Source organism: Nicotiana tabacum, chromosome 19 (assembly GCF_000715075.1).
Source record: "Nicotiana tabacum cultivar K326 chromosome 19, ASM71507v2, whole genome shotgun sequence".
NCBI lineage: Eukaryota > Viridiplantae > Streptophyta > Magnoliopsida > Solanales > Solanaceae > Nicotiana > Nicotiana tabacum.
Genome location: NC_134098.1, coordinates 144,385,552 through 144,457,640, shown reverse-complemented (window position 1 = coordinate 144,457,640; position 72,089 = coordinate 144,385,552). Strand labels below are relative to the sequence as shown.

At 36.8% G+C, this 72,089-nt stretch overlaps 1 protein-coding gene across 2 annotated transcripts; it reads right to left on the bottom strand.

Moving 5' to 3' along the window:
- Positions 1–28,808: 28,808 nt before the first annotated feature.
- Positions 28,809–33,208, bottom strand: LOC107796893 (dolichyl pyrophosphate Glc1Man9GlcNAc2 alpha-1,3-glucosyltransferase-like). 2 transcript variants are annotated; one of them, XM_075238820.1, is made up of 4 exons: positions 32,370–33,208; positions 31,561–31,788; positions 31,125–31,362; positions 28,809–29,364 (listed from the first exon to the last, which is right to left on the bottom strand). In XM_075238820.1, exons 1-4 carry the CDS (start codon positions 33,147–33,149, stop codon positions 29,000–29,002), a joined length of 1,611 nt encoding a protein of 536 aa, XP_075094921.1. In that variant the 5' UTR covers positions 33,150–33,208; the 3' UTR covers positions 28,809–28,999. The 2 variants fall into 2 exon arrangements, with proteins under 2 accessions (XP_075094921.1, XP_016475203.1); XM_016619717.2 differs by having other exon boundaries at positions 31,561–31,767.
- Between the last annotated feature and the right edge of the window lie 38,881 nt (positions 33,209–72,089).

The window sequence follows — 72,089 nt, the reverse complement described above, 5'->3', positions numbered from 1 at the left end:
ACTAACTGCACATTTTTGTGCAGGTACATATATGTTTAGCGGCCTTGTGAGCGCAGAGGCGTGATTATGGCAGGGACTTAGATACACTGCATTCTATACGACGATCTGCAGCCAACAGAGTCTCCTTCAGAGTACTTACAATTTTTCTGTCCAATTTGTACTCCGGACAGCTGTTGTATTTTTATTTTTTTTATTTTTTATATATATTCCTAGTTAATGCTCACGCACTTGTAACACCGGATTTTGGGATGATTATGGGTTGTACTGTATTGGAATTTTTAAAAATATTATTATTTATTTTGTAACCTTCATCTTTTATGATTTAAATTGAAGGAAAATATGATTTCAATAGCAACAAAATGAGAACCCAATTAAGTATTTATTGTTGGCTTGCCTAATAGTGATGTCCGGTGCCATCACGATATTTATGGATTTTGAGTCGTGACAAATACCATATTTATGACTTGTCTGTGAAATTTAATGAAAAACGGAGTTGATTTGATGTGATTCAGTCGTCCGGTTGTGAAAATAGGAATTTCAAAGTTTTCTTGAAAGTTTCATTCGATTTGGTGTTCAATTCGTAGTTCTAGGTGTTATTTTGGCGATTTGATCGCACAAACAAGTTTGTATGTTGTTTTTAGACTTGTGTGCATATTTGATCTGGAGCCCCGAGGGCTCGGGTAAGTTTTGGATAAGCTACGGAGTGAAATTTGGACTTAGAACATAGCTGGTGTTGTAATATCTGGTGCAGGACTCTGATCTCGCATTTGTGAGATCAGGCATCGCAATTGCAACCCCTACAGGTTCCGCATTTGCGAGCTATTTCTCGCATTTGCAAAGAATGGCTAGCCTCATAGTTTTCGCATTTGCGAACAAGCTCTTCGCATTTTGCGAACTGGGAAGGGGGAAGGCAGTGATCGCATTTGCGATCAAATGGTCGCATTTGCGAAATGATCAGGCTCGCATTTGCGAGATTTTATTCGCAATTGCGAAGGTAGCAGGAATAGGAGACCTTCGCATTTGCGATAGGTTCTTCGCATTTGCGGGGCTCGCATTTGCGAACCCCGGGTCGCAAATGCGACACCTGCAACTGATCAAAAATGATTTTTGGACGGGATTTTGGTTCATTTCTCAACTTTTCAAATCCTAGAACCCTATAGGCGATTCTTCCAAGACCAATTCTTCCCCAAAACTTTGGTAAGTGATCCTAACCCACTTTCTTTTAATTTTTCATCACATTTCATGAATTTTCAACCCAAAATCTAGGATTTCCATGGTAGAAATTGGGGGTTTGGGTAGAATTAGGGATTTTTGGAAAATTGGGATTTAGACCTCAAATTGAGGTCGGATTTCAAAACTAATTACATAAACAGGCTCGGGGGTGAATAGGTGAATGGGTTTTGGTCCGAACCTTTAGCTTTGACCAAGCAGGCCCGGGGTCAATTTTTGACTTTTTGGGGAAAAGTTTGGGAAATCAAAATTTATGCATTGTAATTGATTCCTTTAGTAATAATTGATGTTATTGAGTAAATTGTGGCTAGATATGAGTGGTTTGGAGGTGGATACTAGAGGAAAAGCAGTAATTGAGCATTGAGTGGCCTGTGGAGCGAGGTAAGTGTTGTGTCTAACTTTGACTTGAGGGATTAGGAACCGTCGACCTATTTGCTATATGAAATTCATGTGAGCGGCGTATATGTGAGATCTTATATTGTTTCTTTCCATGCCTTAACTGTTACATGCTTTACTTATATTTTCATGCCTAATTGCTACTTGTTAGACATTGTTTCTCCTTGTTGAAGGTATTAGCTATCCCGTAGCTTCATTGTCTCCTATTATTTGCTTAAGCTGTTTCATTGGTGCTTTTATGATATATTCTGGATTGGTCTCGCTGAGTAATATTACTTGTGTGAAGTTCATAGGGTACAAGCTTTCCATTTGCTTTGGTTTGAAGTTAAGTATCGTGAAGGGTTTTGTGTTGAATTGTGAAATTTCTGTACTTACTGAGTAATTGATACTGATATGGTGGGATCGGGTTGCGCGCCGTAACAGGTGAAATAAGGGTGATATATTGAGGAGGAATAAGAGTGAATTGATATTGTACGGTGGGATTGGATTGCACGCCGCAACTGGTGTAATAAGGGTGGATAATGGTAAAATAAAGGTGAACTGTGATTGTGATTATTGTGATATGGTGGGATAGGGTTGCACACCGCAACACTTTTATTTATATTCTGATGTTTATGTTATTAAGAGGAAATAAGGGAAGAATATGATATGTATAATGGGATCAGGTTGCGTCGCAACAATCTATATGTTTATACTTTTCCTTGACTGTGTTAGCTGTACGGTAGTCTTAATTTGCACTTAAGGATTGGTAATAGCTGAACACTGATGAAATACTTTGAGTACTGTATTTATTTCTTGCAAGTTACTGCTTTACTTTATTCTGTCTTCCATTTTGCTTTTATTATATGCCGTATGCAGATTACATTGTGAGTGTCCCGCCGTAGCCTCATCACTCCTTCGTCGAGGTTAGGCTCGACACTTACCAGTACATAGGGTCGGTTGTACTGATACTGCACTCTGCACATCCTGTGTAAATTTTGGAGCAGGTCGGGCTGATCGAGAGGTTGGCTGTAGGCTTCACTGCTAGGAGACCCAAGGTAGTCCTGTTGGCGTCCGCAGGCCCTGGCGTCCCCTCCTATACCCCCATACTTTACTGTTTTCCTTATTTCGCAAACAATTGTATTTTTCCTTTGGGCAAATACTTGTAGTAAAATCTTAGTATGTTCGTGAATTGTGACTCCGGATTCTGGGTAGTAATAGTATATATTCAAAGTTTTTATTTTTATATTTCCGCGTTCATTTCGACTTATTATAGTTTGTTTACTGATAATCACCTAAATGTAAGAGAATTGGCTAATAAATCTCTAACGTTGGCTTGCCTAGCAAGTGTAATGTTAGGCGCCATCACGGTCCCGACGGTGGGGATTCCGGGTCGTGACATCCATCTCTAGAATCATCTTCATCAATCCCTGGTGAAACTTTTCGATACTTGAATACGTCAATTATAGAAGATAAGGGTAAAACTACTACTAATATAAATTCTTTATGCTCAAAGAAAGAGAAATTGAAAACCAAAAAAATAAAGTTGGGAATTAATTTTAAATTATGAATGCAATGACCCAAACAACCTATACAAAATTTATAAATAAGTCAGTTTTAAATTGATGATCATATATAAGACATTGTAAATGTCACGTCCCAATTTCACCTATAGGTCGTGATGGCGCCCAACACTACAGCTAGGCAAGCCAACTAGTGATTTAAACACATATTCAACACTTTAAAAATTAACCGAGTAATTAAACTCTTACAACTTGCAAGAATTAAGACAATATAAAAAGATATGGTAAATTAGAAAAAAACTACAGGAACAAAATTAAATCTAAAAATTCTACTAGTGTGTGTGCCAAGACCTGGTGTCACAAGTGTATGAGCATCTAGTAGACTACACAAAAATTTCAAATACTGTCTGAAATAAAATAGACAGATAAAATTTCAAGAAGAGGCACTAGTTGCTGCAGAACGACTCAGAAAGGCAGCTCACCACTAAGCCTCTGGATAACGTGAATGCGCGCCGATAGGTCCAACTATATCACCTGTCTCAGGTCCTAAACAAAAAGTGCAGCAAGTGTAGCATGAGTACGTAAACAACGTGTACCCAGTAAGTATCAAGCCTAATCTCGAAGAGGTAGTGACGAGAGATCGACTTTGACACTCACTAAAGGTCAAATATAATAAATAAAATGACAATAGAAATATTTAAATCAATATGATTTATAGAATTTACAATAATTTTCCTTAACCAGCAGAAATAATTAAATTCCTTCAAATACGACAATTTTCCATTTATTTAACTTCACAAGCTCCAATTAAAATATCAAGGTATCGTGTAATTATTATTATTAGGCACGATTTCTGCCGAGGTCGTACGGTCCGATCCAGAGTGTCGTGTATACTGCCGAGGGACATGCAGCGCGATCCATAGATGCATCTATACTGCCGAGGCGTTCGGCACGCTCCACAAGAAAGGAGGACATTTTCTTATGTACCTCCGAAATGAGAATATATATATATATATATTATGAGATTAATGCAAGAGGGTGTACATTTTCTTTTAACAATTAATTAATTTATACAAAAATTCAAGTATATGAGATTTTAATCTTTTACTATTTTCCCTAACAATTCACGGTATAGTTCAAATACTTTAATTAAATAAAGGAATTCATGATTTGAGTCCTAAACTACCCGGACTTTAGCATAAATAGTAGCTACGCACGGACTCTCGTCACTTCGTGCATACGTAGCCCCCACAATTAGCAACAATTATTAATTTAAATCATCTATGGGGTAATTTTCCCCTTACAAGGTTAGGCAAGAGACTTACTTCGACTTGCTCTAATTTAATCCACTAGTAGGCCTTTTCCTCGATTATCCAGCTCTGAATAGCTCGAATTTAGCCAAAATAATTCGATACAGTCACCAAAAATTATAGGAATCAATTTCATAAGAAAATACTACATTTTTCAACAAAAATCCGAAATTAACTCAAATACTACGCGATCGCAAACCATTTCACGCAATCGCGTAGAACAAAGTCGCATCTGCCCCAAATTAGCTTACGCGATCGCAGATGAACCTATGTGATCGCGTATAAGGAAACCAGAAGAAAAATACCAGCAGCTATCAGCTATCTCCCAAAGGCCAAAAATGATCCGTTAGCCGTCCGAAACTCACCCGAGTCCCTCGGGATCTCAACCAAATACACCAACAAGTCCTATAACATCATACAAACTTAGTCGAAACCTCAAATCACATCAAACAACGCTAAAACCACGAATCATACTCCAATTCAAGCTTAATGAAACTTAAAATTTTTAACTTCTACATTTAATGCCGAAACCTATCAAATCAAGTCCGATTGACCTCAAATTTTTCACACAAGTCATAAATGACATAACGGAGCTATGAAAATTTTCGGAACTGGATTCTGACTCCGATATCAAAAAGTCAACTCCCCGGTCAAACTCCCAAACTTAAATTTCTATTTTAGCCATTTCAAGCCTAATTTAACTACGAATTTCCAAATAAAATTCCGAATACGCTCCTAAGTCCAAAATCACCATATAGAGCTGTTGGAATCATCAAAATTATATTCCGGGGTCGTTTACACATAGGTCAACATCCAGCCAACCTTTCAACTTAGTTTTAAACTTTGGAACTAAATGTTCCAATCCATTCTAAAATCTCACCGGACCCGAACTAACCACCCTGGTTAGTCACATAATAATTATAAAGCATAAATTGAGCAGTAAATGGGGAAATGAGATTCTGAATGTCAAAATGACATGTTGGGTCATTACATTCTCCACCTCTTAAACAAACATTCATCCTCGAACGGGTTTAGAATTGTACCTGGGGTGCTAAATAAGTGTGGATATCTGCTCTGCATGTCTTCCTCGACCTCCCAAGTCGCTTCCTCAACTGGTTGGCCCCTCCACTGGACTTTTACTGCAGAAATCTTCTTGGACCTCAACTAGCGAACCAATCTATCAACAATGGCAACTGACTCCTCTTCATAACCCAAGTTTTCATCTAGCTGAACTGTACTGAAGTCTAACACATGTGACAGGTCGGCATGATACTTTCGGAGCATAGATACATGGAAAATCGGATGAACTCCTGATAGACTGGGAGGCAAGGCAAGCTCATAAGCAACCTCCCCAACTCATCTCAACACCTCAAATGGTCCTATAAACCTTGGGCTCAACTTGCCCTTCTTCCCAAATCTCATGATTCCCTTCATTGGCGAAACCTTCAAGAGAACTTTTTCACCAACCATAAATGATAAATCACGCGCTTTCTGATCCGCATAACTCTTCTGTCTAGACTGTGCTGTATGAAGTCGCTCCTAAATCAACTTTACCTTTTCCAAGGCATCCTTCACCAAATCAGTACCATATAACTTAGCCTCACCGGGCTCAAACCATCCGATGGGCGAACGACATCTCCGACCATATAAAGCCTCAAATGGAGCCATCTCGATGCTGGATTGGTAACTGTTGTTATAAGAAAACTTGGCTAAAGGCAAGAAATGATCCCACTGACTTCCAAAGTCGATCACACATGCCCTGAGCATATCCTCCAAAATCTGAATTGTCCGCTCCGACTGCCCATCGGTCTGCGGATGAAAGGCTGTGTTGAGTTCTACGTGGGTCCCTAATTCACTCTGTACTGACCTCCAGAAATGTGAAGTAAACTGAGGGCCTCTATCTGATATGATGGAAATTTGCACACCGTGCAACTGAACTATCTCCTGAATATAAATCTGGTCCAACCTCTATGAAGTATACTTAGTCACAACCGAAATAAAGTATGCCAACTTGGTCAACCTGTCGACAATGACCCAAACTGTATCAAACTTCCGCAAGGTCCGTGGCAACCCAACTACAATGTCCATAATAATGTGTTCCCATTTCCACTCTGGTATAGTCATCCGCTGAAGTAGGTCACCTGGCCTCTGGTGCTCATATTTAACTTACTGGTAATTTAGACACCTAGCTACATACTCAACTATGTCCTTTTTCATTCGCCTCCACCAATAATGTTGTCTCAGATCACGATACATCTTCGTAGCACCTGGATGAATAGAATATCGAGAACTGTGTGCCTCCTCTAGGATCTTTTTCCTCAGTCCATCCACATTAGGAACACATAGACGATCCTGGAGTCGCAGAACATCATCCGCGCCAATAGTAACTTCCTTGGCACCACCCCATAGTACCGTTTCTCGAAGAACCATTAAGTGTGGATCACCATATTGGCGAGCCTTGATCTACTCAATGAATGAATATTGGGCCACTACACATGCAAGAACTCGGTTGGGTTCTGAAATATCCAGCCTCACAAGTCTGTTAGCCAAGGACTGAATATCCAAAGCTAATGGCCTTTCCTCCGCTGAAATGAAAGCCAAACTACCCATACTCTCTGCCTTTCTACTCAAGGCGTCTGCAACTACATTTGCTTTGCTCGGATGATATAAGATAGTGATATCATAATCTTTTAGTAACTCAAGCCATCTGCGCTGCCTCAAATTTAGGTCCCTCTGCTTGCCACAAATGCTGTAAACTGCGATGATCAGTGTAAACTTTACAAGACACCCCATAAAGATAATGCCTCCAAATCTTAAGAGCGTGAAAAATTGCAGCTAACTCCAAATCATGTACCGAGTAATTCATGGGGTTTTAGCTGACGTGAAGCATATGCAATAACTCGCCCCTCCTGCATTAATACACAACCCAAACCAATGCGTGAAGCGTCACAATACACTGTATACATCCCCGAACTGGAAGGCAACACTAACACTGGTGTTGTAGTTAATGCTGCCTTGAGCTTCTAAAAGCTCACCTCACAATCATCATACCATCGGAATGGAGAACCCTTCTAGGTCAATTTGGTCAAAGGCGCTGCAATAGATGAAAAGCCCTCTAGGAACCGACGATAATAACCTGCTAAACCCAGGAAACTCCTGATCTCAGTCGCTAAAGTGGGACGATGGCAATTCTGAACTGCCTCGATCTTTTTAGGATCAACTTTAATGCCCTCGCCCGATACAATATGCCCCAAGAATGCTACAGAATTTAGCCAAAACTCATATTTGGAAAACTTAGCATATAGCTTCTGTTCCCGCAGTGTCTGAAGCAGCACTCTCATAAGTTGCTCGTACTCTTCCTTACTGTGCGAGTAAATCAAAATATCATCAATGAAGACAATAACAAACGAATCAATATATGGCCTGAATACCATGTTCATCAAATCCATAAATGTTGCCAAGGCGTTAGTCAACCAAAAGACATCACCAGAAATTCATAATGACCGTATCTAGTCTGAAAAGCAGTCTTCGGAATATCCGAATCTCGAATCTTCAATTGGTGGTACCCCGACCTCAAGTCGATCTTAAAGAATACCCTAGTACCCTGCAACTGGTCAAATAGATCATCAATACGCGGCAGTGGGTACTTGTTCTTAATAGTGACTTTGTTCAATTGGCAATAATCAATACACATTCGCATCGTTCCATCCTTCTTCTTCACAAATAACACCGGTGAACCCCAAGGCGATACACTCGGTCTGACGAACCCTTTGGCTAGTAACTCCTCAAGCTGTTCATTCAATTCTTTCAATTCTTTCGGATCCATGCGATAAGTGGGATAGATATAGGCTGGGTATCTGGAGTCAAGTCAATACAGAAATCAATATCACGATCTGGTGGCATGCCTGGAAGATCTGAAGGAAATACATCGAAGAACTCTCGAACTACAGGAAATCAATAGTCGGAGTCTCTGCAGTACTATCCCGAACATAGGCTAGATAAGCCAAACAACCCTTCTCAACCATGTGTCGAGCCTTCATAAAAGAAATAACCTGATTAAATGTACTAACAGACGAACCCTTCCACTCCTGCCTAGGAAATGGTGGAATAGCCAAGGTAACAGTCTTGGCATGACAATCTAGGATGGCATGATATGGAGATAACCAGTCCATGCCCAGGATGATTTCAAAGTCGGTCATCTCAAGCAGTAGAAGATCTGCTCTAATTTCATAACCACAGAATGTAATAATGCAGGACCGGTAGATCCGATCCACAACAACAGAATCGCCTACAAGAGTGGACACATAAACAGGAGTACTCAAGGACTCACAAGAAACACTCAGGAAATGAGCAAATAGAGATGACACATAGGAATATGTAGATCCTGGATCAAATAATACGGAGGCATCTTTGCCACAAATAGAAATAATACATGTAATCACTGCATCCGAGGCCTCTGCATCTGGTCTGGCCGAAAAAGCATAGAACCGGGCTGGAGCGCCAACTGGCTGGCATCCACCTGGCTGACCTCCACCTCTAGGACGGCCCCTACCCACCTGTCCTCCACCTCTTGGTGGTAGGACGACTGGTGGAGCAACTGGTGCGGTAATCATAGGCTGCTGACCCTACTGCACTAGTCTACCCCAAAGCCTGGGGCAGAATCTCCGAATGTAACTGGGATCCCCGCACTCGTAACAACTTTTCAGTGTGATGGGTTGCTGACTAAAAGTCTGACCCTGGTGACCTGATACCCACTGGAGGAACCCTGAATAGCTGGTGGGCGATAAGAACTCTCTAGCATAGCACTTATATAAGGTCGTACTGGAGCACCCCAAGGAGGCGGTGGTGCTGGATATGGGGACCTGCTGGACTGCCCTTTTAGGAACTGACCTCTACCCCCAGACGGAGCACCTCTAAACTCTCTAGAATATCTAAACCGCTTATCTCTCATAACCTGCTCTCGGCTCCGCTGACACACACCCTCAATCCTCCGGGCTATCTCCACGACCAACTCATAAGTAAGTCCCCATTTCAACCTCTCGGGCCATAGTGGCATGAATGCCAGTATGTAAACCCGCAACAAACCTCTGCACTCTCTCCGCCTCAGTAGAAAGTATCATAAGTGCATGGCGAGATAACTCAGAGAACCTCGCCTCATAATCGGTCACTGACATCTGACCCTGCTGGAGCTGCTCAAACTAAAACCGCAACTCTTCCCTCTGGGAGGGTGAAATATACCTGTCCAGGAAAATACGAGTGAACCTGTCCCAAGTCATGGGAGGAGAATCTGTTGGTTTGCCAAGAAGATAAGACTTCCACCATCTACGGGCTCTGCCCTCTAGCTGAAAAGTAGAAAAGTCTACCCCATGAGACTCTAATATACTCATGTTGTGCAGTCTATCCCTACACCGATCAATGAAGTCATGGGGATCCTCATGTCGCTCACCCCCAAAGACAGGAGGATGTAGTCTAATCCATCTATCCAATAGTTTTTGCGGCTCGGCGGTCACAACTAATCTGGGCTCAGGTGTAGCTGCTACCACCGGCTGGGCTCCACCCATGGGTAGTGTACCCTAGGTCTGATATACAGCAGCTTCCTACCCACTGAGCCTCTGCGGTAGGGGTCTGTGCTCCCCCGCCCGCTTGAGATGTGGCTGGGTCTGTTGGAAATAAACTGGCCTGAATCATAGTGTCCATGAACTGCAGAATACGGCCCATGACCTCCTGGAATCCTGGTGCAGGCGTGAAATCCACCGGAGATGGCTCTGCTATGGGCACCTCGCCTTGTTCCTCAATAATGGGATCCTGTAATGACCCGATCAATCATTTTGAGCATTTACGCTCCTTTCAACTATTTGAAGTCTTGAATAACTTCCTACGAGGTAGTATGACTTGTGAGAATTTTCCGTTTTGGTTTTAAGGTATTTCATAATTAGCTTGGAAGAATGAATTTCATGTTGGAAGCTTAAGTTGAAATAATTGACCGGATATTGACTTATATGTAAACGACCTCTTGGAATAGAGTTTTGATGATTCCAATAGCTCCGTATGGTGATTTTTGACTTAGGAGCATGTCCGAAAAATTATTTGGAGGTCGGTAGAGGAATTATGCATGAAATGGCGAAAGTTAAAATTTTGGGAAGTTTGACCGGGGAGTTGACTTTTTGATATCGGAGTCGGAATTCAGTTCTGAAAATTTTCTTAGATCCGTTATGTCATTTATGACTTGTGTGCAAAATTTGAGGTCAATCGGAATTGATTTGATACGTTTTGGCACAAAATATAGAAGTTTGAAGATTTAAAAACTCATAATTCGATTCGATGCGCGATTCATAATTTCGGCATTGTTTGGCATGGTTTGAAGCCTCAACTAAGTTTGTATTATATTTTTGGACATGTTGGTATATTTGTTTAAGGTCCCGAGGGACTCGGGTAGATTTTGGAAGGTTAACGGAATGGATTTCGGACAAAAGGAACTGCTGGAATTTTTCTACTGCAGAAGCTGTTTTTGGACAGCAACTGGTGCAATCGCGGAGTTGACTTTGGAAGCTTATATCTCGAAATCTATAATGAATCTAAAAATTATAAAAACATGAAAGTTGTAGCTCTTTGATTCTAGTTTTCAGAAAGTTAAACCATTCATCATTTGGACAATTGTACAGAAAGTTATTGTCAACTGAATGAAGGCTAGAAGAAGTTTATATTTGCCCGAAAATCAGGCAAAGTCGCATTTCACACATGCGACTTGCCTGGGTAGAATGCTTAAAAACGGGAGTTGGCCATTTTTACTCATTTTTGAGTTTTGAGTCTCGGATTTGGGTGATTCCAAAGGGATTTTTCACGACTTCAACTTGGGTAAGTATCCTATATCCAAAAGTGATTATATTTCATAAATCCATGGTTATATTCATCATTTATTTCGGATTTAAATGGAGAAATCAAGATTTTTTGCAAAACTTTTCAAGAACAAAAATTTTAGATTTGGAGGTCGAGTTGTTATCGGAATTTGATAAAATTGGTATGGATGGACTCGTAATTGAATGGGTTGTCGAATTTTGTGAGTTTCGTCAGATTCCGAGATGTGAGCCCCACATGCGATTTTTGAGTTAAATTTCGAATTTTTATGGAAAATTTGTATTTTCTTATGGAATTAATTCCAAAAAAAAAATTATTGACGGAATCAAATTATTGTGGCTAGATTCGAGGCATTTGGAGGCCAATTCACGAGGCAAAGGCTTAGCGGAATAAGAATTTCACGGTTTGAGGTAAGTAACAGTTTTAAATCTGGTCCTGAGGGTATGAAACCCAGGATTTTTGTGTCATGTGATTATTTTGGAGGTGACGCACATGCTAGGTGATGGGCGTGTGGGCGTACACCAAGGGGATTGTGACTTGGTCCGTCCCGTGAAACTGTAAAGTTGAATAACTTGTTGTTAGCTATATGCTCTCTATGTGTTATAGAAATTTGACTGTAAATCATGTTAGAAATCATGTTTAGATTATGTGTTGGCATTGTAGGGACCCACAGAGGTCATGTCCATGTTGAATTATCTGCTAAATTATTGTTTTGTACTCAGTCATAGTTTACTTGTTATTTTATCTAAGTCTCTATTGTTCATTATTGATGCATCATATCATTGTTGTTTTGGCAATTTCATGATTATTGAGAGCCCGAGAGATGGGAGAGATTTAGGACTGAGTGAGGCCGAGAGCCTGATTGTGAGATATTATACTATAGCACGTGAGTTGTCTGTGCAGCAAATGAGTTGTCCGTACGGATCCTTATATTATACTATAGCACGTGAGTTGTCTGTGCAGCACGTGAGTTGTCCGTGCGGATCCAGATATTATAGTATAGCACGTGAGTTATCCGTGCAGCACGTGAGTTGTCCGTGCGGATCCAGATATTTATACTATGGCACGTGAGTTGTCTGTGCAGCACGTGAGTTATCCGTGCAGATTATAGTGCTTGGGCTATAGGAGCCCCTCCGGAGTCAGTACACCCCTAGTGAGTGCGGGTACCCATTTAGTGTGAGTGTTGAGGGCTGAGAGCCGAGTGGTTGAGCTGTTATGGCGAGTTGAGCAACTATTGCCCTGAGAGGCTGTACTTGTTTTTCATTTGTTGTTGCACTTAGTTGCTATCTGTCATTGTTGTGAAATTCTCTGAAAGATTTTATATCTGGATTACATGAACTTGAACTGTATAAAACTGATTTGACTTAAACTGTTGGAATTGAAAGATATGTGATTTATTGAGATTGTCGGCTTGCCTAGTATTGAGATAGACGTCATCACGACGGGTTAGGTTTTGGGTTGTGACAAGTTGGTATTAGAGCTTTAGGTGACATAGGTCTCAAGAGTCATGAGCAGGTTTAGTAGAGTCATGCGGATCGGTACGGAGACGTCTGTACTTATCTTCGAGAGGTTGCCGAAACCTTAGGAAAATTTCACTTTCTTGTATTCAATCGTGCGGAATTGATTCATCTTAAAACATAACTCTTTGAATTCCATCCACGCATTCGTATGCGCATGTGAGCGCTCAGTATCAGTTGTGCATCGCTGGCTTGTGATTCCATAAATGAGGTTTGAGATGTGTATTTTGTGTTTTGGTGATGGGCCAGTCTAGAGGACTTGAGGCCAGGGTTAGACCGCAGCTTAAGCTCAGTAATTTCAGTTGTAACGCGTACATTTTGACTCATATGTCCGGTAATGTCCCTACGAGTGGAATTTGTGGCTCGATGAGCGATGGAAGTGACTATATGATGAGTATGATGTGAATGTGGCATGTGTCATATGGGTTGAATGTGACGAATAAAGTTTGCTTATGACTCAAGAGTTTGCTATTAGGTACTTGATTTCTGACTTGATTTGACGTATAGTCTCGAGTTATGAGTGTATTGAAGGATCTTCACGTTGTCAAATTATGGGACAAATTAAATTCTCATGTCTTGTCAATGAGTTTGGACTCAAGAAGAGTAAGTGATTGTGTAGTAATTGTGGTTGCAAATGGGCATTTCTAATGTTGATGGCTCGAGAAAGATGATCTTCGAAGAGGCTTAGAGTCGGTAATATTTTATTGGTTCAGGTGCAACAAAGATGCATTTTGATTCGATGCAACAGTTGGGCAGCAATGTATGAGGGAAGACATGACGGGAAGTGTTCTGTGGTGGTTGAAGTACTAGCAGGTCAAGTAGGAGACGTAGAGTTTGAGAAGTTGCTTAAAGGAGATAATTTAACCGAAGTAAGAGTGGAAGATTAGGATATGGATTCTGTGGTAGGATAGTCGCGCGCCTTGAGGAAGTGTAGAATGGTTTGGAATTGTGATAGAATGTGATTTGCCTACGGACTTTATTTGGAGTGATGGTTACTGTACGAAGAAAGATTGAATATGGCAGAAAGGAGTTTGTTTGAAATAAAGAGAGATGTGAAGATCTGATTATTGTTCCAGGCACAATATGACTTGAGTTCGGAAGGTATTGTTGAACTTTCAGTTGATGTCAATAGGGAAAGTGCATACTTATACAAATGGTGGGCGAGCATGAACTCAGGAAAATTTACTGATTACATGGTCGTTGCACCCAGTGCAGCGTCTTTGGAAGATGTCGGTAAGGAATTCCACAGGCGGGTTATCTCCTGTGAGCAGTTAGCGGTGGTGTGATGTTGATGAAGCTTCTGCGAGGAATATTACTTGCTACCCGGTAAGAGTTCGAGTGTGTGACTGTGGCTGGTGATTCAGAATGTTCATAAAAAACTTAACAAAAGACTTCGAGAAGTCTAGCGGGTTAATGGTGCGAGATCATGGTAATTGAGAAAGAGAAATCCTTGTGGGTTCTAAGTTTATATAATTGCAGGTTAAAGGTAAATGGGGGAGCCTGCTATTAATAATTTGATTTCAGGGTTATGTGTTAAATTTTAGTTTTGGTCGGAGACATACTTGTGGATCAGTTATGACTTGCAGAGATGGAAATCGAGGATGACTCGAGTAAGGAAATTCCTGAATACGGGTTATATAGCACTTTATAGAAATACGGAAATCATGGAATGATTAAATTGTTATTTTGAAAAATGTAGTGCGCACGAAGTATGAATTTGATTGGTAGTGTTAAGGCATGGTTACTTCTTTGAGGGTTGTTGTGCTAATGGGGCTTGTGCCCTTTGGCCCGTTTGGACGGTGCAATTTGGATTTGAGCAAAGTGGGTTATTCCCGAGAAAATTCTAATGGGTTTGAGAATTATATATAGCAATTGAGAATGTTTCCGGATTTGTGTATGGATAAAATCTGAGATTTGTATTTGAAGGTGTCGGGACTTGCGGTAATTTTGTATGACTATGGATTCTACATTTCAGTTTAAGAAAGGAATGAGGAATAATTTTAAATTCACATAAGGTATTTTCAGAGTGAGTGTTACAGTTGTGGTATTTATGGGGTAATTATGATGTTGTGAGACTTTACAGAAATTTTGGTGGCAATATTCTTGGGGTTGGTGACTTACGTGGCTTGGTCGAGTTAGAAGGATTCAGTTCTGATAGCTTGGGTATGTGCAAATGGATTTTAAAGTGTTCTTAATGGTTTCTACTATGGGTTGAACCGGATATATTCTATCGGTGTATGGAACGTGTTGTGTATTATGAATTCCTCCTGGAAGGAAGCAAGATGAAGGTTATTGAATGACCGGGTATATAATTTGCTGGTTACCCAAAGTTGATAATGAGATTCTCATGCTTGTCATATGATGGCATGATTGATGTGGTGTGTGGCGCGGGAGTAAGATTTACATGTACAAGGTGACAATTCATTCTTGAAAGGAAGATCACGAATTTTGGACAAAATGGTCAATTTCAGATAATTAGATGAATGCTATAACTGCTCGGTAATCCCTGAGAAGGGTGTGCATTTTAAAAGGCGCATTGTGTTTTGACTTACGGATGTTCATTGGTATTGAAGTACTCACCAGGTTGATAGATTGCTGATATTCAAATTATTGCTATGTGGCACGGAAGAATTATGAAAGTATTCTTTATGGGAAGATCGTGAATGGAAGATGTGTTAGTCATTCTAGTGCTGGAGTTAGGATCAGTTACGGTGATTTATGTGTCTGATGAATTTGGAGACCAGAGTTCTCAGAAGTATATTATTTCAGGTTACGGCCTGTTTGAGGTGAGTATTTTATTTTAACTCGGTGGAGGCACTAGTTGCGTTAATTATTTGTGATATCTGTGCGCTATAAGTGTGCATATATGTGAGGTTTGTGCCAATGTGCGGGCATCGGGGCAAGTATTCATACTCGAAAGAATGCTTAGGCTATGATATGCCTAGAGTTGACTATTAAGCGTAAAGTTATAACTTTTCTCGTGTTCGTACCTTTGTTGAGAACTATCTGGGCTACATTTGAGGTTACAAAGAGGCTAATTCCCCTGAATAAATGGGGTAGTTATTATTTCTGCGTTAACTTGCCGATTTGAAGTGTGATAGTAGACTTTGCACATGCTTACACTATGGCGTGTTATTTATACCAGTCCGGGAGCATGAGAATCTTATTTCATTATCATATACATGTGTACTTGTTTAATTGCTCATGTATGATATGCTGGGACTGGAGGCATGTGACCATGCCAGGCGATTTATATTATTGGCACGTGAGTTGTCCGTGCCGTGTGTGGGAATTCTATTTCTATGATAATTTATTTGATTTATTAATTTCCTTCCTCTACAATTGTGCATATGCGCCTACGGTTATCTTCTTCACGAAATTTGAGGAGTTGGTTGTAACATTGCGGTTGTGGTGGTGCTTGTTGAACTTGTAATACGGTTCTCTTCCTTGAGACATCTCCCATACATGGGTACACGGATTGCGCAGTTGTGGCTTGAGTTATATTGATGTGGCGTGTCTGTGGGATAGTTGTGTTTAATAATATAAGGTCATTGGACCTAGAATGGGTACTATCAGGTTTGATTACGGTATATTCGGGAGGATAATATTGAAAGTCGGCTTAGAAAGTGATTATGGTTCTGGTTGGGGCGAGAGAGCTCCATGACTTGTTGCTCTGATAAGGGGTCATGAGATTTTTGCATGTTTCTTTTATTATCAGCAGTGTACGAAGGTTTTGAAATGAGGTTTGGCTTGATATGAGGTTTAATACTTGTACTTGGTTGGTTTGGAGTAATTACTGTGATCGGGAATGGTGCTGCGAGCATGTGAGTTGTGTAGTATGTAATGTGATTATATCTGGGGTTATGGCTATGGCTTGATACAGCTTGTTCAGACTTATACGGCGTGTGAGATTTAGATCTTGGAAAGAATTCTGGGTGTTAGAAATTGGGCTCCAAGTTTTGGGCTAAGGTTAAATTAATGATTTTCAGTTGTGTTATGTTGTCAGGATTATATAGAATAGGGTGACGTGGGATCACCCCCAGGTATATGCATGGTAAGGAGGAACAATGATTTAAAGGTTTAGGAACAACTCTTAGCACGTTCGAGGATAAACGTATGTTTAAGTGGGAGAGATTGTAACGACCTGACCGGTCATTTTGAGCATTTACGCTCCTTTAAACTATTTGAAGTCTTGAATAACTTCCTACGAGGTATTATGGCTTGTGTGAATTATCGGTTTTGGTTTTAAGGTATTTCGGAGTTAGCTTGGAAGAATGAATTTCATGTTGGAAGCTTAAGTTGAAATACTTGACCGGATATTGACTTATGTGTAAACGACCCCGGAATAGAGTTTTGATGATTCCAATAGCTCTGTATGGTGATTTTGGACTTAGGAGCATGTTTGGAAAATTATTTGGAGGTCGGTAGAGGAATTAGGCTTGAAATGGCGAAAGTTGAATTTTTGGGAAGTTTCACCGGGGAGTTGACTTTTTGATATCGGAGTCGGAATTCAGTTCTGAAAATTTTCATAGATCTGTTATGTCATTTATGACTTGTGTAAAAAATTTGAGGTCAATCGGAATTGATTTGATACGTTTCGGCGCAAAATATAGAAGTTGGAAGATTTGAAAACTCATAACTCAATTCGATGCGCGATTCGTAATTTCGGCGTTGTTTGGCATGGTTTGAAGCCTCAACTATGTTCGTATTGTGTTTTGGGATATGTTGGTATATTTGGTTAAGGTCCCGAGGGCCTCTGGTGGATTTCGGAAGGTTAACGGAATAGATTTCGGACAAAAGGAGCTGCTGGAATTTTTCTGCTGCAAAAGCTGTTTTTGGACAGCAACTGGTGCAATCACAGAGCTGAATTTGGAAGTTTATATCTCAAAATCTATAAGGAATCTGAAAATTATAAAAACATGAAAGTTATAGCTCTTTGATTCTAGTTTCCAGAAAGTTAAACCATTCATCATTTGGACAATTGTACAGAAAGTTATGGTTGACTAAATGAAGGCTGGTAGCAGTTTATATTTGCCCGAAAATCAGGCAAAGTCGCATTTCACACATGCGACTTGCTTGGGCAGAATGCTTAAAAACGGGAGTTAGCCATTTTTATTCATTTTTGAGTTTTGAGTCTCGAATTTAGGCGATTCCAAAGGAATTTTTCATGACTTTAACTTGGGTAAGTGTCCTATATCTAAAAGTGATTATATTTCATAAATCCATGATTATATTCATCATTTATTTCGGATTTAAATGGAAGAAATCAAGTTTTTTGCAAAACTTTTCAAAAACGAAAATTTTAGATTTGGAGGTTAAGTTATTATAGGAATTTGATAAAATTGGTATGGGTGGACTTATAATTGAATGGGTTATCGGATTTTGTTAGTTTCGTCAGATTTCGAGACGTGGGCCCCACAGGTAATTTTTGAGTTAAATTTCGAATTTTTATGGAAAATTTGCATTTTCTTATGGAATTAATTCCAATAAATTTTATTAACTGAATCGAATTATTGTGGCTAGATTTGAGGCATTTGGAGGCCAATTCACGAGGCAAAGGCTTAGCGGAATAAGAATTTCACGGTTTGAGGTAAGTAACAGTTTTAAATCTGGTCCTGAGGATATGAAACCCCGGATTTTTGTGTCATGTGATTATTTTGGAGGTAACACACATGCTAGGTGACGGGCGTGTGGGCGTGCACCGAGGGTATTGTGACTTGGGCCGTCCTGTAAAACTGTAAAGTTGAATAACTTGTTGTTAGCTATATGCTCTCTATGTGTTGTAGAAATTTGACTGTAAATCATGTTAGAAATCATGTTTAGATTATATGTTGGCACTTTAGGGACCCACAGAGGTCATGTACATGTTGAATTATCTGCTAAATTATTTTTTGTACTCAGTCACAGTTTACTTGTTATTTTATCTCAGTCTCTATTGTTCATTATTGATGCATCATATCATTGTTGTTTGGGCGATTTCATGATTATTGAGATCCCGAGAGCCTGATTGTGAGATATTATACTAAAGCACGTGAGTTGTCCGTGCAGCACGTGTGTTGTCCGTGGTGATCCAGATATTATACTATAGCACGTGAGTTGTCTGTGCAGTACGTGAGTTGTCCGTGCGGATCTAGATATTATACTATAGCACGTGAGTTGTCTGTGCAACACGTGAGTTGTCCGTGCTGATCCAGATATTTATACTATGGCACGTGAGTTGTCCGTGCATCACGTGAGTTGTCCGTGCAGATTATAGCGCTTGGGCTGTAGGAGCCCCTCCGGTGTCTGTACACCCCTAGTGAGTGCGGGTACCCATTGAGTGTGAGTGTTGAGGGCTGAGAGCCGAGTGGTTGAGCTGTTGTGACGAGTTGAGCAATTGTTGCCCTGAGAGGCTGTACTTGCTTTTCATTTATTGTTGCACTTAGTTGTTATCTGTCATTGTTGTGAAATTCTCTGAAAGATTTTATATCCGAATTACATGAACTTGAACTGTATAAAACTGTTTTATCTTAAACTGCTAGAATTGAAAGTATGTCTACTCTCTGCTGGAATTACTGAAAAAAAACTGTAACTGTGTAGCTCGTCACTATCTTCAGTTCCTTATTTATTATTGTTACTTGCTGAGTTGGTTGAATTCATACTACACCCTGCACTTCGTGTGCAGATCCAGGTATTCCCGAATATAGCGGGTGTTGATTCTTTCGCACAGTTGATTTTTCGGAAATTCAGAGGTAGCTGCCATGTTTCGCAGACCTTGCCTCTCCTTCCCTATTTCCTTATTTACTGTATTTGGTCTCAGACTATTATAGACCGTATTTTCCAGACCTGTATTCATATTAGATGCTCATGTACTCAGTGACACCGGATTTTGGAAGTATTTATATTTGTACTTGTGAGATTTCTTCCGCTGAATTTAATCATTATGTTTTCAAATTAAAAAGATATGTGGTTTATTGATATTGTCGGCTTGCCTAGTATTGAGATAGGCGTCATCACGACGGGTTAGGTTTTGGGTCGTCACAGATCCTCTGCTGGACCCACTGGTGGCATAACTGGAACAATCCTGGGATGTCCTCATTCCCTACCACGGGCTGGAGCCCTCCCTCAGCCTATGCCTCGGCCTCTAACAACAGGGGGAGTAGCTCTTCCCTGGTCTGGAACCTCATTAGAGCGCGTTCTCACCATCTGTGAGAGAATAGGAGAAAGATATTTAGTTCTACATAAATTGTATGATGGAAGATGAAGAAAGGTAGTTTCCTTATACCCTATAGTCTCTCGAAGATAAGTACAAACGTCTCTGTACTGATCCGCATGACTCTATTAGGTCTGCTCATAACTTGTGAGACCTACATGAACCTAGTGCTCTGATACCATATTGTCACGATCCAATTTCACCTATAGGTCGTGATAGCGCCCAACACTACAGCTAGACAAGCCAACTAGTGATTTAAACACATATTCAACTCTTTAAAAATTAACCGAGTAATTAAACTCTTACAACTTTCAAGAATTAAGACAATATAAAAAGATCTGGTAAATTAGAAAAAAATACAAGAACAGAATTAAATCCAAAAATTCTATTAGTGTATGTGCCAAGCCCTGGTGTCACAAGTGTATGAGCATCTAGTAGATTACACAAAAAATTCAAATACTGTGTGAAATAAAATAGACAGATAAAATTTCAAGAAGAGGCACTAGTTGCTGCAGAACGACTCAGAAAGGCAGCTCACCACTAAACCTCTGGATAACGTGAATGCGCGCCTATAGGTCCAACTATATCACCTATCTCAGGTCCTGCACAAAAAGTGCAGCAAGTGTAGCATGAGTACGTAAACAACGTGTACCCAGTAAGTATCAAGCCTAATCTCGAAGAGGTAGTGACGAGAGGTCGACTTTGACACTCACTAAGGGTCAAATATAATGAATAAAATGACAATAGAAATATTTAAATCAATATGATTTATAGAATTTACAATAATTTTTCTTAACCAACAGAAATAATTAAATTCGTTCAAATACGATAATTTCCCATTTATTTAACTTCACAAGCTGCAATTAAAATATCAAGGTATCGTGTAATTATTATTATTAGGCACGATTTTAGTCGAGGTCGTACGGCCCGATCCAGAGTGTCGTGTACACTGCCGAGGGACGTGCGACGCGATCCATAGATGCATCTATACTGCCGAGGCATTCGGCCCGCTCCACAAGAAAGGAGGACATTTTCTTATGTACCTCCGGAATGAGGATATATATATATTATGAGATTAATGCAAGAGGGTGTACAATTTTTTTTAACAATTAATTAATTTATACAAAAATTCAAGTATATGAGATTTCAATCTTTTACTATTTTCCCTAACAATTCATAGTATAGTTCAAATTCGTTAATTAAATAAAGGATACAATTAACACACGTAATTCATGATTTGAGTCCTAAACTACTCGAACTTTAGCATAAATAGTAGCTACGCACGGACTCTCATCACTTCGTGCGTACGTAGCTCCCACAATTAGCAACAATTATTAATTTAAATCACCTATGGGGTAATTTTCCTCTTACAAGGTTAGGCAAGAGACTTACCTCGATTTGCTCCAATTTAATCCACTAGTAGGCCTTTTCCTCGATTATCCAACTTTGAATGGTTCGAATCTAGCCAAAATAATTCGATACAGTCACCAAAAATTATAGGAATCAATTTCATAAGAAAATACTATATTTTTCAATAAAAATTCGAAATTAATTCAAAAATCGTCTGTAGGGCCCACGTCTCGAAATTCGGCAAAAATTATAAAATATGAACGCTCATTCAACCACGAATTTACCCATATCAAAATTACTAAATTCCGATAATAATTCGGCTCTCAAATCCTCAAATTTATCCAAGAGGGTTTTGAAACTTTTCTAACTTACTTCACCAATTAAATGATAAAAATAATGATGGATTCGGGTAATTTAACCAATATTGAGTTAAGAACACTTACCTCGTTGTTTTCTCTGAAAATCTCCCAAAAATCGCCTCAATCCTAGCTCCAAATCGGGTAAACTCTTTGCCCAGTCATTTGCACTACGCGATCACGAACCTTCTCATGCAATCGCGAAGCACAATTTTTCCACTGCTCAAATTAACCCTACGCGATCGCGAAGCTCAAAGTCACAGGCCTACGCGATCGCGAACTCATCCACGCGACCGTGAAGCACAAACGCGTGACCTCCACTTCTGCTCCACTTACTCTACGTGATCGCGACCTTGTTCACGCGTTCGCGAATAACAAACTCCCATATCTACGCGATCGTGGCTCTCTTCACGCGATCGCGGATGAACCTATACGATCGCATATAAGGAAACCAGAAGAAAAATACCAACAGCTATCAGTTATCTCCCAAAGGCCAAAAATGATCTGTTAGCCGTCCGAAACTCACCCGAGTCCCTCTGGATCTCAACCAAATACACTAACAAGTCCTATAACATCATACAAACTTAGTCGAAACCTCAAATCACATCAAACAACGCTAAAACCACGAATCATACTCCAATTCAAGCTTAATGAAACTTAAAATTTCTAACTTCTACATTCGATGCCGAAACCTATCAAATCAAGTCCGATTGACCTCAAATTTTGCACATAAGTCATAAATAACATAACAGAGTTATGAAAATTTTCGGAACTGGATTCCGACCCCGATATCAAAAAGTCAGCTCCCCAGTCAAACTCCGAAACTTAAATTCCTGTTTTAGCCATTTCAAGCCTAATTTAACTACTGACTTCCAAATAAAATTCCGAACACGCTCCTAAATCCAAAATTACTATACGGAGCTGTTGGAATCATCAAAATTCTATTCTGAGGTTGTTTACATATAGGTCGACATCCAGCCAACCTTTCAACTTAAATTTTAAACTTTGGAACTAAGTGTTCCAATCCATTCTAGGACCTCGCCGGACCCGAACTAACTACCCCGGTCATTCACATAATAATTATAAAGCATAAATTGAGCAGTAAATGAGGAAACAGAATTCTGAAAGTCAAAATGACCTGTTGGGTCATTACAGTAAATAAAAATCACAATTGACAATCTTTCAACTTGAAATTGTGTATTAAGGATGCACAAACATTTGTTATTACATAACTTGAAGAACAAACTATAGAAAAGAATGTTTACCGTAAATTACAAACAAATTGTTGATACTATCAAGAGTTTCTGATAAAGAATATATAGTATGGAATTTATTTTGATCTTAACATTCTAGAAACCTAAAGCGAATCACAAATATAAATAAAGAAAAGGCACAACATAATACTAAACCTTCCGCAGTAATTCAACTTGCAGCACTAATTAGCATTGGCAATAAAATATTCTAAATTTAAGGAAAGCCAAACAAAGAAAAACTTAATGAATCCTAAACCTAAGAGAAAGCCCCACTACAGTAAAGAAACCTAATCCTAAGCAAATAAAAGCCTAAAGAGTTCTAAACCGGAAAAAAAAAGTGTAGCCAACTAAAATGGAAATAAACATTAGTTTTTGTTTTTTGCCTTAAAAAAGTATTAATGATTAAAATTACAATTATATCCGGCGTGGAATATATTTATGAAGGGTAAAAAAGACGAACAATATTATGATCGTGCGTTGCACGAGAATGTGTACTGACAACAGTTAACTTTCAATTGTATATGTATATAGTATGATATAAATTCCTCAAATAAATAAAAAAATAGTATAATTTATTAGACAAACCAAGTCATAAATAGTGTTTTGACATAATATAGAGAACAAATTAAAACTAAATATCCAGGAGTCACAAAGTTATGTGATTGAAGTAGTAATATAACTTAACAAATGCACTATTATTTACTATTTTATGTGAAGTTATGATTTACTTTTGTTAAGCCTTTAGGTATATGACGTCTAACATATATCTCAAAAGTCATTTAGTTATCACTGTCTTTCATGGCACTTTTTTTTGTTGGACGTTATTCTGTTTCAATTATTAAATATTTTTATGTCTAAAAATTTTAAATTCTTAGCCACACATTGAAAACACATTTCTTTTATTATACAAAAGAAATCATATTATACAAAAGTTATCGCTGGGAAATTATTCAACCCTTATTCTTATCATTCAAACCATTCGTCATAGAGAACCTTGTAACTTAGTATATCTATTTTTGAAAGTGGTTGATTTATTAGGAGTAGTCACCAATTGAGTTTAACGTCTCTGAGTTGCAAATTACGCGTATATATATATATATATATATATATATATATATATATATATATATATATATATTAAAAGATCGTCATACCTACCAAACTAAACGTCATATCCTTGATTTTGACTTGTAAATATTTTTTTTTAACTATTTATCTTAGATATAGAGTGAAAACTCATTGATAATTTATTGGAAGAAATAAAATTCATTCTGTTAGGCAAGCACTCATATTCAAACCTATTCATGCTTACCATGCAACTCTAAAGTCTGTATGTGCGGGTGTTGATATTTTTATCAATCAATATTTTGTGTCTTAACATTTGTATTTTTATAATATATATATATATATATATATATATATATATATATATATATATATATATATATATATATATATATATATATATATATATATATATATATATATATATATTAGAATTTGTATAGTATAATTCTATACAAATATAGTATAGTATAGTATAGTATAAATCAACATTGTTTATCAAATGACAAGTATAGTATAAATATATTAGTAATTTATCCAATTCATAATTATTTCCAACGTTACTAATTTGTAGTTGTATTAGAAGTTTTAGATATTGGTAGAGTAGGAATTTACTTCGGATGTGGAGTTTTAATCCGGAAAGAATTCCATTCTTGGGGTAATATTTGGAATATTACAATTAAATCCATCTTTAACTCAAAATTATAAGGGCATAAAAGTTTATTAAAGTTTCGAGGATATTTTAGTCGTTCAACATTTAACATAAATTATTTGTGCTTTTATAATAATATATATAGATAGATATAGATATAGATAGATAATATAGATAGATAGATATATAGATAGATATAGATATAGATTATGCTTAATATTAAAAAGTTATTTTTGTAATCCAACATTTTATAGATAGATAAATAAAAGATAATCAACAGATTTTAATGAACATTGTTATAATAACATTTGTAAATACTATCGAAAGAACAACAATCATGGTAATGAGATGCTGAGGAAACTAAATAAATAATTTTTTTCAAGTATGGAGATGTATTGATTTGAAAGTCAGTTTCTTCAGTTAGTGAATCATGTATTTCAAATGAACCAATGTTACTAATATAATTCGATGAATAAGATTCTATTAAATTGAGTTCACTATTGAGTAAACAAGGTTAGAGAAATAACTTAGCAGGTTTTTCATAGATTTACGAAGACAAAATTTGTTTCAAAGTCGAGGGTCTCGTAGGTTATAAATCCAATTCATTATTGTCAGCTAAAAACACATTTTCTGTAATATATTCAACATGCATTTAGCCAGATTAATAGAAATGGCATGCCTTTATAATTCATTTTCTTTTCCCAACGTAGATATACTCTTAAAGACTCGTCAAAGATTGTAGTGGAATGAATAAAATTTCTTCTACGGGATTCTATTAGCTATGTACATTTATAAGTAGCTTATTATAAAAATTGATCAATTCATAAAATATTACTAATATTAGCCAATTAGCTATTTGTAGCAAAAAAAAGATAAATTTTTACTTTCTTTTGAGTGAATGTTATTAGAATAGATTGGGTACATCTTAAGGAGTTTGAATCTCAATTTTGGGATGATTTGGCGGAGTTTTGAGGTGGTTTAATTTGAATTGAAGATGAAACATGAAAAAATATTATGTGTATCACATTGTGTATTACATATGTATCATATTTGTATCAAATACGTATCACATGTATATCCATATATACTTGTATGTGATACATGTTTGATACATATGTTGTAGAAGAATTTGTTGAACTCAAATTTAACTACGAATTTTGATACCAAATCAGTCCAAATTATCTCCAATCTTTCTCAAAATTTGTATATTGACTCATCTATATGTTTTCAATGAATTTCAACCGTACCTATTGAAAAAGGTCCTTTTTTCTTAGATTTTTGGAAGCTTTTATAATTTTTTTTGTATTTCATTACCTTGTTTGCTACCTCATCCATGAAATTTTTTTTTTTTCCGTCTTGCATCTAATGTTGTTGATCACACTTAAAAAATATGAAAGAAAATTTTTGCGTGTGATTCTTGGAGGAAACAAAATTATTTATTTGGGTTTTCAATTTTTATATGTGATTAGTTAGTTTTGGTAAGTGTATGATTAATAACTAGAGGTGTCACGACCCAATTTTACCTATAAGTCGTGATGGCTCCCAACACTACAGCTAGGCAAGCCAACTAGTAATTTTAACACATATTCAATCTTTTTTTTTTAAAATTAACCGAATAATTAAACTCTTCTTACTTGCAATAATCAAGATAATGTGAAAAGATCTGGTAAATTAAAATAAACAAAAAAATAATTAAATCCAAAAATTCTACTAGTATGTGTGCCAAGACCTGATGTCACAAGTGTATGAGCATCTAGTAGATTATACAAAAATTATAAATATTGTCTGAGATAAAGTAGATAGAAATAAGTTTTTAGGAAGAGGCACTAGTTGCTGCAGAACGGCTCAGAAAGCAGCTCACCACTAAGTCTCTGGATAACGCGGGTGCGCGCCGATAGGTCCAACGATAGCACCTGTCTTAGGTCCTGCACAAAAAGTGCAGCAGTGTAGCATGAGTACATAAACAACGTGTACCCAGTAAGTATCAAGCCTAATCTCGAAGAGGTAGAGATGAGAGGTCGACTTTGACACTCACTAAGGGTCAATAATAATAATTGAAATAAAATATGAAATTATTTAAATCAACATGATTCATAGAGCTAACAATAATCTTATTTAACCAACAGAAATAATTAAATTCCTTCAAATGCAATAATTTTCAATCTATTAATTAAATTCACAAGTTGCAATTGAAATGCCAAGGTATCATGTAATTATTATTATTATTAAGTACGATTTCTGTCGAGGTCGTACGACTCAATCCAGAGTATCATTATTATTATTATTATTATTATTATTATTACGTACAGGTTTCTGCCGAGGTCGTACGGCCCGATCCAGAGTGTCGTGTACACTGCCGAGGGACGTGCGACACGATCCATAGATGCATCTATACTGCCGAGGCGTTCGGCCCTCTCCACAAGAAAGGAGAATATTTTCTTATGTACCTCCGGAATGAGAGTATATTTATTATGAGATTAATTCGAAAGGATGAGCAATTTCTTTTATTAATTAATTTAAATAGAAAATTAAGTATATATGAGATTTCCTACGAGACTAATCCGAAGAATGAAAAAAATAAAATAAAACTCTTAAAAGAAAGGACTCAAATAGAAAAAGCATACAAATTGGGAGGCTGATAAAGACCTAAGATTTCTTTTTATGGGGTCAATGAGCAATGCCATGACGACTTATACAAGTATAAAATAATTCGCATTGAGAAAAACAAATACTAAAAATAGGAAGGGTGAGAAATGGTACAATTCATTAAAACCTTTTTATACTCATTCCAAATTGACTATACAACAAGGAACCTAATATTTTATCTGTTCTCTTATATATAATATTTGGTCATTATCAAGGAACTTATTGCGAGATAATTCAAGTATATTCCTATGAAAATTGAATATTAAAATTAAACTGTTTTTTCTTTAATTTATTTTATTTCTCGAATAGGACCTTGGCCTGTGGATAAGGTCCCACTAAAATATTTGTAACTTCCTACTCTACTTTTGGAACAAGCATATAACTAGATTTCCTGTCCAATCCACAAATTGTTTAGAGCTTTACAGGTCTCTCTCATAATATTGTCTTTTCGAATATGCTCTTAAATTATTATTTTTAAGGAGAAAGCTCGTGTTTTATATATTTTCCTACTTCTTACCGTATAAATCTTCCTTTTAAAAGCATTATTATAGTAGATCTTATATTCGTTTGTTTTAATAATATAGTCTTTATTAGCACTTATAAAAGTATTCTTCCCTGTACAATCACCGACATTGACTGTGATTCGTCAAGTCAATCTGATCCAATTTAAAAAACTGATTGAATCAGTTGAAGCAATCCAAATCAAGCAGGTTAATATTGGTATAGAGCAGGTTTACGAGTTTTTAGGATTCAATCCATTTTTTTCTGGAATTTCACGGTCTATTTGCTGTAGAAAACGTTAACGCATTGAACAAATAGTTAGCGTAGTTTTTCCCCATTTGTTTTTCTTCTGTCGTTTTTTTCCCCTTGAATCAACTTGTGACTTATCTCAACTATTCTGCCGGTACAAATACCACATAATTCTGCCACCAATAAGTCACTGAGGGATCGTTTGGTAGGGTCTATAAGAACATTACTGAATATGGTGTATTAGTAATATTGAGATTAGTTATACTGGTATTATTTCTTACCGACTGCTTGATTTGGTGTATTAAAGGTTTTGGAAGGACAATTTTATCTTTATACATGCTTATTCATGTATTAAAAACCATGGTATTACCAATGCCATGGTTTGACATGCATAAGAATAGTAATGTATTAGTTATACATAGGTTGAAAAATATTGCCAAACAAGGATTAATAACACCAAAACTAATACATGTATTATTTTCCCTAATACATCCTACCAAACGAATCCTAAGGTTTACACTGAGCCTTACTATATGACTATCATCATTTTTATATGCCACGGACCAAGTTTCCATATTTTATGTGCAAACCAGCAAAGATTCTATTTGTTTCAACTATATGAGTGGAACTAATATCCAGAAAGACATAAATAAAGAACTAACAAAAGATGTCAAAACAAGCACCAGAAACAACGAGGTTCATAATTAAAATTTTAACACCACTTCCTGCAAATCTTTTAAGGAAAAAAATGAGCACTAACAACTCGGATACAAGTGAATAACAAAGCTATTGATATCTAAGAAAGTCCGGTATTAGATTGAAAATTCTCAAAACTGTCTAAAGATGATCAATCTAGATTTAGCATTTTAGCTACGTGTATCAAACTATATGTATATAAGCAGCTGGTATTTTTATCCTACATGTGTTAATGTAACTTAATAATCTGCCTCAACTGCCAGATCCAAGAGTACATCATTCCGAAGGCACAGTATATGCTTATCAACATAAGAGGCAAGAAAGGAAGCCTCTCAGTGAAGAGGATAGGATGAACTAATTGTCCATATATCTCAACAGCCAGGAGACCTAGCAAGTATAACTTCCCAAACCGTCCAATAACAAACCTCGTTTTTTCGTATCTTGTCTGTTCAGATTCAACTGCTTTTCTAGTAGTTGTGGCAAAATGAGAGGAGAATCCAATCCACATCAGTGAAGCATGTAACAGCAGTAACAGAAACTTAATTGGATACTCTTGGGCTTCAAATAATAGCGGGAAAAGAGAATAGCAGGACACTGCATGCACAGAAGGGTTAGGTGTTAGTCTTTGGAAATAAAAGTTACAGAGCGGTCCAAGACCAAAATAAAAGGAAGAGAAAAAGAAGCAGCAACAACACAACAACAATAGAAAAAAATGCAAAGGAAGAAAGCCAGGACAGTATGTTGATACATGTCCTATTCCATCTGTGCAAAGATTTCAAGAGCCTAGCATAATGCAAAGGATATGCGCGGGACATATGGTGAGGTAAAATTCGATGTTCAATTTGCTTATTTCCTGGGGCAAATGAAAATCTTCGTCACTGGTGGAAGTTCACATGAGTAAACTCTAACAAATACCAACATACAGCTAAGTACAGAACATATGAGCTTTTACTTAAGGGGCATTTCATAGTAATTCATTCTTTCAGACTGATGGAGAAATACAAAATATCAAGTGTTTTCCATATACCAAATTGTTTTTACAGTGTTTTTTCACGGGACACATAATATCCATGGAAAACGACCAGCTCCCTAAATCTTCTATCTACTGCCCTCTCTATCTTCTCCAGCACACCAAAAAAAAAAACGGAAAGGAAAGGCTAAACATAAAGCTGCTCACTGGTTAACCCACATCATACATGCAAATTTGTTTTGACAAAGTTATAGGTAACCTCATGCATAACTCAAAAGTATAACTTTTGCAACATAACAGAGACACCAAAATCTCAGATCAACAAGGATCAAGAAGTTGCTTAAAGTAAAGACAGAATGAAGCAGGTATCTTTGATGAAGAGAAAGAAACAGGTTTCAACCTGGTCTTAAGACCATCTGATGTGATTCTACACTCAAGATTAGATTCCACAGTTGAAGACTACTTATCTGTACTGTTTATCATAAAAACGAAAGGAACGAGCTACTTGTCTGTAGTGGCAGATTTAATTGTATGGAAGAATAGAAGAATGGAAGAATTTGCTGAATCCTTTATGGAGTTCTAGTCAAGTAGATTAAATTAGGAAACTTTAATATTACTTTTCACCTTAATAAACCTTTATGGCTTTATCCAGATAGTTTTAGGCCCCTTTATAACTTCTCAAAAGAGACTACTTACACCAGAAAAATGGAAAATAATTTCATCATGAAATCTATCTTAGCATCGAGGATGGTAGCAAAGTAATAGAGGCCTTTTCTTTCATAGATATAATTGCATTATAACCAAATTGGGTTTTAAGCAGAAATACAAATCATGTATGCCACAATCAGGTTTAATACCCAATCCTTGCACATTTTTTTATTTATTGTTAATACCAAATCCTTGTACATTTCCAGTGGAATTTAATTATGAAGCCGAGTAATCATTCAAGGTATAACAGATTCGTCATGTTAAAGATAATTAAACTGCACTGGCAGCATTTTTGAAAAATATTTTTTGAACCATTGGAGTATTATGATGCTTTATGAGATCTAATATTGACATTAGTAGTAAAATGGTGTTTGAAGTCACACTTATTTCCAACTGAAAGAGCTATTTTTAGTACGCAGTCACATAAAATGAGCCATACACAGCCAAAAATAAAAAATAAAATATATGAATAAAAGAGGTATCAGTGTAGGAGCAACTTCTAGAAGATGGTAGCAAACAGAAGAGTGACTGAACTAACAGATAGATATAAACATGAATTTATCCGTAAACTGAGATGGTAAAAGACTATCACATAAATCACGTTGTAATACAAAGTCATGTCTTCCAAATGACTTTGAGAGGTCAACCATCACTAATGAGTAAGACAGGGAATTACCTATGGACAAATAGAAATAGTGTTTTGCATCTTCCACACTTTTCAAGGCAATGATGGCAAGGGGAATCACAAAGTGAAGTGAAGCTTTCTCATGAACATGCCAGCCAAACATAAAGCCGCATGTGTAAGCATAGGCTATCCATCTAGTAATCATCCTTCGTTGGGGATCTCTCCAAGCCTTTATAAGACATGGAGCTATTGTAAGCATGACGATACTGAAGGTAATCATGGGGGTGACCTGCAATATATAGATCTGTGTAAGCGTGGCCTGTTCACAAGTCCTCAAACTAATATTATTTGGTGAAAGGTTACTCTTTTACCATGTTCCTAAATTTGAAGATTCCTAATCAGGGAGTTCGTAAACAAAGTTATTGTCGACAAACAAGATACACACACACGCCATATGTTGGATGATGAGATGAATGGGTATGCTTACTCTAGGTAACACTGCAAAAGGAGAGGAGTCCCCAACTAGTCCACCAGTGAATGAAGCTGTTGGCGCTTGGACGCTGAAACCCATTTTTACAACCGAAAATGCCAACACTTTATCGAGAATTATGTAGAATACCCAGAAGTTTGGAGCCCAGTAAGCATGACACAGTCCCCTACCAAATGGAAACATTCGATGGAACACTTGCTGTATCTGCAAGAGGGTTGAAAGCAACTGGCAATTTGTCAGGAGATGATGGTAGAGCACACAGGCAATGAGTTTTCTACTTTATCATACCATTCAATAAACAGAAACAGCCATTTGATCAGCCAAGGTTAATCCAAAACTAGGTTATCTAGCTGCAGCAAATTTTCAAGCATCATCAGCCACCAGGCTAAAAGAATGAAAAGAACAAGACAATGAGATTAAAGGAAGTACATTACAGCAATCAACACCATGTTTCTACAATCTTGTCACTAGATAACACTGGAGCAAATTTATTACCATTCTACGAGCCTAAAAGCCTAAAGGGAGTGACATAGTTAGTGAGAATCCGCATAGCTGAATCCAACGAGCTTGGATCGAGGCGTTGCTGTTGTTTACTAACATATTGGTCAAAATTAAGCATGCATAAACTTATAGAAAATAATATATCCATGCATTCTTGATGAACTAAATCCTCCTGCCAATGGAACTAAACAATAGAATACCAGAAAATAAAATCTAACTCTAGACTCCATCGGAACTGAGAACTATCAACTCACGCAGAGAAGTGAAGATCAGAACGTTCAAAGAAAGAAAGAGCAGAAATTTACCTGTCCATGATATAGAAAAGGCCCATAAGCAGCCGCAAAAACAGCCACAACAGCGCTCCCCATAATAACCAATCTTCCAAACCCTCTAATAAACCCACCCCTACAATAATGCCTCAACAAATAAACAAAATAAACAGGAGCAGCAACAGCAAACAAATGCTTAAAACACAACAAAACTGCAAAAACAAAACCACCTAGCAAATCCTTCCCTTCCTCCAAAGCTGAAATCGAAATCAAAAGCATCCCCAAAAGAAACCCATTATACTGAAAATGCAAATGGTCCACAATCATCAACCCAGGCGAAAAAATAACCAAAACCCAGATCAAGACTCTCTCTTTATACCCCAAATTACGTGTCAATCTATAAATACCAAAAACCAACACAAAATCAGACAGTATAACAGTAAGTCTTTGGAAATAAATTGTGGGCTGTGATTTGTAATTGAGTCCAAGATGGAGATGGACCATAATGGGGTCCACAAGGGAAGCAAAGAAAGAAAGGAAATGCTCGAAATGGGCAAAGAAAGGTGGATAATCGAGGGTCCATGGGCTAGTTTGATCAGAGTACCATTGAGAAAGGGGAAGGGAGTGAGTAATTGCAAGCCAATTACGGTGGACTTCGAAATCTGTGCTGTGGTAAGCTGGAATGAGGAGGAGTTTGATGCATGTGGCTACAAGGGAAACCCATAGGATCTCTGTGATGGGTTTGTTGGATTTGGGTTTTGGGATCTGATGGGTTTGATGTTGGTGTTGTTTGTGGTGGTTTTTGGGGGCGTTCATGGCTTTGGGCCGACGGCGAAATGGTGTTTTGGGGTTGTTGAGAATTGAGATTTGAGAGGGAGGTTGAAGAAGAAGAGTGACATGTCAGCAATGACACGTCATGGATTGTCCAGGTCAGCAACTAGCTGGCTTCGTTGGGCCTCACATATACTTTTTTTCTTTCTTTTTTTGGGGTGAATGATGGAGTTATCCACAAAAATAAAACTATTTATCCTTACCTACCCATTTATTTTTCTACCCATCAAACTAATTATATTTTCTACCCATAGTAGTTTTTGTGGGAATTTTTTTTTTTCTCCAATTCTTTTTTATTTCTATGCTTCTTTTCTTTTTTCCTTTTTTTCTCCTTTTCTTTTTTCTCGTTTTCTTCTTATTTTTTTCCTTTTTTTTTTCTTTTTCTATTCATTTATTTTTGCCCAAATCGTATTATTGTTATTTTTACCATAACTTATTTCACACTCAATTTTGACTCATTTATTTTATTTTTTTATTTATTTTCTTTATTTCTTGTTCCTTTTTCTAATTTCGTTTAACTTTTTTTATCTATATTCTTTTTCTCTTCATAATCTAATTTCATTTACTGTTTTCACTATTTTTTATTATTCTTGTTTTTATACAATAAGAAAAAATAACTGATATAGTAAATACTTATTCACCTTTTGTTTTAATATAACTAGTATAATATACCTTTTGTCTTTTTCTCATTTTTTTAATTCAGTTATTAAACTGAAATAATATCAGTTGTCACTTGATCTAATTTACTAAATATCACACTGACTGCTGTTGAGCATCATAAATTACATAATCAGATTTTAAGAATCAACATGTGATTGTCATGCAAACTTGATCTCATTCCCTACAAATATGAGTACACACTCCACTATTAGCAGTAACACAACCAATTATGGAGTAAGAAAACACAATCTACAATCACCTAATCTCCATATATACTAGTTAGAATAGAAATGATAATAAAATATTAAAAAATACAATAAAAGTATAAGTAGCAAAAAAGACTTCTTGTACCATATGATACCAATATGGTATACATGTGTAATGACCCGACTTGTCGTTTTAAGAATTTACGCTCCATTCAGTGACTTAAGGTCTCGAGCAGCTTCGCAATATGTATTATGACCCGCGGGTGTGGTCGAGTTTGATTTACAGAAGATTCAGAATTAAATTAAAAGAACAATCCTTAATTTGAAGCTTAAATGGAAAGAGTTGACCGGAGAGTTGACTTTTGAGCAAACGACTCCGAAATAGAATTTTGATAATGTCAATAGCTCTGTATGGTGATTTTGGACTTTGGAGCGTGTCCGAAAAATTATTTGGAGGTCCGTAGTGGAATTAAGCTAGAAATGTCGAAAGTTGAATTTTTAGAAAATTTGACCGAAAAGTTGACTTTTGAGCAAACGAACCCGGAATAGAATTTCAAGGATGTCAATAGCTTCGTATGATAATTTCGGACTTGGATGTATATTCGGATTTGGATTTGAAAGTCTGTAGGACAATTCGACACATTTTGGCGAAAGTTGTAAAATATAAGATTTTGGAAAAGTCCGACTGAAAGGTAAATTTTTGATAACGAGGTCGGATTTCGATTCCGAAAATGGGAATAGCTCCACTAAGTCAATTATGACGTGTGTGCAAAATTTGAATTCATTCCTGATTGATTTGATACGTTTCGGCGCAAAATATAGAAGTTGGAAGATTTGAAAACTTATAATTTGGTTCGATGCGCGATTCATAATTTCGGCGTTGTTTGACGTGGTTTGAAGCCTCGACTATGTTCATATTGTATTTTGGGACATGTTGGTATATTTGGTTGAGGTTTCGAGGGCCTCGGGTGGATTTCGAAAGGTCAACGGATCAATTCGGACTTGAAGAAAGGTTGCTGGAATTTCTAGGCAGCTGTTGTTTTTTCACAGGTGCTTGAACAGTGCCGCAGGTGCGTGAAGAGTGCCGCATGTGCGTGAACAGTAACCGCAGGTGTGAATCTGGGCAGAATATTAAGGACCAAAAATTGGTTATTTTGCCATTTTCGTTTTTAGATTTTTGGAGCTCGGATTTGGGCGATTGTGGAGGGATTTTTCACAAGCTTGGTTGGGGTAAGTGTTCTATATCCTAAAGTGTTTATATTTCATGAATCCATAATTATATTCATCATTTAATTCGGATTTAAATAGAAGAAATCATGATTTTTACAAGATCTTCCAAAAACGAAAATTTAAGATTTAGAGGTCGAGTTGTTATTGGAATTCGATAAAATTGATATGGTTGAACTCGTATCGGAATGGGTTTTCGGATTTCATGAAAATTATATCGGGTTCCGAGGGGCAAGACCCACGTTGACTTTGTTGACTTTTTGGAATAAATTTTTAAGTCGACGTATTATTATCCGAAATTATTTTCGATGAATTTTAACGAAGTTATACAATTAATTTGGTTAGATTTGAGCAATCCGGAGGTCAATTCAAGCAAGAAGACAATTTTGGAATATCGGTATAACTTCAAAAAAGGTAAGTGTCTTGCTTAACCTAGAGTGTGGGAATTACCCCTTAGGCATTGAGTCTTATGTGCCATTTGTGAAATGTGAAAAGTCGTGTACGCGAGGTGACGAGTACGTACTCGGGATTATACGTGCAAAAATTCATTGAATTAAAGTCTTAGGCATTTTTGTGTAGTAAATTGGGAAATTATAAAAAATTATTAAATCATCTGTTTGCCATGCCTAAGTCCTTATTGTTGATTTTATTTTTATATGATAATTTGATGTGATTGTTAATTGAAATATTTATGAAATTTCATGAGTATTGTTGGTTTAATATTTCTTGGAAATTAATTACAATATGAATTTTTCTCTGCAAATAATTAATTAAATGAGCTTAAGAAGAGGTGTTTATATAAAAAAAATTGAATTTAATGAAGACTTTGCTTTATGTTGAGTAATTTTTATCTCTATTGATTGTTTTTGGATGTTATATACATTGTGTGGAGCCTTGGGCTATTTGTTGTGAAATTAATTAATTTTGTTATATCTTTGAAATTTGGTTGTGGTCATTGGGCAAATTGTGATATGAATTTATTTTATTATGTTGCTGTGATAATTTTCCATGTAAATTGTTGTGTTGTATGAGTTGTTATTTTGGGGAGATAAGGGTGGCATTTCACCGTTGCTAATATGTGGTTATAAGGGTGATATTTCACTGTTATATTTATTGGAATATTGTCTGGGCGGAGTGATAAGGGTGGCTATAGGAGCGATAAGGGTGGCTATTGGTATTGTCTGGGCGGAGCGATAAGGGTGGCTATAGGAGTGATAAGGGTTGCAATAGGAGCGATAAAGGTGATTATTGTCATGGACGATATGTGATAATGTGGGGTTGTGGTGTTGATAATTTTCATGTGATGTTGTGATTTTCTTGTGTTTACTTTTATACCTTGTGAAATTTGTCTTGTTGTTGGTTAATTGATAACAATCTGATTTATGTTGAAATTGAGAGCCTGTGGCTATTGCTAGGCGGATTATAAAATAAAATGTGGGCACGAGGTGCCGTGAGTAAATAATTAGGATATTTGGCACGTGAATTGTCCGTACAGTTGTGATATGAAATGTGGGCACGAGGTGCTGTGATGAAATGATAATGATAATTGGCACGTGAATTGTCCGTACAGTTATGATATGAAATGAGGGCATGAGTTGCCGGAGAAATATGATGATTTAATTATGGACACGAGGTGCCGTAGAAATATAAAAATAGGCTAAGACCCGTATTTACGAAAAATATAAAAATGGGCTGAGACCCGTATTTTTATGATTATGAAATGAGGTGTCACATGGTGACTTTTTAATTGAAAGAATTATATTCAAAATATTTCATTTGGAAGGATTTTTATTCAAAAAGAATTATATGAAAGAATTGTATTTGAAAGATATTTATTTGAGGAAATTATATTTGAAAAGATTTATTGAAAGAATTATATTTGAAAAATAATTATTTGAGAAAACTACATTTAAAAGAGAGTTATTTGGAAGAATTATATGTGAAGGATATTTATTTGAAAAACTTAAATTAATTGGGCGTACATGTATTTATTAATTGTTGAGTGATATTTGTGGTATTCTTGTTATCTTGCTGCGCATACCACTGGTTGTTTTATCCTGCCCTTATTTCTATATGTTTCTTAGTATTTTGTATATTATATTACACAGATTATTAGACTAGTGAGTGTCTTGACTGTACCTCATTTCTACTCCATTGAGGTTAGTCTTGATACTTACTGGGTACCTACCGTGGTGTACTCATACTACACTTCTGCACATTTTTGTGCAGAGCCAAGTATTGGAGATATCAGACTTCAGTAGAGTTAAAGCGGGATCGTGAATTCAAGGTAGAGTTGCTTGGCCGTCGCAGTCCCTTGGAGTCTTTTCATTTCATTGTACTGTTAATTTGTAATCAAACAATATTGTATATTAGGTCCTCGTGATCATTCTACGTATTTAGTTAGAGTTCATGACTCAGTCTACCAGTCTTGGGAGGTTGTACATTGTAATTATTTTCGTTGTTAGTTAAAAAAAATGGCTTCAAAAGGTAATTGAAATCGGTTTACCTAGTCTTAGAGACTAGGTGCCATCACGACGCCTGTGATGGAATTTTGGGTCGTGACAAGTTGGAATTAGAACTCTAGGTTCATAGGTTCTACGAGTCTAGTAGAGTCTTGCGGATCGGTACGGAGACGCCTATACTTATCTTCGAGAGGCTACATAACTGTTAGGAAATTTCCATTTCTTTCATTCCCGTCGTGCGAAATTTGTTGAATTTGGAATTTGAACCTTTGTATCTCCATTCTCTCACAGATGGTGAGGACACGTGCTACTGGGTTAGTTGAGCAGACATCCGCACATACTGCTAGGACTGCAAGAGGCGGGGGCCGAGGTAGAGGATGATGAAGGACACGTGCTGCGACTAGAGCACCTGTCAGAACAACAGTTGAGGAGCCACTAGTAGCTTTAGTTGGGGGACATGTACCAGAAGCACTTGTTGTTACCCCCAGACTTCAGGAGACTTTAGCTGCTTGGCCGTCGCAGTCCCTTGGAGTCTTTTCATTTCATTGTACTGTTAATTTATAATCAAACAGTATTGTATATTAGGTCCTCATGATCATTCTATGTATTCAGTTAGAGTTCGTGACTCAGTACTACCAGTCTTGGGAGGTTGTATATTGTAATTATTTTCGTTGTTAGTTTAAAAAAATGGCTTCAAAAGGTAATTGAAATCGGTTTACCTAGACTTAGAGACTAGGTGCCATCACGATGTCTATGGTAGGATTTTGGATCGTGACAAGTTGGTATCAGAGCTCTAGGTTCATAGGTTCTACGAGTCACGAACGAGTCTAGTAGAGTCTTGCGGATCGGTACGGAGACGTATGTACTTATCTTCGATAGGCTACAAAACTGTTAGAAAATTTCCATTTCTTTCATTCCTATCGTGCGAAATTTGTTGAATTTGGAATTTGAACCTATCTCTATTCTCTCACAGATGGTGAGGACACGTGCTACTGGGTTAGCTGAGCATACATCCTCACAAACTGCTAGAACTGCAAGAGGCTGGGGCCGAGGTAGAGGCCGAGGTAGAGGATGAGGAAGGGCATGTGCTGCGACTAGAGCACCTATCAGAACAACAGTTGAGGAGCCACAAGTAGCTCCAGTTAGGGGATAGGGACCAGAAGCACCTGTTGTTACCCCCGGACTTCAGGAGACTTTAGCACAGTTCCTGAGTATGTTTGGTACATTAACTCAGGCAGGATTGATTTCTGTTGCACCAAATATTCCACAGATTGGGGGAGTAGCTCCGACTCCTACCACAACTCCAGAGCAGCAGGTTCACGTTGGTCAGGTTCCGGGTGTAGCACCGGTATAACCTGTTATTCCGGTTCGGCCTGAGGATCAGGCCCGAGGCATCAGAAGAAGAACAAAAAAGACTTGAAAGGTTTAAGAGGTATAGTCCACCTACTTTTAGTGGCACAACTACAGAGGATGCCCAAGGATTTCTAGAAAAGTGTCACTGTATTCTCCGTACCATGGTATTGTAGAGGTGAGCGGAGTTACCTTTACTACATTTCAACTGTCAGGCGCAGCATATCGGTGGTGGCAAATCTACGAAGAAAGTAGACCAGCCGATGTAACACCACCAACTTGGGCTCAATTTTAGAAAATGTTCTTGAAAGAATTTGTTCCCCAGACTCTCCGAGATGCGTGGCGCACAGAGTTTGAACGGTTGCGTCAGGGCACTATGACAGTGTCAGAATATGCTATTAGGTTCAGTGAGTTAGCCCGTCATGCACCTATCTTAGTTCCTACAATCAGAGAACGGGTCTGCAGATTCATTGAGGGGCTCAATTATGATATTAAAATATGCATGGCTCGAGAATTGCAAACTGATACGCTATTTCAACAAGTAGTGGAGATTGCAAGAAACACTGAGGGTGTTTTAGGCGAGGAAAGAGAGTCTAAGGAGGCCAAAAGGTCTCAAAGATCTGGAGGGTTCAGTGGATTTAACTCTTCATCTAGGACCCATTATAGCGGAGGCTCGAGCAGTCGGTCAGCTCAGTCTGCACATCAGATTACTCGGGGTGCTCCAATTTACAGTACACCACTGACACGAGATTCTTATAGTGGTTATTCTAGTTATCCGGCACATACTCAATACGAGTAGCTGCGACCTCAGAGGGGTTGTTATGAGTGTGGTGATACTAGGCATATCATGAGAGATTGTCCCAGACTTGGGAGGGGTGGATTTCATCAGAACACTCCAGCTACAAGCTTTATTCCAGTCGATACTCCACGTGCATAGTCAGCTAGAGGTGGAGGACAGGCAGGTAGTGGGCGCCTAAGAGGTGGAGGCCCGACCCGTTGATTTAATCACTATGATTTGGCTGAGGCCAATACACCAGATGATGTCGTTACAAGTACGATCCTGATTTTTATTATAAAAAGGATATTTTTCTTAATTTGATTTGGTTCTGAATATTGAGGTGAGTCCTCCTATTATGCTCCACTTATGGGTGAGCTTCGTAAATTTGTGACCCACATATATGTTTATCCCTGTTGGGATATTTGAAGGTGTGAGCCCGTGTTTGTCATTTATTTTTGTACACCATTGAGGGCTATAAGTCCAAAAGTAATTTTTATTATTCATTACAGTGGGTTTAATGTATTTAGGAATAATTGATTCCAATCTTTATGAATTATACGCCCTACCAGTATGAGGATTCATTATGTGTTGTGAAAACTGTTTATGAAATATATTGAAAAGAAGAAAGAAAGGAAATTAAAATTCCAGTTGGCACAATGTGCAAAATACTTGTGATTCGGAGTTGAGGACGAGATCCTCACATTTTATATACGATGTGAAATATTTAAACCGGACTACAAGTCGCGGTGGAAGTTATGTAAGGACGAGGTCCTTGTGGTGAAATATTTATGAGTTTAATATTCTCCCTTTGTGAAATTAATTTGTACAATAATATTAATAGGGAATCATGCCTGTTAGGCTTATTTGATAATTCTTATATATTTTTTTGTTCATATTCAGCCATTTTCGTGCTGTAAATATTCAGTTTTAACCTATGAGATGAGTGCCCAGGTGGCATTAAATGTGACTCATTAATCCGAGTAAGTAATCATGAGGTCTTCATGCCTCACATTCTGTTGTCAGTGTTGTAAAAATTTGAAATGCGGTGGTGGTTAATATGAGATTAATTGATGATGCTGGAATAAATTATGAACGACTTTTAAGACTAGAGATGTAGTGATGAGCATACATATGATGTACTTCATGTATTGATATTATTACGATAATGCAGTGCTTGTAATGCTGAGATTAGTATTATTGTTATATACATTGTGGTGTTTTGTTGGGTTGTAGATGTGTTGTTAGGAGTTGTATTGGTGTTACTCTGGCAGGTGGATAGGCGCAATTACAGTGGAGACTCTGTCGAAAGTTCTCAAAAATTTGGGAGTTAGCAAAAATTTGGGGGATTGAGACGTGCAAAAGAAGAGATAAATTATGTTATGTGTTTGAAGGCGAATGATCCTAAGCGGGGAAGAATGTAATACCCTAGAAAAATTTTGAATTACTTCCACACTATCAAGAAAGCTGATGTGTGCGTAGGCACGAGTTGTTATAGTCGGTTGAGACTAAAATCGTGCGTTATGAAAATCACACCTTTTGAACAGGTTTAGAGTATAAAAAATTAGTCTTAAAGTTTACAAATGTGGATATAAGAAATAATCTCAAATAAGATGGTGTTGTCGGGCTTATCTCAAATACGGTAGCGTGGAATCAACCGTGAGTATATGTGTAAAAGTAAAATCATCAATTTGGTAACCTCAGAATAATTCTTAGAACGTTCGAGGACGAACGTTTGTTTAAGAGGTGGAGAATGTAATGATCCGACTTGTCGTTTTAAGAACTTAAGCCCCGTTCAGTGACTTAAGTCTCGAGCAGCTTTGCAATATATATTATGACCCGCGGGTGTGGTCGAGTTTGATTTATAGAAGATTCGGAATTAAATTAAAAAGAACAATCCTTAATTTGTAGCTTAAATGGGAAGAGTTGACCGAAGAGTTGACTTTTGAGCAAACGACTCCAGAATGGAATTTTGATGATGTTAATAACTCCGTATGGTAATTTTGGACTTGGTAGTGTGGAGGTCCGTAGTGGAATTAAGCTTGAAATGGCGAAAGTTGAATTTTTGGAAAATTTGACCATAGAGTTGACTTTTGAGCAAACGACCCCGGAATAGAATTTGGAGGATGGAAATAGCTTCGTATGATGATTTGGGCGATTCTGGAGGGAATTTTCACAAGCTTGGTTGGGGTAAGTGTTCTATATCCTAAATTATTTATATTTCATGAATTCGTGATTATATTTGTAATGACCCAACCGATAATTTTAACTTTTAGAACCTCGTTCCCTAAAATAAAATTTTTCGTATGTGCTTTTAATGATTTTTGACTTGCGAGGATGGTTGGTTCGGGATTTGGAAGCGTTTGGGTTGAAATCGGAACACTTGGTTCCTTAAGTTAGCCTTAAAAGGCCAAGTTTGACTTCGGTCAATATTTTGAGAAAATGATCACGGAATCGGGATTTGACGGTTCCAATAGGTTCGTATGATGAATTTGGACTTGAGCATATGTTCGAATCAGTTTTTGGATAACCCGGGAGTGTTTTGACACTTAATAGTAAAAATTAACTATTTTAAGGTTTAAAATTCTTTAAATTTGGTTTGGAGTAGGATTTTGAGTAATTGAAGTCCGTTTGGAATTCCGAGTTTGGGAATAGTTCCGTATAGTGATTTAAGACTTGCACGCAAAATTTTGTGTCATTCCGAATAGTTTAAGTATATTTCAGCGTATTTGAAGTAAATTGAACAACTTGAAATTCTTAAGTTTGAATCAATTTGGTTTAGGGTGTGATTCTTAGATTTGATGTTGTTTTATGCATTCCGAGAGTTCGAGCGAGCCCATTTTATGATTTCAAACCTGTTGGTATGTTCGAGCGGGGCCTCGGGGGTCCCGAGTGTTAACCGGACGATACTCGGACCAATTTTGGGAAATTGAGCAAGGACTGAAGCTCCCAGCTACTGTCATAATCGCACCTGCGCTTGGACAGCCGCAGGTGCGAACAAGAGAAGCCTGCCCAGCCATCGCAGATGCGAAGCATTTGTCGCACCTGCGAACGCGCAAGTGCGATGGCCTTGTGCGCAGAAGCGGAAAAATGTGCAGGTGCGAAGGGATGGGCGCACCTGCGCTTGCGCAGAAGCGAGCACTTCTTACGCAGGTGCGGAAAGAAGGAAAATGCGCACCTGCGAGGAATTTCCACAGGTGCAAAAGCCGCATGTGCGGTACTCCTTCCGCAGGTGCGAAAAATCTGTCTGGGCAGAACCTTAAAACGAACGAAAACTCAGTCCATTTCTTTCTATTTTTCATCCATTGTTGGGTGATTTCAGAGCTCTTTATGAGGAGTTTTCAACTATCAACTTGGAGGTAAGTTAATTCTACACCCTTTGAGTTAAATACATAGATTATGGGTAGATTATAACTAGTATATCTTAGAAATCAAGGGTTTAGGTGAAAACCTAGATTTTTATAAAAATAAGATTTTAACCATGAAAATAGTTATGGAATTGGGTAGAAATTATATAATTAAGTTCTTGAGATTATGGGTAACGTTTTCATCCAAACATTTTCAGAATCCGAGCATGTGGGCCCGAGGTGAATTTTAGGAATTTTACCATTTTGGATAAGGTAATTTATTTAATAGATAAATTTCGAATCATTTAGCATATATTAATTATTTTATATAATATTTGGATAGTTTTGGATTTTCGGCGTCGAATCGAGAATTCAACGCGACGTGGTAATCGGAAAAGTGGAATTGGAGCAAGACGAGGTAAGTCTCTTGTCTAATCTTGTGAGGGGGAAATTACCTCATAGGTGATTAAAATTAAATAATTGTTGCTAATTGTGGGGGGCTACGTACGCATGAGGTGACGAGAGTCCGTGCGTAGCTACTATTAATGCTAAAGTCCGGGTAGTTTAGGATTCAAAGCATGCCTTACTTGTGTAAATTGTATTCTTTGTTTAATTAATATTAATTGATATATATATGAATATATTGTGAATTGTCAGATAAAGATATTAAAGGATGGAAATCTCATATGCTTGATTTTCTGTTTAAATTAATTAATTATTAAAAGAAATTATTCTTCCTCCCGAATTTATCTTATAATAAATATACTCTCCTTCCGGAGGTACATAAGAAAATGTCCTCCTTTCTTGTGGAGCGGGCCGAACGCCTCGGCAGGACTGATGCATCTATGGATCGTGCCGCACGTCCCTCGGCAGTGTACACGACACTCTGGATCGGGTCGTACGTCCTCGGCAGAAATCGTGCTTAATAATAATAATTTTACGATACTTTAATAGTTTATTTCAGCTTGCGAAACTAATTAATAAATTTGAGAATCCTTGGAATTTAATGAATTATTATGCCTGCTTGTTGAGGAATTAATTGTTATTCCTGTAAATGAGATTTAATTGATAAATTGGAAATTATTTGAATTGAAGGAATTTAATTAATATATTGAGAATTGTTACATTTAAAGGAATTTGATTATTCCCGCTGGTTAAATAAATTATTGTAAATTATGTGAATCATGCTGATTTAAATATTCTAGTTGTATTTCAATTATTATTATTGACCCATAGTGAGTGTCAAAGTCGGTCATCTCGTCTCTACCACTTCAAGATTAGGCTTGATACTTATTGGGTACACGTTGTTTACGTACTCATACTACACTTGCCACACTTTTTGTGCAGGACCTGAGACAAGTACTAGTGGGGGACCTATCGTCTTACACCTACGCTATCGAGGGGCATAGTGGTGAGCTGCCTTTCCGAGCCGTTCTGCATCTACTAGTGTCTCTCCTTGTATTTTTTATTCTGTCTATTTTATTTCAGACAATATTTGAGGTTTTGTATAATCTACTAGGAACTCATATACTTATGACACCAAGCCTTGGTACACGCATTGGTAGAATTTGGATTTTATTATTTTTCTTTATTTTAAATTTTGTCAATATATATTTAAGTTATTAAGTTGGCTTGCCTAGATGTAGTGTTGGGTACCATCATGACCTATAGATGAAACTGGGTCGTGACCATTTAATTCGAATTTAAATGGAAGAAATCAAGATTTTTACAAAATCTTCGAAAAACGAAAATTTAAGATTTGGAGGTCGAGTTGTTATTAGAATTTGATAAAATTGGTATGGTTGAACTCGTATCGAAATGGGTGTTCGGATTTCATTAAAATTATGTCGGTTTCCGAGGGACGGGCCATGCGTTGACTTTTGTTGACTTTTTAGAATAAATTTTTAAGTCGACGTATTATTATCCGGAATTATTTTCGATGAATTTTAACGAAGTTATACAATTAATTTGGTTAGATTTGAACTGTCCGGAGGTCAATTCAAGTAAGAAGACGATTTTGGAATATCGGCATAACTTCAAAAAGGTAAGTGTCTTGCTTAATCTCGAGTGGAGTAATTACCCCTTAGGCATTGAGTCTTATGTGCCATTTGTGAAAGGTGAAAAGCCGTGTACGTGAGGTGACGAGTTCGTACTCGGGATTATACGTGGAAATATTCATTGAATTAAAGTCTTAAGCATTTTTGTGTAGTAAATTGGGAAATTATAGAAAATTATTAAATTATTTGTTTGTCATGCCTAAATCCTTATTATTGAATTTGTTTTTATACGATTTGATATGATTGTTACTTGAAATATTTATGAAATTTTGTGAGTATTGTTGGTTTAAAATTTCTTGAAAATTAATTCCAATATGAATTTTACTCTGCAAATAATTAATTAAATGAGCTTAAGAATAGGTATTTATATAATTATTGAAAAATTGAATTTAATGAAGACTTTGCTTTATGTTGAGTAATTTTAATCTATATTGATTATTTTTGGGTATTATATACATTGTGTAGAGCCTTGGGCTATTTGTTGTGAAATTAATTAATTTTATTATATCTTTAGAATTTGGTTGTGGTCATTGGGAAAATTGTAATATGAATTGATTTTATTATGTTGCTGAGATAATTTTCCGTGTAAATTGTTGTGTTGTGTGAGTTATTATTTTGGGGAGATAAGGGTGGCATTTCACCGTTGATATTATGTGGTTATAAAGGTGGCATTTTACTGTTGTGTTTGTTGGAATATTGTCTGGACGGAGCGATAAGAGTGGCTATAGGAGCGATAAGGGTGGCAATAGGAGCGATAAGGGTGGCTATTGGTATTGTCTGGGCGGAGCGATAAGGGTGGCTATAGGAGTGATAAGGGTTGCAATAGGAGCGATAAAGGTGGTTATTGTCATGGACGATATGTGATGATGTGGGGTTGTGGTATTGATAATTTTCATGTGATGTTGTGATTTTCTTGTGTTTACTTTTATACCTTGTAAAATTTATCTTGTTGTTGGTTAATTGATAATAATCTGATTTAATTGTCCGTGCAGTTGTGATATGAAATGTTGGCACGAGGTGCTGTGATAAAATGATAATGATAATTGGCACGTGAATTGTCCGTGCAGTTGTGATATGAAATGAGGGCACGAGGTGCCGGAAAAATATGATGATTTAATTATGGGCACGAGGTGCCGTGAAAATATGAAAATGGATTGAGACCCGTGTTTACGAAAAATATGAAAATGGGCCGAGACCGGTATTTTTATGATTATGAAATGAGGTGTCACGTGGTGACTTTTTAATTGAAAGAATTATATTCAAAATATTTCATTTGGAAGGATTTTTATTCAAAAAGAATTATATGAAAGAATTGTATTTGAAAGATATTTTTTTGAGAAAATTATATTTGAAAAGATTTATTGAAAGAATTATATTTGAAAAATAATTATTTGAGAAAACTACATTTAAAAGAGAGTTATTTGGAAGAATTATATGTGAAGGATATTTATTTGAAAAACTTGAATTAATTGGGCGTACATGTATTTATTAATTCTTGAATGATATTTATGGCATTCTTGTTGTCTTGCTCCGCATACCACTGGTTGTTTTATCCTGCCCTTATTGCTATATGTTTCCTAATATTTTGTTTATTATATTGCACAGGTTAATTAGACTAGTGAGTGTCTTGACTGTACCTCGTCTCTACTCCATTGAAGTTAGTCTTGATACTTACTGGGTACCGACCGTGGTGTACTCATACTACACTTCTGCATATTTTTGTGCAGAGCCAGGTATTTGAGATATCAGACTTGAGTAGAGTTAAAGCGGGATCGTAAGGATTCAAGGTAGAGCTGCTTGGTCGTCGCAGTCCCTTGGAGTCTTTTCATTTCATTGTACTGTTAATTTGTAATCAAACAGTATTATATATTCAGTCATCGTGATCATTCTATGTATTCAGTTAGAGTTCGTGACTCAGTACTACCAGTCTTGGGAGGTTGTATATTGTAATTATTTCCGTTGTTAGTTTCAAAAAAAATGGCTTCAAAAGGTAATTGAAATCGACTTACCTAGTCTTAGAGACTAGGTGCCATCACGACTCCTGTGGTGGGATTTTGGGTCGTGACAACATGTATACCAATAGAGTATATGATTGATCTAGAATATTGCTACAACTATCTGCGACTATACTACAGTACCAAAATATTAAAGGATGCAATAAAAGTATGAGAAAATTACATACTCGCATTGCAAGCTAAATATTCGCAAAGTAACTTGCTCTATACTAACACGGTATATAGTTGTATGGGGTCGTTCCAACAATTGCCTATAACTATAAAAACTATTACATAATACTCATAATCTATGTCCATCGGCACAAAAAAACATAGCACTGCAAATCATTTTCATATAAATAATTCAAGAATAGAATTCACTTAAAATGCAGCTAAAACAACCAAAAAAAATATTCAAACTACCATATGATACCAATATGGCATATAGCTATACCAACATGGTATACAGTTTTACTGGTAAATTTCCGGTAACTATATGATTATACCACTATTACATAACACACATGCATAAAGAGAAAAATAAAAAAATAGTGTACCACATATTAATATAATAAAGTATTTCAAGATATTATATTGTATTACTATTATTAAAAGAAAATCAAATAATGTACCAATTAAATGCAGTTAATACAACCAAAAAAGGATTCAACTAACATATGATACCAATATAGTATATACCTATACTAATAGGGTATATAGTTGTACGGGGTCGTTCCAACAACTGCATATAACTATAAAAACTATTACATAATACACAAAAACTATGTCCATAGGTAAAAGAAAATCCAACACAGCAAAATATGATCATATAAATTATTTTAGAATAGAATTCACTTAAAAATGTAGCTAAAACAACCAAAAGAATATTCCAACTACCATATGATACCAATATGGCATATAATTATACCAATAGGGTATATAGATCTACTAATTAATTCCAGGCAATTATATATGACAATACTACTATTACATAATACACACGCATAAAGAGAAAAATCAAAAAATAATGTATCACATATTAATATAATAATATATTTCCAGATATTGTACTATAATACTATTATATAAAGCAAACGCATAAAGAAAAAATCAAAATGATTACATAATACATATGCATAAAGAAAATTTTTAAAAATTCAAGATATTGTACTATTCTACTATTACTAAAGAAAAATCAAACAGTATACCAATTAAATGTAGCTAATACAACCAAAAAAGGTTCCAACTAACATATGATACCATTATAGTATATAGATATACCAACAGGATATACAGTTGTACGCAAAGAGTTTAAAAAAGATTTTTTTTATTTAATTATTAAATTAAAATAATATCAGTTGTCACATAATCTAATTAACTCAATTTTGTGGGTCATCTATTATACTAAAATTTAGATATGTTATAATAATATACTATATACCATTTTTAAATGGAGAATAAATTAATAAAAATATTCAATGGACACGTACATCCTATTATGAAATGATAAAGATAGAAGAAAAATGAGTATTTATATTTGAGAAGACAATAAAAGATAAAATAGGTTGGGGAAATTAATGGGGTTTCACGTAATCCGGGATTAGAAAGAAAATAATTTTGAAAATAGGTAGTTGGGTAAATACTTTAGATTGCATAGGCACACATTGTAAGACAAATTAGAATGTGTAGTAACGGGTAATTAAAATTGCCTGAATAGGCATTTTGAGTAGATTTCCCAATTTATTTTAATAGCTCCAGGAAAAAAATAAAAATATAAAAAAGAAAAAACACCTCAAAGAACGTGTTCAAATCTGTAACGACCCGACCGGTCGTTTTGATAGTTAGAGCCTTGATCCCCTAATAACTGTTTTTCCCACGTTTGTTTCCGCTATTGGGACTTGCCGGAGTGTTTGGTTATGGAATTCGGAGAGTTTTGGGACACTTAGTCCCTAGTTGTAAGTTTTATCCTTAGAGTTTGGACCGTAGTCGGAACTGTGTGAAGACGAATCCGGAATGGAATTCCATCGACTCTGTTAGCTCCGTTGAGTGATTTTGGGGCTAGGAGCGCGTCTGGAATGTGCTTTGGAGGTCTGTAGTAGATTTAAGCTTGAATTGGCGAAAGTTAGTTTTTCGGCGATTTCGACCGATAGTGGAAATTTTGATATCGATCTCGGAATGGAATACCGTGGCTGTAGGGTCGTAGTGTCATTTGTGACCTTTGTGTAAAATTTGAGGTCATTCGGACTAGATTTAATGTGGTTCGGCGTCGTTTGTAGAATTTGGAAAATTCTAAATTCTTAGGCTTGAATTCGTGCTTAAATCATGATTTTGGTGTTGTTCGATGTGGTTTGAAGAATCGACTAAGTTCGTATGGTATTTTAGGATTGGTTTGTATGTTTGGTTGAGGTCCCAGGGGCCTCGGGTGAGTTTCGAGTGCTTAACGGATCGAAAAGTTGGATTTGTGTTGCTGCTGAAGTCTTCAGGCATCTGGTATTTTTGCACCTGCGGTGGAGAGACCGCAGGTGTGGGATCGCACGTGTGGAGAGGCAAGCGCAGAAGCGTAAAGGTGGAGGAGTGCCAGGGGTCGCAGGTGTGAGGTGAATTCCGCATCTGCGATGCTCGCTGATGCGTTAGGGTCATCGCATGTGCGGAAGGTCCGCAGAAGGGATTTCCGCAGGCGCGCACGCGCAGGTGCGGCCCTTTCATTGCAGGTGCGAAGGCAGATGAGGTAAATGAAATGCGCCGTTTGGACCACAGGTGCGAGGATCGCTGGGCAGAAAAAGAGATTTCGAGGGTTTGAAATTTCATAACACAAAATTCGATTTAGAACTCTGTGGGAGATGATTTCTCGAGGGATTTTGAAGGAGAACTATTGGGTAACTAATTCTAACTCTATTTTGATCACAATACATTAATCTATTGTTATTTTCTTCGTCTAATTAAGGAATTTGAAGGTAGAAGTTGGAAATGGGGGAAAAGGTTCCCAATTGAAAATCTAAGATTTGTATGGGAATTTGACGTCGGATTTAGATGATTTTTGTTCGAGTGAACTCGTGAGTGAATGGGTGTTTATAATTTGTAATTTATACCCGAATACGAGACGGGGGCCCGGGGAGACCTTTTGGGTATTTTTCCTAATTTCACGCTTTAACTTCGAATTAATTAGTTAAATTAGTTACTTATAGTTATATTTACATTATGCAATTAATTTAAATAGATTCGGGCCATTTGGAGTTGGATACTCGTGGCAAGAACGTGATATCGAGTTGATTTGAGCGGTTCAAGGTAAGTGGCTTACCTAACCTTGTGTTGGGGACTTTCCCCTTAGGATGTTTGATATTAATTGATGTGTAGGCGCCGTGTACGTGAGGTGACGAGTACGTACATGGGCTACTATTGTAAAAATCCCATTTTTCCTTTCTAAATAATAAACTATTTTTTTCCCTTATTAAATTGCACTAATACGTTTAATTATTTAGCTTAGATTAGAGAAGCATGCTTACGTGTTTTAACTGTCTATTTGACATTCTGTGCACCATGCTTAGTTGAGTCCCTACCTTCCTTATCTGTGTTTAGTGTAAACTGTATAACTCGATGTCATACATGTCATTTCACCTTGCGTTGAGTATTTAAATTGGGACTACGGACGTATTTCGAGAGATCCCACTGTCTTGCATATTTAAATTGGGACTACAGACGTATTCCGGGAGATCCCTCTGTCTTGCATATTTATTTTGGGACTACAGACGTATTCCGAGAATTTCTTTAACTGTGTTACTGTAAACTTTACTTATATCTTTTACTGTTTAATTTATTATATTTACTTCGGTAGGGCCTTGACCTGACCTCGTCACTACTCGACCGAGGTTAGGCTTGGCACTTACTGGGTACCATTGTGGTGTACTTATGCTACTCTCTGTACATATTTTTCGTATGCAGATCCAGGTGCACCTTATCAGCCGCACTATCAGTGAGCCGGGACAGCTTTGGAGACTTCAAGTTATATCTGCCGCGTCCGCAGACTTCGGAGTCCCATTTTAATCTTTTCCATGTCCATTATCTTCTGTATTGTTCCTTGTTAGACTCTGATGTATAGAGATGCTAGATCTTTCCTTCTATAGTTTGTGATTCACGATGTTCCGGGTTTTGGTATTTGTTGTGTATTTTTGAATAGTTGGTTAAATTTATATTTTTATTTCATTATTCCGTAAAATGTTAGGCTTACCTAGTTTTAGAGACTATGTGCCGTTACGACGTCACACGGAGGGGAAATTGGGTCCTCACAAAATTCAAAAACAAATAGGCCACATATTTTCGTAAAGCTCTTACTTCTATAATGAACGTAATTTGATTTAGAGAATGAGCCTAAAATCCATAGATCTAGTACATCATGAACTGGTATTTTAACACTTCTTGCTCCATTATTATCTATGTTACTAGAAGCAAAATAAAAAATGTTCCCCAAAATCCACGACTAAGAAGAGGAAAGAGTAGACATAAAAAATAACAAATAAAAAATAAAAAAAGAGGAAAGAGTAGGAGAACTACATACCAAAACAACTAAAGCTGAGTGGGTAGTCGGGTAATACTTTTGGCTCAAATATGTATAAATTGTAATAAAGTTTAAGATGGGTAATATCGGGTAAATAGTTTAGTTTTTAGAGGTAGTTTGCATTATTTCCAAACAGAATATCGAGAGAAAATGGATTAAAATTTTGACATGATTTGTGATTTTACTTTTTACATTTTGATTAATAAAGTTGAATTTATTAATTAAATTCTTTTATGTAAAATACTTAAAATTTTATCTATTTAAATTCTACTCATGGTAAAGTAAATCTTTATATGTCGTTTTCATAATTGACACTTAAAAATATTTTTATAAAAATTACCGAAATACAAATTGTTATAATATTGACATTTATCAAATGATTTGGTCAAATATAAGTTGTTAATCTCGTATAATACCTTCTGGGAGGTATATTTCGACTTAACACTTCTGAAAATAAGTAAACTTCTGAAGCTTGAACAAAGCTCTTAATACCTTATTTGGATTGAGACATCATATTGTTCTTCATGAAAGATGTTTTTCATAGACTAAGCTCTCGTTTGGCCATAGATCAAGCTTCAATCAAATATATGTCCAAACGCTAGCTAATAGTATATTTGGCGCTTTTCAAAAAAATATTTTTGGTAAAAATCAGTTTGTGAATAACTAATTAATTTGAAAAATATTTGAACAATAATTTGGCCAAACTTTTAAAAAGTGCTTTTAAGCGTATTTTTCTTTAAAATGATTTTCAAAAACGTATTTTCAGGGGGAAACTACTTTTTCTTTTCTTCTAAAAACTTGGCCAAAGCACATGATTCGGTTGGAGGTCAGCTATGTTGAGCGGGTCACTAACCTCCGAAAGTGCTTTGAAAATAAGTACTTTTGGCCAAAAAGAAGCTAGTCAAACAAGCTATATAACTTAAGAAAAGCTCGGGGTGGCCTTGTCTTTGAATTACTCACTCTCCCTAATCTCTAAGTTTTATTTTTCCATTTTGGCTATTTTATAGGGAAAAAGGCCAAATATACCCCTCTACTTTCAGATATTGTCTACATTTAACCTCTGTTATACTATCGGGTCAAATTTACCCCTACAATCAGTAAATATTTAAAAATTATCCCTCAATCCGTTAGGTGACCCAGAATCTCCCAAATCATTTTAATTAAGTTACTGATTTTGCTTTTTGGTCCACTATTTTAAAAATAATTGGCATTTACCTGCTATCTGAATTGGAGAAAATAATATTAAATAAAACAATCGTTAATAAACAAACTATAGTTATTTGAAAAACCTAAATTAGGCAGCTTGTCTAAATTCTAAAATTATTTACAACATCCCAATTTTAATGAATTCGTTGCACCAAATGTACGAGGACTTTGCAAGTATTAATAATTAAAGTTGAAGTTCCTCGAAGACTTTACATTGTCGAATTCAACTTTGCTTTAATCAAATGCCTACACATTTGTGATGACCCAAAATGTCATCTTTAAATTTAATAACTAATTTTATATTCTAAGACCTCAAAAAGTACTATTTATCATTTCTCGACTTGCGTGCGCAGTCCGTAAAATTTTTCGGAAAGTTTTCCGGTGAAAAATGAATTAAAATGTGGATTAGAGCTTTAAAACTCAACTGAGTTGACTTTGGTCAACATTTTGAGTAAACAGACTCGGATCAGTATTTTGATAGTTTTGGTAGGTCCATATCATGATTTGGGACTTGGGCGTATGCCCGGAATCAAATTTCAAGGTCCCTAGCCCGAGATATAGAATTTTGATGAAATATTAAAAGTTTAAGTTCAAATAGTGACCGGATGTCAAATTATATGCAAACGACCCCGAAATAGAATTTTGATGATTCCGACAGCTCCGTATGGTGATTTTGGACTTAGGAGCGTGATCGAAATTTTATTTGGAAGTCCGTAGTGAAATTAGGCTTGAAATGCTGAAAGTTGAATTTTTGGGAAGTTTGACCGAGGGGTTGACTTTTTGATATCGGGGTCGAAATCCGATTCTGAAAATTTTTATAATTCAATTATGTCATTTATGACTTGTGTGCAAAATTTGAAGTCATTCCGAATTGATTTGATGTGTTTCGACACAAGATATAGAATTTGAAAGTTCAAAGTTTATTGATTTTGATTTGAGGTGCAATTCGTCATTTTGATGTTGTTTGATGTAGTTTGAAGCCTCGACTAAGTTCGTATGGTATTTTGGGACATGTTGGAATAATTGGTTAAGGTCCCGAGGGTCTCGGGTGGATTTCGGAAGGTAAACGGAATGGATTTCGGACAAAGAGTGCTGGAAATTTCTGTTGCAGAAATTTCGTGCGTGGAGCCAATTTTAGAAGCTTATATATCGCAATTCATAAAGAATCAGAACGATTTCAAAACATGAAAGTTGTAGTCGTTTGATTATAGTTTCCAGAACGTTAAACCATTCATTATTTGGACATTTGTACAGAAAGTTATGACGGATTGAATAAAGGCTGGTAGAACAGTTTCGCCAGAAATTTCTGATGCGTGGAGCCAACTTTGGAAGCTTATATCTCACAATTCATAAGGATTCAGAACATCTTCAAAACATAAAAGTTGTAGTCGTTGGATTATAGTTTTCAGAAAGATAAACAATTTATCATTTGGACATTTGTACATGAAGTTATGATCAATTGAAGGAAGGCTGGTAGAGCAGTTTCTGGTGGACTTTTAGTGACGAAAAATGGACTTTTAGTGACGGAAAATGGACTTTTAGTGACGGATTGGAAGAAACTTAAGGACCAAAAATGGTCATTTCATTCATTTCGTTTTGGATTTTTGGAGCACGGTTCTTGGGCGATTTTTGGGCGATTTTCACGGAAAAATATTGGGGTAAGTGTTCCTTATCCTATATTGATTATATTTCATGATTCCATACTCATTTACATCATGAATCCGTGAATTTATGGAAGAAAAATCAAGATTTTTGCAAAATCTTTCAAAAACAAAAATTTAAGATTTGGAGGTCGAGTTTTTATCGGATTTTGGTAAAATTGGTATGGGTGGACTCATAATTGAATGGGTTGTCAGATTGTGTAAGTTTCACCGGATTCCGAGATGTGGGCCCCACAGACAAATTTTGAGCTAATTTCGGATTTTAATAAAAATATAATATTTTCTTATAAAATTGATTGCTATAATTTTTGTTGACTGTATCGAATTAATTATGACTAGATACGAGTTGATCGGAGTCGGAAAATCGAGGAAAAAACATAATACTTGGTTAAATTGGAGCAAGTCGAGGTAAGTGACTTGTCTAACCTTGTGTGGGAAATTTTTTTCCTAGAATTGATATTAATGTGATTATTGAAATGTGTTGAAAGTCGTGTACACGAGGTGACGAGTGTGTACACGGGCTAATTGCGAAAGATTATACTTTTAAATTGTGTAGATCACTGTTGCGCATTTATTAAATTATTTTATCTTGTTATATTCTTCATCATTGATCTGAGATATATACTTCAAATTTGTTTGATCTTTTCTTACTAATTATTTTACCTGTTTAGTTGAAACTTGGTTTCTTTTATTCTGTGCATTATTTGAAGGTTGATTTTCCTTAAATTAAACATTATTAATACGAAGTATTTGATATTTTTAAACTTCATATTGAAGCAACGTATTAAAGATTTTGAAATATTATTTTCCTAAATTATTTACTCCTGAATATTTTTATACTCATTGTGATAGAGCCGTGAGATCTTTATTGTGGAAGAATATTATTGTTGAATTATTTTGACATGAGCTGTGGGCTCTTTATTGTGGAAGAATATTATTGTTGAATTATTTTGACATGAGCCGTGAGCTCTTTATTGTGAAAAAATATTGTTGTTGAATTATTTTGGCAAGTTAAATATTTGAGCACCTGAGGTGCAAATTGTGATATATTGTGATATTGATACGCATGCGGTGGTATAAGGTCTGGGTGTTAAAACGCATACGGTGAGATAAGGGTGGCTTGATACACGTGGCTAGTAGGAGGATCTACTAAAAGTCATGCAGTGTGATAAGGATGACTAAAACGCGGGATGCTATTTCGGAAAAAATATTTTCTTTAAAATAAATTGTGAAGGCTCCCGCGGTGAGATAAAGAAATGAGATATTGTGAATTTGTTTATGATTTGGGACTATGAGGCGGTACCTCGGGAGTGCCCTTGTTGATATTTATTTGTGGCCGCAGTTGCCTTTGATTATTGTTGTGATTTTCTTCAAGTTGAAAATAATTATGTTTTGTTTCCACGAGGTATTTATTTGCCATTATTTGATGTAATTAAATGTGACATACTACTTGATTCATTTCCATTGTCATTTTATCTTATAATATTGTTTAAACATTTTACCATGCCATTATTTATTCTCCAGTAGGGCCTGACCTGACCTCGTCACTACTCTACCGAGGTTAGGCTTGGCACTTACTGGGTACCACTGTGGTGTACTCATACTACGCTTCTGCACATCTTTTTGTGCAGATCCAGGTACATCTTATCAGACCACGCATCAGTAAACTAGCTGTACGAGGAGACTTCGAGGTAAATCTGCCAGCGTCCGCAGACTTCGGAGTCCCCTTCTATCTTACTATGTTGTCTTCCTTATTTGCTTTAGACTCTAATGTATTGAGACATAGAGAATAAATTCTTAGAAGCTTGTGACTTATTTCTACCGGGTTTTGGGAGTTGAAATTGTTTGAATTGTAGTTTATTTATTTTAGATATTTATTATTATTCCGCATTGATAGGCTTACCTAGTCTTAGAGACTAGGTGCCATCACGACATCCTACGAAGGGAATTTGGAGTCGTGACAGTTGGTATCAGAGCACTAGGTTCATAGGTGTCATGAGTCACAAGCAGGTTTAGTAGAGTCTTGCAGATCGGTACGGAGACGTCTGTACTTATCTTCGAGAGGCTATGGAACTGTTAGGAAATATTCACTTCTTTGACTCCTTATCGTGCGGCATTGATTTAGCTTGAAACATATATCTTATATTCCTTTATATCCACTCGTGTATGACATTGCGCACTCGGTATCAGTTGTGCGTCGACGGTTCGTGATGCCGTAGATGGACTATGAGGGAGCTAGAGATGCTCAAACATTGCCTCAACGTGTGGTTCCGACTGAAGATGCGGGCGTATTGAGAGATCACCTAGTGAATCATGTGGAGGTGCAACGGACGTTGGCGTCTGGTTGATTTATACAAGCTGTGAAGGTTATTATTGAGGATCATTGGATGTTGTGACCTATGACTTCGCGCCGAGTAGGGGAGTCCACTACCAATGGGTGGATTGCGGGGTCATGTATTATATCAGTTTGGGCCTGAATTGTATATATGTGCTCCAGAAACGGTTCCCTAAAATTTACCCATGTTTAAGACCTGAGATTTTGTAGAGGATAAGGTTAGGACTTGTGGTATGTACGCCTATTTAATAATCCCATACTTCAATATCAAAGGAGTTATAAAAATAACTCTACATTTGTAGAAGGTCTACTCAGTGTGGACGTCACGGTTGCAGATTTTGGGGTGCTTCAGAGGAAGTACACTTGTTGACGAGAGTCTGGACTATGTGGTTCGTGATAAGATTTGTCTGTATGGAGCTCTACTTTTGTGATCGTTGTGTATAAATAAGGGTAAGGGTTACCCCAAAGAAGAATCTAAGAGTATGTTAGGAAAGTGGTCAGCTCAACAATGTTGAGTCAGCATAACAAAAGAAGAAATTTGCCTTGGGAGAGATAATTCTCCACTGGTGTTCGTATAAAGCCTATAAATAGGGCAGACCAGCCAATGCAACACCGCACACTTGTCTCAGTTCTCAGAAACGCTTTTGAAAGAGTTTGTTTCCTGGACTCTCCGTAATGCGTGGCGCATAGGGTATGAATGGTTGCGTTAGGTCACCATTGACGATGTCAGAATATGCCATCGAGTTCAATAAGTTAGCCCGTCATACTCCTACTTTACTTCCTACAGCCAGAGGGCGAGTCCATAGACTCATTAAAGGACTTAATTATGATCGTAAAATTTTGTACGACTCGGGAGCTACAAGATGATACTTCATTTCTGCTAGTTGTACAAATTGCCAAGATATTAGAATGTGTTCGAGGTGAAAAAAAAAGGAAACTAAGGAGACCAAGACGTCTCAAGGTTCTGGGAGATTTAGTGGATTCTACTCTGCAAGTATAAATCATTGTGGAGGGGGCTCGGGCAATCGGCCAGCCCAGTCCGCACATCGAATTACTCGGGGTGCTCTAGTAAGTTCTTTTAATGCACCATCGACATAAGTTCCTACAATGGTTATTCCAGTTATCTGGCACAGACTCAATATGAGCAGCCTAACCAGTAAAAGAGTTGTTATGAATACAGTGATACTAGGCATATCATGAGAAAAATTATCAAAAACTTGGGAGAGACTTATTTCATCAAAGCACTCAGGCTACGTGCCCCATTGCAGTTACTACACCACCCACACGACCAGTTAAGGGTGGAGGACAGACGAGTAAAAGGCGTCCTAGAGGTGGAGACCCAGCCGTTGATATATTTATTTTACGGTATGGCAGAGGTCGCTACATCAGATGGTGTCGTTACAGGTACGACCTCGATTTAATATAAAGGAATAATTTCCTTAAGTTGATTCGGTTCTCAATATCGAAACGAGTCTTCCTATTGTGCTCCACTTATGAGTGAGCTTCATAATTCTATAATCTACTTATGTGTTTACCCCTGTTGGGAGATTTTATGGAGATAACTATGCCTATCATTTCGTGTTGGTCACTAATAAGAGCTGCGAGGCTAAATGTGGCTTTCTGTTACTCATTTCGGTAAATTTTGATGTAAATTCCGAATAATTAATTGCAAATTATGAATTATATGCCCTACCGGTGTGGGGTTCATTATGTGTTGTGATTTGGTGTAACCGAAATTATTTAAAAGGAGAAAATGGAAATTTTCAATTGGCATGATGTGCATATTACTTGTGATTCAGAACTGAGGACGAGATCCTCACATTTTTATATAAATTGATATGTTTAAACCGGGCTACGAGTTGCGGTGGAAGTTATATAAGGACGAGATCCTTGTGAGGAAAATTTTTGTGTTTAAGTTCTCCCTTGTGAAATTAAATTTGTACTATAATACTAATAGGGAGTCATGCCTCTTAGGTTTATTTGAAAATTCTTATATGAAATTCTCTATGCATAGTTGTCAAATTCGTGTTGCAATTATTAATTTTTAACCTACGAGGTAGGTGCCCGCCTAGGTAGCGTTAAATGTGACTCGTTAATTCGGGTAAGTAATTATGAAGTCTTCATGCCTCGCACCTAGTTATCAGTATTGTGAAGGTTTGCAATGAGATTTTTGTTAACATGAGGTTAAATGACGATTCTGTAATTCATTATGAACAACTATTAAGACCAAATTGATCCAAGAGGGTGCCCCATTTACAGGGTCAGACGAGTGTGAGTTAAGCTTTCAGAAGCTCAAGATCACTTTGACTCCGACACAAGCGTTGGTATTACTTACATATTCAAGGTCTTATACTATGTATTATGACGCGTCGCGTATTGGTCTCGGCGCGATGTTGATGCAAGACGTTAGGGTGATTGCCTACGCGTCCAGGCAGTTAAAGGTACAAAAAAAAAAAAATTGGTCCACGACCTTGAGTTAGCAGCTATTGTTCCTGCCTTGAAGAATTTGGCATCATTATTTGTACGGTGTCCATTGTGAGGTCTACATCGATCACCGAAGTCTACAACATCTGTTTAAAATAGAAGGATCTTAATTTGCGGCAGCGGAGATGGTTGAAGTTGCTTAAGGATTATGATATCACCATTCTCTATCATCTTGAGAAGGCCAATGTAGTGGCCGATGCCTTGAGTCATAAGGCGTAGAGTTTGGGCAGCTTAGCATATTTACCGGTAGCAGAAAGGCCTTTGGCCTTGGATATTCAGGCCTTGGCCAACCAGTTTGTCAGATTGGATGTTTTCGAACCAAGTCGAGTTTTGGCTTGTGTGGTTTCTCAGTCTTCTCTTTATGATCGTATCAGGGAGCGTCAGTATGATGACCCCCATTTGCTTGTCCTTAAGGATATAGTTCAGCACGGTAATGCCAAAGAAGTCGCAATTGGAGATGACGATGTATTACGGATGCAGGGCAAGCTATGCGTGCCTAATGTAGATGGTTTTCATGAATTGATTCTCCATGAGGCTCACAGTTTGCGGTACTCCATATATCCGGTTGCTGCGAAGATGTAGCAGGACTTGAGGCAACATTATTGGTGGAGGAAGATGAAGAAAGACATAGTGGAGTATGTAGCTCGGTGTCTAAATTGTCAACAAGTGAAATATGAGCATTAACGACCGAGTGGATTGCTTCAGAAGTTAGTGATTCTAGAATGGAAATGGGAGAGGATCACTATGGATTTCGTTGTTGGGCTCTCACGGACTCAGAGGAAGTTCCATGCAGCTTGGGTGATTGTGGATAGATTGACCAAGTCAGCTCATTGCAATCCTATGATGACTACCTACTCTTCCGAGCAGTTGGCTCGAATCTATATTCGCGAGATTATCACATTTCACGGCATACCGGTATCTATCATCTCTGACCGGGGTACGCAGTTTACATTACGGTTCTGGAGTGCAGTACAATGTGAGTTGGGTACTCGGGTAGAGTTGAGTAGAACATTTCACCCTCAGACGGACGGGCAGTCCGAACGCACTATTCAGATACTGGAGGATATGCTTCGTGCGTGTGTGATAGATTTTGGGGGTGCTTGGGATCAGTTCTTACCACTTGCGTAGTTTGCTTACAACAACAGTTGTCAGTCAAGCATTCAGATGGCTCTGTATGAGGCCTTGTATGGTAGGTGGTGCCAGTCCCCAGTGGGTTGGTTCGAAACGGGCGCGGCTAGGCTATTGAGTACAGACTTGGTTCAGGATGCCCTGGAAAAGGTTAATTTGATTCAGGATTGACTTCGTACAGCCTAATCTAGACAGAAGAGTTATGCGAATCGGAAGGTTAGTGATGTTGCATTCATGGTTGGTGAGCTGGTATTGCTCCGGGTTTCGCCTATGAAGGGTATGATGAGGTTCGGGAAGAAGGGCAAGTTGAGCCCTAGGTATATTGGGCCTTTTGAGATTCTTGAGAGAGTTGGAGAGGTGGCTTACAAACTTGCAATACCACCTAGTCTCTTTGCCGGTCATCCGGTATTCCATGTTTCCATGCTTCGAAAATATCACGGCGATCCGTCTCATGTGTTAGACTTCAGTTCGGTTCAGTTGGACAAGAATCTATCTTATGTTGAGGAACCAATGGCTATTTTGGATAGGCATGTTCGAAAGTTGAGGTCAAAGAACATTGCTTCCGTGAAGGTTCAATGGAGGGGTCATCTGGTCGAGGAGGCGACTTGGGAGACCGAGCATGACATGCGCAGCTGTTATCCACACTTATTCACCAGCTTAGGTACTTTTTCTAACTCCGTTCGAGGACGAACGTTTGTTTTAGAGGTGGAGAATGTGATGACGACCTAAAATGTCATCTTTAAATTTAATAATTAATTTTGTATTCTAAGACCTCGAAAAGCACTATTTATTATTCCTCGACTTGCGTGCGTAATCCGTAAAATTTTCTGGAAAGTTTTCAGGTTCTAAATGAATTAAAATATGAATTAGAGCTTTAAAACTCAACTGAGTTGACTTTGGTCAACATTTTGAGCAAACGGACTCGGATCAATATTTTGATAGTTTTGGTAGGTCCGTATCATGATTTGGGACTTGGGCGTATGCCCGAAATCAAATTTTGAGGTCCCTAGCCCGAGATATGGAATTTTGATGAAAAATTAAAAGTTTAAGTTCAAATAGTGACCGGATGTCAAATTATGTGCAAACGACCCCGGAATAGAATTTTGATGATTCCAACAGCTCCGTATGGTGATTTTGGACTTAGGAGCGTGATCGAAATTATATTTGGAAGTCCGTAGTGGAATTAGGCTTGAAATGCCGAAAGTTGAATTTTTGAGAAGTTTGACCGAGGGGTTAACTTTTTGATATCGGGGTCGAAATCCGATTCTGAAAATTTTTATAGCTCAGTTATGTCATTTATGACTTGTGTGCAAAATTTGAAGTCGAATTGATTTGATGTGTTTCGACACAAGATATAGAATTTGAAAGTTCAAAGTTCATTGATTTTGATTTGAGGTGCGATTCGTCGTTTTGATGTTGTTTGATGTAGTTTGAAGCCTCGACTAAGTTCATATGGTATTTTGGGACATGTTGGAATAATTGGTTAAGGTCCCGAGGGTCTCGGGTGGATTTCAGAAGGTAAACGGAATGGATTTCGGACAAAGAGTGCTGGAAATTTCTGTTGCAGAAATTTCGTGCGTGGAACCAATTTTGGAAGCTTATATCTAGCAATTCATAAAGAATCACAACAATTTCAAAACATGAAAGTTGTAGTCGTTTGATTATAATTTCCAGAAAGTTAAACCATTTATTATTTGGACATTTGTACAGAACGTTATGACGGATTGAATGAAGGCTGGTAGAGCAGTTTCGCCAGAAATTTCGCCAGAAGTTTCTGATGCGTGGAGCCGACTTTGAAAACCTATATCTTGCAATTCATAAGGAATCAGAACATCTTCAAAACATGAAAGTTGTAGTTGTTGGATTATAGTTTCCAGAAAGTTAAACCATTTATCATTTGTACATTTGTACATGAAGTTATGATCAATTAAAAGAAGACTGGTAGAGCAGTTTGTGGTGGACTTTTAGTGACGAAAAATGGACTTTTAGTGACGGGAAATGGACTTTTAGTGACGGATTGGCAGAAACTTAAGGACCAAAAATGGTCATTTCATTCATTTCGTTTTGGATTTTTGGAGCACGATTATTGGGCGATTTTTGGGCGATTTTCACGGAAAAACATTGGGGTAAATATTCCTTATCCTATATTGATTATATTTCAGGATTCCATACTCATTTACATCATGAATCCGTAAATTTATGGAAGAAAAATCAAGATTTTTGCAAAATCTTCCAAAAAAAAAAAAATTTAAGATTTGGAGGTCGAGTTGTTATCGAATTTTTGTAAAATTGGTATGGGTGAACTCGTAATTGAATGGGTTATCGGATTTTGTAAGTTTCGCCGGATTCTAAGATGTGGGCCCCACAGGCAAATTTTGAGCTAATTTTGCTTTTAATGAAAATATAATATTTTCTTATGAAATTAATTACTATAATTTTTGTTGACTGTATCGAATTAATTATGACTAGATACGAGTCGATCGGAGTCGGAAAATCGAGGAAAAAACATAATACTTGGTTAAATTGGAGCAAGTCGAGGTAAGTGACTTGTCTAACCTTGTGTGGGGAAAATTTTCCCTAGAATTGATATTAATGTGATTATTGAAATGTGTTGAAAGTCGTGTACACGAGGTGACGAGTGTGTACACGGGCTAATTGCGAAAGATTATACTTTTAAATTGTGTAGATCACTGTTGCGCATTTATTAAATTATTTTATCTTGTTATATTCTTCATCATTGATCTGAGATATATACTTCAAATTTGTTTGCTCTTTTCTTACTAATTATTTTACTTGTTTAGTTGAAACTTGGTTTCTTTTATTCTGTGCATTATTTGAAGGTTGATTTTCCTTAAATTAAATATTATTAATACGAAGTATTTGATATTTTTAAACTTGATATTGAAGCAACGTATTAAAGATTTTGAAATATTATTTTCCTAAATTATTTACTCCTGAATATTTTTATACTCATTGTGATAGAGCCGTGACCTCTTTATTGTGGAAGAATATTATTGTTGAATTATTTTGACATGAGTCGTGGGCTTTTTATTGTGGAAGAATATTATTGTTGAATTATTTTGACATGAGCCGTGAGCTCTTTATTGTGGAAAAATATTATTGTTGAATTATTTTGGCAAGTTAAATTATTTGAGCACCTGAGGTGTAAATTGTGATATATTGTGATATTGATACGCATGCGGTGGTATAAGGTCTGGGTATTAAAACGCATGCGGTGTGATAAGGATGGGACTACTAGGCGGTCTCTCGGGAGTGCCCTTGTTGATATTTATTTATGGCCGCAGTTGCCTCTGATTATTGTTGTGATTTTCTTCAAGTTGGAAATAATTGTGTTTTGTTTCCACGAGGTATTTATTTTCCATTATTTGATGTAATTAAATATGACATACTACTTGATTCATTTTCATTGTCATTTTATCTTATAATATTGTTTAAATATTTTACCATGCCATTATTTATTCTCCAGTAGGGCCTGACCTGACCTCGTCACTACTCTACCGAGGTTAGGCTTGGCACTTACTGGGTACCGCTGTGGTGTACTCATATTACGCTTCTGCACATCTTTTTGTGCAGATCCAGGTACATCTTATTAGACCACGCATCAGTAAACTAGCTGTACGAGGAGACTTCGAGGTATATCTGCCAGCGTCCGCAGACTCATGAGTCCCCTTCGATCTTACTATGTTGTCTTCCTTATTTGCTTTAGACTCTAATGTATTGAGACATAGAGAATAAATTCTTAGAAGCTTGTGACTTATTTTTACCGAGTTTTGGGAGTTGAAATTGTTTGAATTGTAGTTTATTTATTTCAGATATTAATTATTATTCCGCATTGATAGGCTTACCTAGTCTTAGAGACTAGGTGCCATCACGACATCCTACGGAGGGAATTTGGGGTCATGACAACATTGTGCACTCTTAAGTTAGTCGATCGAACTCTATACTAACCAGACAAAGACAAAATATATTTGAATGTAATACATGATGATCAACTGCATATATTTCATAATAAATAGATCTACTAGATTCTACAGTGTGTATATGGTTGGGAAAAAAAATTAAACCAATTCCAAAACCATTATTACAAGAAGAAAAATGGGTGCATTGGTAATTAAAAAAATTCATGAATAATTTGTATAGTCTAGTAACTTTAACATTCACATCAATAGTAATTTCTGAAAATAGTGAAACAAGAAGAATACAAGTGATTTAAATAAAAGGAATTTTGGAGATTTTGGATTACTTAACACATCAAAGGGCAATTGTTAAATGTTTGATGATGATAGGGATAAATTTGGCTAGATAGTATAACGGTAGGAATATATTTGGTCGGATAGTACAACAAAGGTTAAATGTAGACAATATTCGAAAGTAGAGGGGTATATTTGGCCATTTTCCCTATTTTATAAGACTAAAATGCAAGATGAAAATTATGTTGGTTCACAGGTGAAGAGCGAGAATGACACCATGTTAGCTGCTAATTGCTTTCTGAAGTTAATGAGTATATGTTCTTTGAGGTACTCATTTACCTGCATTGTGTTAAGTGTCCCCAAATAAATTGGGGCACGTGCACATATAGCCATTTTTAAGGACATTATTTAAAAATTAGTCAATATTTATTTTGTCTTGAAATTTTAAATTAAATTTTTTGACTTCAAGACAATTCAAGAATTTATTTTTCTGAAAAACTAAAATTCAGAACGTACTGACTAATTTCTAAAGAACAACCAAAGTGGCTACTTGGTGTCATTTCCACAATAAATTGTATGCTAGTTGCTGATCAATCAAAGGAAACTGATGGCTGAGTGAAGTCGTCTGGTTCTATACTTGCGTTTGGACATAAGAATTGTAAAATTTCAAAATAAGGGGAAAAATATTTTCAAGTGAAAATGGTATTTGAAATTTAGAGTTGTGTTTGGACATGAATATAATTTTGGGTTGTTTTTGAAGTTTTGTGGGTGATTTGAGTGAAAATTTTGAAAAATAGCTTTTTGGAATTTTTTAAATTTTCGAAAATTTCCAAAATGCATCTTCAAGTGAAAATTGAAAATTTTATGAACAAACGTTGATTTCGAAAAAAAAAAGTAAATTGTTTTTGGAAAAGGGGAAAATTTTCTTATGTCCAAACAGGCTCTTGGTGGGTGTTTGGACATAAAAATTGTAAAATTCCAAAATAGGGGGAAAAAATTTTCAAGTGAAAATGGTATTTGAAATTTAAAATTGTGTTTGGACATGAATATAATTTTGGGTTGTTTTTGAAGTTTTGTGAGTGATTTGAGTGAAAATTTAGAAAAATAATTTTTTGGAGTTTTTTAAATTTTCGAAAATTTTAAAAATGCATCTTCAAGTGAAAATTGAAAATTTTATGAACAAACGCTGATTTTGAAAAAAGTAAATTTTTTTTGAAAAAAGGAAAAAATTTCTTATGTCCAAACATGCTCTTAAACTTGGAGTATGCTGTTATGGGCCTTAAAGATTAAAAAGCACCATAGCAACAAGGAATTTTTATATTTCTATACACTATTTGAAACTTTATTACCCTCCCTACTCAAGCTAATTACATCCTATATACAAATTTATCAATTATATACACTGTAGAAATTCAATTTAATTACCTCATATATACAAATTTACCAATTATATATACTTTAGGAATTAAATGAGTATCTCTTTATATTAGGAATCAATTATTTCACATCCTTATTCTCTCTCCCTCATGCGCTATCTCTCTCTCTCTCCTGTGCTCTCTTTCTCTACTCTCTCTCTCTATCTCTCAATCCCTAATTCTAGTAATGTAGAGCAAAGGAAAAGAGAGCAGCAATTCCACCATTGACAACCATTAAAAAGCTTTGAAGCTTTGAATTCGAATTTGGGTTTTCAAAAACCATTATTTGCTTGGATTGGGTGTTGTTGCAAACAATTGAGAATATTGTTTGGAGTTTATATCTCAATTTTGAGGGTGCTTTGGTGAAGATTCGACTTGATTTTGGCTGAATTTCAGATTGAAACTTGAAGAAGAAGAAGAAGAAGAAGAAGGCGTGACATACATTATACTTACGAAATTTAGTAAAATTGTAGAAAAATTATATTCTTTTGTTTATATATTTTTTAAAATTTAAATATTGTATGAAAGTTGAACAATATTTGTATAAAATTGTATTTAAGTGGTATGATATTGTAGTTGTATATAACTGGGTAGAAATAATGTATGAAAATTGTAGATAAGTTGTATAATATATAATTAGTTGTATGAAATTTATTTTTACTATGTATAAATCAGATACAAAATATACAAAAGACATACTGTATAAAATTTGTATAAAAATTGTATTTAAGTAGTATGCTATTATAGTTGTATATAACTGGGTAGAAATAATGTATGAAAGTTGTAGATAAGTTGTATAATATATAATTAGTTGTATGAAATTTATTTTTACTATGTATAAATCAGATACAAAATATACAAAAGACATATTGTATAAAAATTATATTTAAGTTGTATGATATTGTAGTTGTATATAACTGGATAGAAATTAAGTCATTTACAATTAAATGTTCAAGAACTCTAGGGCGAATTCATAGTGGAGGTTGCAGATTAGGCACAATTGAATTCAAAATTCAACTCAAGCTATATACATCAGTTGAGATATGAGGAATTAGATTCCTTAAATCCCTAAATATAAGTTCAATCTGGAGATAAGATTTAACAAGAAAATCAGAAAACACATAGCAAGAGACGATACACATGAGGGAAAGGGACGATGAGTTTTTGTTTTAAGATGCAGTGATGTGTGAGAGTGGAGGTATAATCCAGCAAAAAACATAGGTTTTTGTCTTGACGTGTGAAAATTGGCTTATTTCCACTTTTCCCTCCTTGTTTACGGCTGGTAGTTTAACTAACTAAGGAATGTTTAACAAGGAAATCAGAAAAGGGGAGAGAAGAGGGGAGAGAGGAGAGAAAAAAAGAAAAGGGTATAACTAAATCCCTTGATTGAAGGCACAAATCATGGATTGGGAGCCTTTTAAGGTGGATTGTATATATTTTGTAACTAAAATGTGTTTAGGTCGGGTAAATACCAAAATATGGACATTTTTCGTAATAAGGTTTCAAATAATGTATATGAATGAAAAAATCCCTAGCAACAAACCATTTCATCCAAAATGCAAAGTGTTAAATCCAAATATAATCCATTAAACATTACTCCCTATGTTTTTATTTATGTGACAGTATTCGAATTTCTAGAGCCAAACACCTTTTTCTTTGAATATGATCTTTTCATACGCCTTTTAAATATTTTAAATTATTAATTATTATAATATAAAATACTTTTTACATAATTTTCAAATATGTAACTTTCTTTTCAAAATATTTAAAGTTTTTATATATGCATTCACGGTCATAATTAAAAAGTTTAACTCTCGAAATCTGAAGTGTAACACATGATTGAAAATGACCAATTAAACAGACCTTTGTTAGTTGTGACTTTGCATTTGTTCATGCAAATTTTATTATTCATATAATTGCCGTTAAGGTAAATTCAGTTCACCAAATAAGTCACGGGTTCGAGCAGTGGAAGCAGTCATTAATGCATGCATTAAGATAGGTTGTTTATATCACACCCTTAGGATGCGGCCCTTCCTCGAACCCTGCGTGAACGCGGGATGCTTTATGCACCGAGCTATCCTAAATCAATCCAAATGCAGTACGAAAAGGGCTTGCAAATTTCACTCAGAAGCTAAGTTCTGCATCAACTGGTCCAAATGATGTGACTTTGCATTAATTTGTGTATACGGTTAAAATCGGGGCCACCTGATTTTACTATTTGACCGAGATCGGGAGATTGCATCGAAGGACGCCCTCGTAACGGAACAGACTAAATCACGAGGACTAGGTACCGAGTTCAGAACCGAGGTAATTATCGATATCGAGGCTAGTAGCGATCGAAGCCAAATGAGACAAACATTGAGCAAGATCGAAGATAGCATAATAATAGAAAGACGAGATATCCGTGACTGGTCGAGGATCACGGCGTAAACCTCGGTGATTGGTCGAGGATCATGGCATAAATCTCGGAATGGATAAAATCAGAAACAATTAATTAGCTAATTATGGGATTTCCTTCTGTAATTAGAATCATACCATAAGTGGGATTCCTCTACTATATAAAGAGGGGTTCTAATCATTTGTACGACACGGTTGACAAATATAAAAGAAATATAATTCTCTTTCTCGTTTATACTATTGTTCATCAGCTTATTATACTTTAATTGTTCTTGTATCAACCAGTTTTAGGGTATCCAAACTCGAGGGTTGAGTTCCATTCTAACACTGGTTTGCTTTATTTTATAGTTCATTTTCTGTTATTAATCTTCACATTTATCAATTGGTATTAGGTGAAATCACGTGTCCTTAAGACCACATTATTAGTTTAATTATTATCCAATTTTAAGGGTAAACAGTTTGGTGCCCACCGCGGGGCAAAGGCTAATTGTGATTGCTTAATACTGATTCTGAAAACACACACTGCTTTACACTTGTTCTTATAAGAATCTTTGTTTTCAGGATAAACATGTCAAACTCACAAGCAGCGCCTACACATGGTGACAACGGCCTCGGATTTTACGGGGAAAATGACAATATAGCTGCCCCAGGGATCGAGGTGCCTCAGGCTGACCTCGAAGAAGCACCAATTGCAAATACCGTCGATGTCAGTTCACATGTCGCCCTAAATGCAAATTTGGGTGTTGATCCCGAAGGTAGCGTACACAGGGAAGTTCGATCAGGTGATCGAGGTACGCAGGGCGGAGAAAATGGTGGAGTTAGCCTCCAATTGATATTCGAAATGTTACATGCTCAACAAGACGCTATAGCACAACTACAAAATTAGTACTGAACACCGAGTAGGATCGAACCAGAAGAAAATTGCCACAGAACCGAGCCTGTGCTGGAAAGGTCAAACGCCAACGAATCAGGGACTGAACCCACCATTATGAAAATGCTCGAGGAGCTCACTAAACGGATTGAATCGGGAGAAAAGAAAATCGAGGCAAATGACAAGAAAGTAGAGACATACAACTCCCGATTTGACCAAATACCGGGGGCACCGCTAATTCTAAAGGGTATGGATTCAAAGAAATTCGTACAAAAGCCTTTCACTCCAAGTGTGGATCCGAAACCCATTCCGAAGAAGTTCCGAATGCCAAAAATTCCTAAGTACAATGGGACCACCGACCCTAACAAGCATGTCACTTCTTATACATGCGCAATAAAAGGGAATGACTTGGAAGACGATGAGATTGAATTTGTTCTATTGAAGAAATTTGGAGAAACCTTGTCGAAAAGAGCAATGATATGGTACCACAATTTGCCGCCTAATTCCATCGATTCATTCGCCATGCTTGCAGACTCCTTCCTAAAGGCACATGCCGGAGCAATAAAAGTTGCGACTAGGAAGTCCGACCTCTTTAAGGTGAAACAAAAAGACAACGAAATGTTGAGGGAATTCGTATCACGGTTCCAGACGGAACGCATGGAACTACCACCAGTCACAAATGATTGGGTTGTTCAAGCCTTTACTCAAGGTTTGAACGAACAAAGTTCGGTGGCATCACGGCAGCTAAAGCTGAATTTAATTGAATATACAGCGGTAACCTGGGCCGATGTACATAATCGGTACCTATTAAAGATCAGGGTCGAAGATGATCAATTGGGGATCCCTTCCGGTTCCGTTTATCAAAACAGAACTCAAAGGGATATCAATAGAGAACCCCGGTCGAACAGAGATCGGTATCAACTATACAACACAGATCGTAGAAACAATGGCCCAGGATGCAATCCCATCCGAAATGACAGAAAGAACGATCGAGGATAGAGCTATCGAGGGCTCATGAGAAAAAGTGGCTTCGATAAACATGCTGATCCCACAGAAGCACCATGATTATCAGAATACAACTTCAGCATCGACGCATCAGGTATTGTGTCAGCCATTGGGAGAATCAAAGATACTAGATGGCCCAGACCCCTACAAACTGATCCATCCCAAAGAAACCCCAATCAAATATGAAAATACCATGGTACATATGGTCATAGAACCGAAGACTGCAGACAACTGAGAGAGGAGGTGGCCCGTCTATTCAACGAGGGTAACCTTCGAGAATTCTTGAGCGACCGCGCTAAAAACCATTTCAGAAACAGGGATGCAAACAGGAAAAATGAGCAGGAAAAACCACAACACGTGATCCACATGATCGTTAGTGGGGTCGATATTCCATAAGGGCTCGTGTTCAAACGCACTAAAGTATCAATCACCAAGAAAAAATGAACTCGAGACTATGTGCTAGAAGGCACTTTATCATTCAATGATGAGGAAGCATAAGGGATTTCACAACCCCACAATGATACTTTGGTAATCTCTATCTTTATGAATAAAATTTAGGTTAAGCGTGTTTTAATTGATCCAGGAAGCTTGGCCAATATTATTCGATCGAGGGTCGTGGAGCAGCTCGGCCTACAAGATCAGATCGTACCCGCAACTCGGATTCTCAATGGCTTCAACATGGCGAGTGAAACAACTAAAGGTGAAATCATCCTACCAGTAAATGTAGCCGAAACTATTCAAGAAACAAAGTTCCACGTGATCGAGGGTGATATGAGATACAATGCACTGCTTGGAAGATCCCGAATTCACAACATGAGGGCGGTCCCCTCAACCCTTCACCAAATATTGAAGTTCCCAACACCGGATGAAGTAAAAACAGTGTATGGGGAACAACATGCTTCCAAAGAGATGTTCGCGGCCGAGGAAGTAATACCAATATTGACGCTTTCGTCAACAAAGGGATCAGAGTCCAAAGGAAAACATGAAGCTAAATGGCAACCACAACCACCAGCCTCGACTCAGTCGGAGAAGTAGGGAACGAACGAGGACGATGACTACTAGATCCCTCGATCCTTCATAATCCCCAAGGATTCTGACGTCACCAAATCGACAGTCGAAGAGCTGGAGCAAGTGATACTGATCGAACATCTACCCGATCGAAAGGTATACCTGGGTACAAGGTTAACCCCCTAGCTTAGAGAAAAACTCATTAAATTTCTTATCAATAATATGGATTGTTTTGCTTGGTCCCACCTAGATATAACAGGGAACCCGCCGGAGATCATTACATATTGACTGAGCTTGGATACGAAGTTTCGCCCGGTAAAACAAAAGAGAAGGCCCCAATCCAAGGTAAAACATGCATTCATTAAGGACGCGGTAACCAAACTTCTCAAAATAGGATCCATTCGGGAGGTAAAATATCCCGAATGGTTAGCAAACGTAGTCGTAGTCCCTAAAAAGGGAAATAAACTCAGAATGTGCGTAGAGTATACAGATTTAAATAAAGCATGTCTTAAAGATTCTTTTCCTCTACCGAATATCGATCACATGATCGATGACACGACCGGCCAGCACTAAC

What these genes read in the sequence shown, in the direction of transcription:
- LOC107796893 (XM_075238820.1), bottom strand. Translation starts at nt 33,149, where the DNA reads ATGAACGCCCCCAAAAACCACCACAAACAACACCAACATCAAACCCAT. An exon ending in CTTTTCTATATCATGGACAG is followed by an intron (nt 31,789 to 32,369) that starts GTAAATTTCTGC and finishes ACAAATTGCCAG; the next exon opens with TTGCTTTCAACCCTCTTGCA. An exon ending in CTTTTGCAGTGTTACCTAGA is followed by an intron (nt 31,363 to 31,560) that starts GTAAGCATACCC and finishes TATATATTGCAG; the next exon opens with GTCACCCCCATGATTACCTT.